Source organism: Necator americanus, chromosome X (genome assembly GCF_031761385.1).
Source record: "Necator americanus strain Aroian chromosome X, whole genome shotgun sequence".
Taxonomy (NCBI): Eukaryota; Metazoa; Nematoda; class Chromadorea; order Rhabditida; family Ancylostomatidae; genus Necator; species Necator americanus.
The window spans coordinates 6,668,215-6,724,747 of record NC_087376.1 but is presented as its reverse complement, the minus strand read 5'-3'; the positions used below and the strand labels follow the sequence as shown (position 1 = coordinate 6,724,747).

At 38.1% G+C, this 56,533-nt stretch overlaps 5 protein-coding genes across 9 annotated transcripts; 3 read left to right on the top strand and 2 right to left on the bottom strand.

Moving 5' to 3' along the window:
- Positions 1 to 6,327: 6,327 nt before the first annotated feature.
- Positions 6,328 to 11,023, top strand: RB195_021665 (uncharacterized protein; the record flags this gene model as incomplete). Of its 2 annotated transcripts, none has more annotated exons than XM_064208523.1 (7): positions 6,328 to 6,552; positions 6,807 to 9,547; positions 9,613 to 10,238; positions 10,304 to 10,392; positions 10,451 to 10,578; positions 10,628 to 10,788; positions 10,848 to 11,023. In XM_064208523.1, 7 exons carry the CDS (start codon positions 6,328 to 6,330, stop codon positions 11,021 to 11,023), a joined length of 4,146 nt encoding a protein of 1,381 aa, XP_064064404.1. The 2 variants fall into 2 exon arrangements, with proteins under 2 accessions (XP_064064404.1, XP_064064405.1); XM_064208524.1 differs by having other exon boundaries at positions 6,807 to 9,557; positions 9,653 to 10,238.
- Positions 11,024 to 19,109: 8,086 nt separating this feature from the next.
- On the top strand, positions 19,110 to 37,131 carry RB195_021663 (uncharacterized protein; the record flags this gene model as incomplete). 3 transcript variants are annotated; one of them, XM_064208521.1, is made up of 15 exons in its annotated part: positions 19,110 to 19,221; positions 19,295 to 19,442; positions 27,805 to 27,826; positions 27,982 to 28,022; positions 28,075 to 28,227; positions 28,291 to 28,366; positions 29,921 to 30,064; positions 32,458 to 32,591; positions 32,686 to 32,811; positions 32,877 to 32,935; positions 32,989 to 33,139; positions 33,202 to 33,307; positions 33,391 to 33,477; positions 33,856 to 33,948; positions 37,048 to 37,131. In XM_064208521.1, the coding sequence occupies 15 exons, from the start codon at positions 19,110 to 19,112 to the stop codon at positions 37,129 to 37,131; spliced, it is 1,536 nt and encodes a 511-aa protein (XP_064064401.1). The 3 variants fall into 3 exon arrangements, with proteins under 3 accessions (XP_064064401.1, XP_013292406.1, XP_064064402.1); XM_064208520.1 differs by lacking the exons at positions 19,110 to 19,221; positions 19,295 to 19,442; positions 27,805 to 27,826 and adding an exon at positions 23,033 to 23,128; XM_013436952.2 differs by lacking the exons at positions 27,805 to 27,826; positions 27,982 to 28,022; positions 28,075 to 28,227; ... (8 more) ...; positions 33,856 to 33,948; positions 37,048 to 37,131 and having other exon boundaries at positions 19,295 to 19,446.
- RB195_021664 (uncharacterized protein) lies at positions 35,521 to 35,745 on the bottom strand (the record flags this gene model as incomplete). Its single annotated transcript, XM_064208522.1, has 1 exon — positions 35,521 to 35,745. The coding sequence occupies one exon, from the start codon at positions 35,743 to 35,745 to the stop codon at positions 35,521 to 35,523; it is 225 nt and encodes a 74-aa protein (XP_064064403.1).
- Positions 37,132 to 42,506: 5,375 nt separating the features above from the next.
- Positions 42,507 to 52,027, bottom strand: RB195_021662 (uncharacterized protein; the record flags this gene model as incomplete). 2 transcript variants are annotated; one of them, XM_064208518.1, is made up of 10 exons in its annotated part: positions 42,507 to 42,635; positions 46,204 to 46,377; positions 46,439 to 46,570; positions 46,644 to 46,769; positions 46,854 to 46,958; positions 47,019 to 47,165; positions 48,489 to 48,700; positions 48,779 to 48,955; positions 51,639 to 51,758; positions 51,988 to 52,027. In XM_064208518.1, 10 exons carry the CDS (start codon positions 52,025 to 52,027, stop codon positions 42,507 to 42,509), a joined length of 1,362 nt encoding a protein of 453 aa, XP_064064399.1. The 2 variants fall into 2 exon arrangements, with proteins under 2 accessions (XP_064064399.1, XP_064064400.1); XM_064208519.1 differs by having other exon boundaries at positions 46,210 to 46,377.
- Positions 52,028 to 54,714: 2,687 nt separating this feature from the next.
- On the top strand, positions 54,715 to 54,969 carry RB195_021661 (uncharacterized protein; the record flags this gene model as incomplete). Its single annotated transcript, XM_013436949.2, has 1 exon — positions 54,715 to 54,969. The coding sequence occupies one exon, from the start codon at positions 54,715 to 54,717 to the stop codon at positions 54,967 to 54,969; it is 255 nt and encodes an 84-aa protein (XP_013292403.2).
- Between the last annotated feature and the right edge of the window lie 1,564 nt (positions 54,970 to 56,533).

Sequence of the window (56,533 nt, the reverse complement as noted above, 5' to 3'; positions counted from 1 at the left end):
GAATTGGCGTTTGAAGAAAGGCATAATTTTTATAAGCGGAAATTTTTGAAATAAACCCGAGTGTATTTTTTGAAATGTTTGTGATCAACAAAACAATTATCGGCGAACCTCTTCTATTTGTTCTCTCATTCTGTATTTCAAATGTTCACATCATTTTTGTGTGTGAACATTTTCTGCATTGTGAATAGCTATTTTTGCGAGCTGAGCTGCAAATAAAATTTGGATTGGTGTGTTTTTGGTTCTTCTTTTTTTTATAAATGTTATATCCACTATACAAGGGACGTTATGTTAGCATCACTTGCTCCTGCTTCTGCAAATAATTTCCATTGTTGGATTCATTTTAAAATTAAACACAAAGATAGAGTGCACGGCGTTGATTAATCCCTTGGGATGCTTCTACGCTTTTGTCCTCATTTCAGGATCGTTTGAGGTTTATGAATGTGTGCCTGACCTATGAAATGCGTGCGTGGTTAGCCGTTGTTTAACACCAGTGTTTTTATTTTCTGAGACAAATGTGGTCACGCCTTATCGTTCGTGAAGGAATAAATGGCTTAGTTGGCTCTAGAGTGGTTTCGAACTGTCTACCCTACAATCGCAGCCGAAACCTCTTTTCACCTGCACTATATCCGCAATAAAAAAATCACCCTCCAATTGGAAGAGGAAAATAACTTCTAAAAATGCTTCATGCAACTGCAACTTAATATCCATTCTTATTCTTATCCCGTAGGAAATGGCACGTTTCATCCAGAATTTACTAGAGTAAGTAATTTTTCTCCATTCGTCACGGAACCTTTGAAGTGAGCACTCCATTACATGAGTCTAAAGAATATCAAATTAACCTTAATGAGGGTTTCTTCCAGATTGTGGATGGTAAATAAGATGAACACTCCTACAGTAATCAAAGCAATCATTCGATAAAGTTGAGGAAAATATACTACGAAGGAAAGTACTACGAAGAGTATAGGAAAATATAATACGAATGCTGAAAGGGTGGACTATGGACAAAATATTTTATTTTATAGCAAACCCTCAGCGATCAGCATATACTTAGCACCGTGACTTTCTTCTCCAGAATTTATGGTGTTTAACTAGCCATCCCAGTTGCCAACATAGTATGTGATTAGGTTTTACCTTGCTCGCTTCCTCATTTCCTCAGAAATCACCATCAGTGAGAATAATTGGAAAACAAAAGGGAATAATTGTTAAAATATGCTTCTAAATATTACATAATAAAATAAATAGGAATTGTTTCAAATTAAAAATTGTAATTTTGGGAGTGAAATGAAGAGGAAAGGGCTTCTAAAAGCACTACTTATATGACACCTAGCTCTGGAAAATTATTTCACTCGGGATGTTCTCCATTCATACATAAAGCTGTATCCTTGCCGAACTTACATTCATTTTAAGTTTGAAAGAGAAGGCAACACTTCACTTAATGAGTTTAAATTTACTCAAAAAAAGATGACTTCACGTTTCTAAACCAATATTTGATGAACACATCGGAAACAATGTTTTCAAACAAAAGCGGTCGTTTTAAACGCGTGTCGATAAACAAGTTGACATCTGAAGGCTTTAAAGTGTCTCAAATTTCATCCCAAACATAAAACATCTTCCTAAATATTTGTATATGGACTAGTTTTTAACTGCTCAGCCGAAGAAAAAAACATTCCAAGAGAAATTCGAAATTTCTTCAAAAAAAAAAACATTGGGATTTTGTTCCGTTTTCTTTTGTTTACGTTCTATTGTTTAAAAATTCCACTCAGTAACACAGAACTTTACTTCTAGTTACAAAAATAGGAAAATTTTTTCTCCTAATCGAAACTATCTCTCTGGAATTTTTCGGATTTAGGTTCTCATTAGCAGACGTGCAGGAAATAATAGAGGAAAATAGGGGAAAATGCACTTTTGTTTCCTGTGGGCGAAACATATCCTTAAGAGCCGCAAGTTCACATAAATTACATTATCTGGGACAAACATAAAACTGCAAAAATACGGATTAAGATCTTTCTCACAATCAAAGCCTGATTATGTAATTTTCTCTTGTATGCATGTGTATGGGTAACGAAGATAAGACATTCAAAAGCGTTAAAATTGAAGACGTGAAAGTTAGAAATGGTCCTGGAAGGAAATTGCACCAAATTATCATGCAGTAGCTTCATAAAGTTACTACGGAATATCGTAAAATTCTTCTACCCAAGGTGAGGAACTAAGAATGGGCCACTTGGAACATGTGTTTTGTATAATTAACTAATTAATTAATTAATTCAAATACACAATTGGTGCACCAAAAAGAAGAGAAAAAAAAATACTTTTTTTAAGAACAGAAGAACATGATAAGAAAAAATCGGCAAACTTACTGTCAGTGGAGTTTGTCGCAGTCCTTTTCATTGCGGATAACAAGTCAAGCATGTCGTTCCAGACAGTGAAGAATCCTCTCATGATTATGAATTATTTTCCATGTTTTGCATATTACACTTGTCTATTGTACTGTAATATAAGAATTTCAGCATTTTTCTGCAGGAACTAAATTAGAGCGAAGAGGAATAGGGTAATTTTAGATATGTTATAGAAGATTTAATAAATCTTTCTTATGAATAGTCTTTAGCGAGTGCATTCATGAGACTGTTCCTCACTACTCATCGCTTAATTATCCAACTAATTAAAACAAAAGGTTTTGGTCTAAGAACTATTTGCAATCTTTCAGTTCCTCTTTTTCATTTTTTGCGACTCGCAAAGATGTCATTTTCGCACCTATGACATCATTTTTTAAACGTTTATTCCTAGCGATCATAGAAAATCCAGATAGTCAATGCAGGTATTCTCCGAGTGTCCTTGCATCCATGATTATGGGGAGTTAAAGGGGTCACCTTATGAATCTGGAGTTATATGGGTTTCAGCCTGGTAAAACCTATACAAGGCCGTTGATTATGGAGAGGAGGGCGATTCCGTTCATCTCTCCCTATTTCCATGTAAACGGAAGACCCCGGAACGCTGTTTCTTACGAAGGCTTCTGTTGCAACGCGCAACTCTTGCGCCCCGCCCCCGCCTGCGATTCGTACGAATAGGTTTTAGACGAATCGCAGGCGAGAGGGAGCAAAGATGGTGCGCTGCAATAGAAGACATCGTAAGCAACAGCGTTTCCGGGTCGTCCTGATACAGGGAGGTGTGAACGGATTCATCCTCTTTCCCACAATTTACGACCTCGTATAGGCATTACCAGGCTGAAGCCCGTACTACCCCAGATTCGTCAGGTGATGCCTTTAAACTAAGAATTTAGATGTGGCCGTAATGGAGTTAGAAATTAACTTTATTACATTCCAAACGCATTGATCTCTTTATAAATTAATGCATTAATGCATACATCCATGCGTTTATTTGCAAAAGTTTGCAGTTTCGTATCAGATAAACAACGTCCGATCCTCCAAAATTTGACTATGTGTTGAATCAAAGCGTAGGATCTTTCTAAAATTTTCCAGGAAGAAATACACATTTGACCAACGGTTGGTCAACGTTTTCCTATCGATTTAGGACGAACTCATCGATATTTTGCAATGTCTCTGCTGATACTTGCTCTTATCTTTCTCTCCAAAATTTTCAGGGTCACTCTCTCAAGTTTCCTTAAATAGTAGTTCATTATTCTCAGTATAGTTTCTTTGACTCATTCAGAATCCACATTTCTGCATCATCTGTGTATTTCCTTATTGTTTTTGGTCGATTTAAACAATGCGCAGAAAAATTTCTGACATTTACATTCAATAAACGCTGAAACGCATCTCCATGCATTCTCTTTTTACTTCAACTCATCACAGCGAATACTTCGAAAGCAGTTGAATTTTCTTTTTTCTCTTTAATTCAGTGTCTGCCAGCCTTACTTTCTTTTTATATAAATTCTCATACAACCATTTTTTGAAAAATTTAAAAGGCTTCATTTAGCAGTTCAAATTTCCGAAGTTCTAAAGTTTCCTTTAGTGTTGACTTAATTTCCTCAATTACCTTTATTTTTTTTTGCCAGAGGCCAAGCTGCTAATCCTCAGAAAAAGAAAAATTTCAAGTATCATCATGCTATATAATAACGCGCTTAGTCCGTGTGTGTATGTGTGTGTTTGTTTGTCTGTGTGTCACGAAAATACTCCATAATGATGCAGAAGTCTGCACCGGTGGAGTGCCGAACCATCGCCATGTAGCTGATAGGCGAGCACACTACCTTTCCATCATTGTCAACAGAGTGAAAAGTGTGTATGTTTGCTTTCATAGGCTAAAGTTATTTTCTGACATTTGTTAATGAGAATAAATGAACTTCATGTGAATGTACACTTCTAAATTTGCAAACTATCATGCTATATAATAAAGGGCTTATTCTGTCACATGTGCATCTTTTTGTGTCTCAGTCACGAAACTCCAAAAGGAGAGGGGGACGGATACCACGGCGTCGGATTGGTGCGAGGTAGTCCCAACGCGATAAAATACGGTAATATGGTTTCTGCGGCGTCGAATTCTGCTCCGGAGCAGGGTCAAGCGTATAGTTGGGAAAAATCCCTCCTAAAAACGACCCCCCCTCGCAGACCCTCCCCAAAACGACCCTCTCATCTCGTTCCCATCAGTATAGCTGCCCGCACAGCAATCAAAACTTGCGTATAATAAGAAATTTAAAAAAACAAGTAAACGCATAATAAATAAAATAAAACAACACGATGTAATAAACAAATAATAAATTATTTTAAAAAATAGTAATGCTACAAGTAAAACAAAATACATATTGTAATGCAGCGATATTAATGGAATAAATAATAACTAGAAATTATATGTTCATGTTAATTATATGTTCAAAATGCCGCGTGACGTGTGCCAGATGGAAGAAGATCAAGAAAAATAAAAGTTTTAAACAATAAACAAAAGTTCGATCGCCGCCGGAACCATTATTTTTGCAAAACGAAAAAACAGCTGAAAAAGAAGGAGAACACCTTTTAAAACAATTTTCACACTATTTCTAACTATTAACAAACAATTTTACTTATCGACAATGGAAATGAATGGATGAGAGTTCGATCCCCGCCGGAATCTAGATTTTTACAAAACCGAAAAAAAGCACTGAGGAGAACATTTCACCGGCAATTTTTTGAAATTGTACTTAGAGCACTGTTTGCCACATACAAGTGTTATATAGAGGTTATTTTAGCGATTAAAACCAGGTCTTAATTGGAAATTACTGCTGGACAGGTCGGATTTTGTGACCTTGAAATAGACATGAATAACTCACTAGCGAAGAGACATAAGAAGATAAAGATGGGTAGAAGGTAGGTGGCTGCGTTGTGTAGAAGAAGATTTGCGCTACAAAACGGCCAGAAAATCTTTTGCAGGGACCCTCTGGTTTTTTTTGAAACCTAGTTGAGAAATAGTTGAGAAATTTGGCATTTTTCTCAACTTTTTCTCAACTAGCTTTTTTAGAGATGAAAAATACCTGTAAAAAAGTAAAAGCAAATTACGAGAGCAAAAATCCTCCTCTACAACATACTTTAAACTGAATTCGTTCTTATTAACTATGAGCTGAGTTATGGAAGTTTGTTTGAAATCACACAGATTTTGACGCGTTGCCGAAAATCTGAGATTTCGCTCTTTTCCTCGTTGCGAGGATGCTGTAGCACCGTTCAAAAATTTGATTCCATATTTGGATACAGCATCAGAGAAAACCCCCAAATGCAAATTTTGGCCTTTGTAGGTCTTCTGGTTCTCTCAAAAGCTAGTTGAGAAAAACTCAAAAATTTGAGACAAAAATTGGGATTTTTCTCAACTAGGTTTCAAAAAGACTAGGAAGGCTAGAGGCACCAAACTTCGTAGAAATATAGAAGAAATCTCCCTCTACACAAAGTTGCCAGCTTTATTGCACGAGAGTCACTTTGAGCCTAGATATTGAGAATCTAGTGGAGCCTACTTTGTACTAATTTTAACCCTAATTGCGTCTGTAGATGTCTTTTTTCCGTTTAGTAGGAGCATCAGAATTGCTTTTTCGACTGAAAGTAAGAAAGCCGTCGCTGTCAGAAGAGAAATCTGCTCTTTAAATTCTTTTACGTTAAGTGCAAAAACAGGACCTCTGGCAAGGATTGATTCCTGACCGTCACAATAAAAACAGCGCGACATCGCGCTGATCCTTCGAACCACGATGAATCATTGCTGCATCAGCCGTTATTTCAACAGATGATGTAATGGCTAATTAACAGATATCATTATCGAAATATAATAATCGATCGATGGGGAAAGCTCACGCATAATGCACTTTATCTGCACAACACTTACCAACTTGTGTCAGCGCACTTGCCTTTCATTGTAGCTATGCTTCTACATTTACTTAGTGCTCTTACACTTCTGTTAGCTTCTGAAGATCTCGTTTGTCATCCTTTCCTAAGCGAATTTTCAACGCTTCGTTTCCGTACCACTGCGGATCTTCAATATATTGAACTGGCTGTAACGGAAGAGTGCCGAAGCAATGTGCAAGCTATGAAGGAAATGAAGATTTCCTCATATGGTCTGTTAGTACTCAACACGAAGTCACCTCTGGTTAGTTTCATTTCTTTCAAATAAAGTAGTAACACACAATTCTGTAGTTCTTAGACTTGATGAGTTGGACAACAAGTCGATTTTTTAAACGGATCAAAACTTTAGGTAGCTAATTGCATTTAAAATGATTGGTTTTCTATTTTATCACCTCCTCCACATTATCACTTTATTTATTATGCATAACATCTATTCAATATTTCAACTGTTTCTGCTAACTCAAAAGTAGTTAGTTTGCAGAAAATTTGATGTTTCAGAAAGATAAGGAACGCAAGTTCTTTACTTCGATCTTCGCAGACTTCAACAATGAAAAATGGCCTAAAAACAAGGAATTCCAAGCCTTCTTCGTTATCGGAAGTCAGGAACCCGATGGCAGTGTAGTTCCACCTGGAAACTTTCCACGAGCGGAGCGAAAACTGCATTTCAACTTTTATAATCTTAAGGCTAAAGCGGCGAAATGCTCTCGGTTGATCAACTGGGCGTTCTGCAATCTCCCTTCCGATCAGCAAGAACAAGGGCAGAAATCGCCACACGAATTTTTCCCTTCGTCTAGCAGAACGGAGCCTCCGCAGATTCATCACGAAGACTATTACCGTGATGGGCAATCCGTTTTCATCGTTTTGCATTTCAAAGGGAAGGACGCGGAGCACTTTGCCAAATTATTCAGCTATGTAGAAACCAGTCGCAGAGGAAATGCAGTGTATCGAGAAAGAAATCTACACATAACACTAGAAAAACAAGAGTGGTTGTCGTCTCGAATAGTTGATATAGTCGTCTTTTCTCCATCAGACGATGTTTCGAAGGTGATACCGATGGAACGATTGGACAATTTGTGGCCAGACATCAATCGCCAAATGGTCTTCCATGTCCTTCCAGAAAACTCCTTGACTCCTCAGAACTCCGTCTCTCTTTGCGGCTCTAAATGGGCAATCACTAAGAGGACTCCCGGGTATGACAACGAATGCGAGGGCGAAGGGTTTGACAGATACCTTGAACAATGGAATAGACGTCCTGATAACCCCATTAGAAGGGGTGGAATGACGACGACTACGACAACTACGACAATATCTCCAGTCGAGGGTGGAAGTCCAGATCGAGAATATCCTGGCTCGCCTACTGATTTCGGCGACACAGCTGCGGATGAGTTCCCTGCTTTTCCCCTAGGTAACGCTGGCCTCCAATATTCTAGATTGGAGGCCAGCATGTCGAAGCTGCTAGAGAAGGTGCAGCATATTGAGAACAAACAACAAATGTTCGGCGATGCTCAGATGGCGCTCGCCGCTGAATCGCAACATACAACGAACCTCCTCAAAACTATGATGAGCGAGTTAAAGGAGAGAAATGAGTTACAGAAAGCCGAGATAGAGTTGGAGGATCTGAACCTTAGAAGGAAATTCTGTCTCCATCGCGATGAGAACGCGCAAACAGCTCTTCGTCGTAATCTTCAGCAGGTTGGAATTAATGGCGAATCTTTCACTGTGAAACAAATAGAAGCTCTGGTGAACAAGCCTTACTTGGAGTACTATAGAGACGCTTCTCGCCCCCAGCTGGACTTCATGCGATGTTCTCTTTGTAACAAAGACGAAATTAGGTTTAATCCAGAGGATAGATTTCGAACGTGCGCAAGCGAGCAGCAGATGTTTGGAAAGAACGTGAACCTCCTTGGGAGAGGAAGAGTTTTGTGCTTAAATAAGATGTCAGGTAGTGCCTCACGAAACCCCAGGTACGGTATCAGCCGTGTTCTGAATCGCTTAACATTTCACGAAGCATCAAAAGCGCACACAAGCCTTTTGGATAGTTTTAAGAGGGAAGCAGCAAGAGTTCGAGACAGTGTATCCTCAGAGAACGTCGCAGCAACTGTCACATCTACTTTTGCAGCGTACACGATTGCAAAAGAAGGACTTCCTTACTCAACACAGTTCCCTCTTCTTGTTATGGCTATGAGAGCCGGAGCAGTTGGAACCAGCGCACACTATGATCCCACTACTGTGCATCGGATGATCAAGTCATTTGCTGTACACATGAAGTATGACCTAGTAAAATACTTGGTCCAAAACAGAATGCCATTCTCAGTGCTTCTCGATGGATCAACTTCATCGCGTGGAGTAAAATGGATCGTTTTCCTAGTAAAGACTGTCTCACCACAGCATAGGCCTATAACATTCCACTTTTTTCTTTCTGATGTCGAGAGCGAAACAGCGAATCACACCGTGGAAGCCTTCTTGGGGCATTTGAATGAGATGGAATCGTGGGCTGAAGCTCCAGGTTTGAGCGAAACCATTAGGAACTATGCAATGAAGAATATGGTAGGTCTGTCATCCGACGGCGCTGCAGTGATGCAAGGGCATATCGGTGGGGTCTACGCAAGGATGAAGAATTTGATACAGGAGAGCACGAGAAACGATGCTCATCCACGGAATAACCTCATTCTGTCAGTGTGTATGGCGCACAAATTAAACCTGGCAGTGACCACTGAGAGAGGATATTTCTTCCAATTAACAGAAGCAGTTGCTATGGAAATGTACCACATATTTGGAACTACGGTGCGAACGGTAGGGAGAAGAGTATACAAGAGAGTTGCTAAGCAAATGGGCTACCCCTATCTACAAATGAGGGCACTATTCAAGGTGCGATGGGCTGCAAGTTTAGTGAATTCAGTTTCCAACATATTGCGTGTGTATCCAGTTCTACTGCAGACATTAGAGATACTTAAAAGCCGCAATCGCTTTCCGGCTGAAACAGTGAAACGAGCAAAAATCGCATCGTGGGTTCTCATGGATGGTCGCACATTCATTGCAATGCACCATGTACACACTGTGTTAGAAGTTCTTGCTTATATCTCATTGTCACTCCAGGAAGAGGAAGCCCTCCCTATTGATCTAGCTTCATCTTGGAGGGGGACTGCTGAAGCTCTGACTAGCAACATTTATAATATTAAAACTGAGCGGCAAATCCTTGAAAGAGGAGTGCTCAAAATGTACGACAGATCGACAAACAAGTACAGTCACGTCAGCGATGATTATTTCAACAACTACTACACTTCTCCTGAACAGCACCCAGCAGGTACGGGTCTGCTGCTTGCGTTTATCCGAAGGCATTCAAGGACTACTCTCCCTCACGCGGCGGTCATTCGGAAGAAGAGGAGGAGGAACAAGAACAACCTGAAGTACAAGAAGAAGAACAGGAAAGCAGAGCAATGCTCAACATAAAATTGTTCCGAAATTTAGAGCTCGCAGAAGCGCCCGCCGGAATAAGTTTGACTCAAGAAGATCCCGACTTGGCTTATCATATTGAAGACTCGCCGGACTTCGATTTACGACAACTCCGAACTGTCACCCTAGGACGAGTGTATGAGGCTACCAAGCCGACTACGTCGGTTGCAGACGCTGCATTTCATTTTTATCAAGATGTTGCTAGGGCTTTGCAGCAACATATGGAAAGTGGAAGGGAGTACGAACTTCGGGCGAGTGACCTGATTGCATTAAAAAGGCAAACAATCATAGATATTGTGGAGTTTGCTGGAGACTTTGAAAGTGGAATTATAGACTACGTGCCAAGTGATTGGAATTTCCCTGACAGAGGATGTCCAGAATATATAAATCAAGAAGAGCAGAGATTCAATCCCAGCTTGCGACATGAGCTCATCCTCCATTCCATTGGAACCTTAGAGCGATACTGCAACATCGCAGGTTTGAGAGAACCAATGATACGCTTCTACAACACTATAAGTCGAGCATTATCTCAGCATATGCAGTGCGAGATAAAAAATTCGGTAGCCCGTATTTGTACGAACAACATCTGAAAAACTCCCATAAATTTGGAATTGCGGAGGAAGTGGCGCAGGTACAGCTATATCACATTGTTGTAAACTCCGTTTCTAATCTTTATCTCTTCGTTCTAGGCTATCAGATGTGTTCTGGTAATTCCTGCCAGCAATGCAGATTCTGAGCGAAGTTTTTCGGCAGCAAATCGTCTATCCAGGGAAGAGCGCAGCAATATCAACACGGAAACGCTTGACCACTTAATGACGTAAGTATCCTACACTCATATTACTTTTTGCTAAGTACTGGGTCTTAAGTGTTCAACGCAATGGACCCAGCTTGTTAACTGTGAAGCTGGAGCAGCTGGCTTCCCAATGGATACATCCTCTACCAGGACTGCGTTTGCGACCTGGGAAACCATCCACATATGAAAAAGAAGGCAGTCTTATGAAAGAAGTCAAACATGCTATTGCTACTGGTACGTTTCCTCTGTCTACGAACTTCTTCTGTTTTCTGAAGGCTTTCCTCTTCGTTCAGGTAATGTGGACTCCCTAACCGCCTTGAACGTGCGACGACATATGATTTTGCACGGTTTGAGCCACCGAAGTGACTCTGACGTCATGAAGCATAGATTAGAAGAGCAGGAAAATGCTAAATCGTCCATCTTCAAGATTGGCTCAAAAAGCGCAGTATTTTCATCACCAGAATTATGAAGAATAAATTCTTTAAAAATCATTTTGTGGTTTCTGTGCCTTCTTCTTATTATAACTTTTTATGCTACGGTAGTCTTCCTCAACTGCAACCGCAAGACTTCTTCAATAGTTTATTCAAATATCAAACAAATTTATTTTGAACGCAAGTGCTGAATACGCATCATTGACGTTTTTTCTTCTTTGAGGCAACTTCCACTTTTTAGTCGCAGATATTGGGACCTGAAAAAACCTTAGAATACGTTTTAGTTGTGAATATCTTCTGATATGCGGTAAAAACGTGCCATTCACTGCTAATCCTCCTTCACGTTTCAGCATAACGTCTGAAAAGAAGCAGTGCAGTTTTCGCTTCTGTTTTTCTGGTGAACCCTAAATTACAAAAATAAATTACACTAAATTTTATTAAAATGTGTTTATTTAAAAACAACAACACGTCGTCTTTTTTCTTTGCTCCCTTCATTTTTTCCTAATTTTCCGACCCCTACCTTAATTTTTTCTTAATTTTCCGACCCCCCCTTACGACCACCCCCGTGACCCGACACCCCCCTTTACGACCCCCCGTTGAGAAATTCTCAACACACGCTTGACCCTGCTCCGGAGTGAGATAGCTATAAAATGGAGGGAGACAGGTCCCATGGCGTCGGAATGGTGTGCGGGAGTCCCAATGGTAGAATGGGTTTCTATGACTCATTCGCGTATCTTTTTCCATGCATATTTCCTTGATGCTGCTAACACCCTTTCTTCAAAAAGTGGAAACACACATGTGAATGACTGTTTAGATACAATGCTAGCCAACACTCATTCACGTGGTCTGACGTAGAGTTTTATCTTCATCACTACGATGCTGATATTCACGCCATTTCATGTCAGCACATCATTCTGTGCTAATAGTTGAGAGGGAGGGAACTCATAGTTCGAATAATGTTTCCAAAATGTGGAGTTGTGAGAGAAACATAGATGTAAAATCAAGTTTGATTGTTCTCCAAAGATAGTACTGACGTGTTTGGGAAGAAAATTATGAAATCTCTTATCTATGCCTAAATTTTCAAGGAAAAAATTGAAAGAAGCGTTGATAGAAGAAAAAAATTATTGTAATTTTACAAAAAAAAACTCACTCCGTGTTATATAAAGTTCGAGTGCACACATATAGATAGCTCTTTCCTTTTTTATTTTTTATTTTTGAAAAATATTTCGATACGTTAGTTTTAGATCAGTTGATTTTGGTTATAAGCCCCTGTATCTTTCAGTCTCGGATGCCTTCAAGAGCGAGTTGTGTCCATGTGTGCTTCCTGCGTGAGGCACCTCAGCAAGGAAGGGAGAAACCGGCGAAGCATGACAAAATATTGTCACATGATGGGAGATGTCAACAAAGAGGAGAGAGCTGATTTCTGCACAAGAATGATTGAAAGGAACGAGGACTTCGCTGACTGTATCATAACGGTAAGTCTAGGGTTAAAATTATGCTTTTTCTACTCTCCCCCAAGATATTGATTCTATCGACCTTCCTCTTGTTCCCTGCGGGCACAATTGAAATTCGCACGGATAGGTTTTCGCACCTGCTGATTACAAGTCTGCAAACAGCTTTCCACCAGGACATCGATTTATTGACTCTGAGAGGTGTTCACCAAATATGCTTAATGTGCTGTTGTTGGTTAATGTTTGTGCTTAATGGATCATTCCGTGAAGTATTGTTACGTTGAAGGAAATGATTATCACCCGAGCCTAAGGTCGAAATCAAAGCATCCTGTTTTGCTCTGCCGATGAGATGGCATTTCAATGAGTGATGCAACAGAGTTAGCCTTTTTCGCTGGAGAAATGCGAGTAAACAGTCAGAATCACCGAGGAATTCTCCAGCGATGCTTTGTCCGATTCAACAACGATGTCTTACATGGTTATTGACAGATTTCACTTCTTTTGAATTTTTCACATTTGTCTAAATTAGGTTGTTCGTGCAAGACATCGAGCCATCTCATAAGAGTGCATATACAAGCCAGAAGTTGCAATCGTGGAATACTAACGCACTTGTTTGCCTCCTAAATCACCTGACCTAACCCCAATCACCTGAGCAAATATGGGGAGACATGAAAACATATTCTATGTAAAATATCTGATTACTTTTTGAAGTTTACTTTCTTATCATCAAAGTGATCAAATTAAGCAGGTTAAAAATAAAGAACGTGGGTCAGCTGAAAGACATTGTCTTCATTTTCTGGAAAACATTGACTCCCGAAGTATGCTGCAAATACATCGAAAACGTTACAAGAGGAATGGAGCAAGTAGCTGAACATAACGGATGCAACATTAAAGAGAAGAACAAGATCAGATGTGACTGTGCACTGAGTGTACGCAAATGTGTATTTGTTGTTTTTTTTTCCTGTAGTTTATGTCAGCAATTTCCTCTCGTTTGCTGTTCTCATTTTCCGGTTGGTGATTGAGATTAGTTACTTTAGTGTTAGTTAGAGAAATAAGTTCCTTTTATCTTACTTGGAAGATATTTAGATCTGACGAGAGATCTGTTATAAATGCTGTACTTACACATGTACTTGATGCTTCCTTTTAAAGGCAGCATACCACGAATCTGAGGTGGTGCGGATATCGGGTGGAGTATCCGTATACGGGTCTTAGATTATGGAGACGGGGGTAGTTCTGTTCATCTCTTTCTTCATCACTGCAAACAGCCGCCTCCAGAATGCTGTTTTGTACGACGCCATCTGTTGCAACGCTCCACCCCTTGCGCCGCCTCCGCCCTGCGATTCGTCGAAAATCAGTTCGGACTGCCCGATAGGCAGTAAGGGACGCTACGCGTGAGGGTGGCGCGCTGCAATCGAAGGAATCGTACAAAACAGCATTCTGGGGCCGGCTGCTTGCAGTGATTCAGGGAGAGATAAGCGGAACCTCAACGGTCTTCATAATCTACGACCCCGTATACGGATACTCAAGCTTTGATGCGACATTAGGCACGACCGCTTGGCAATGGCGTGAGGTACGTGACGGGCTATACAGAGGCCTGGATGGATAATCATTGCCGCTACAGGGGTGGGCGTGGTCAGAGTGACAAAAATGTGAATGGTATAGATTTGTTCAAAGCTAGCGTCGTTCAACAGGTCAGGAGCCTTTGAAAAAGTCGGTTTATTTGACGTTTTTCTTTTTTTTCAAGCGAATACCTTCTGGAAACTGCGCAAATGATGGTTTTATTAAACTGAAATGAAAACTTCTATGGATTTATTCTATGGATGAAAACTCGAAAACTCGAAAACTCGAAGCCAGGAAGCGTGATAATGATCTCTAGGACATTTCGAAGGCACAGAAATTATTTATAAGTTGTTTTACTGGCAGAGATGGTGCTCTGTTCGAGAGCCACTGACATAACAAAGGTAACAACAGATAGCGAGGAAAAGCGAAATTACAATCTAAACAAAAAATACGAAAATCTTATGTGAATAGGATCGTTAAAGCTCAGATGTCGCACAAAAGATGACTTCTTTGCAGATTTTACGTTAAAAAAACTATTCTAACTTTCTAGCTGTTTCTGTCGTTCACTGGGCTAAATAGCACTTCAATCAAAATCCCAACATCTCCGATGCTTTAAAACAATATCTGTGAGTGGTACCAAAATGTCCGTAATAGTATCCACATTACGAACATGTAACTATAATTTTACTTCTCAAACTATATATTCACTTCAAAAATCATGTATCCTCAGGGCGCAATTATCTCATATTCGGCCTTGCAAATGTTTAGCCGAAGTGATTTTTTCAGAAACTGTTTCACTTGTCTTTTTGAAGGATTCTAGTTACATTCAGTCGATAGATCGCGAGCTCACGATTCGATTGATCTTCAGATATTATGATAGGGATGAAATTGAGGTGAGTTGTGAAAAAAAGACGCAGCTCCTCGCCTTTTTCGTCTTCTGCCGCGGAGTTAACGATCTTACTGCAAAATGCGGCGACGCTCATGTAGCCAGTTCTTTTTCTAATTTTTTTTTCTTGAAAGATCTTTCAATACGTCAGTATTAGACCAACAGATTTGTGTTGTAAGAGGATTTGCTGTTTCTGTTGCATGTGGAGTAGAAAAGTGCAGAATGCATGTAGGAGGAGAGCTGTCTTAGCAAATAAATGTCTCAGGCTTTTTTTTCTGCATTTGAAGACTGCATTTTCTTCAAGTCTCTATTAAAATGTCTAGGAATATGCACATGGTACTAGAATGATGTAGGAAAAATTAGTCTCATTCATATCACAACTACAGGAATATTGGAACAAAATTTATGGATGAAATTACAGACTTTATGCCCAGGATTTAGAGTGGAAACATCAGTGGTAGGTTAGTATAACACAAATATTTGACTATCTCGTATAGTAAAGCTTTGGAACGAAAAAATGAACCCCCTACCCCGTCCTCCTTCTTTCCGAGGTCCTCCTTCACAACATCGCTTTGCTTAATTTTATTGTTTTCAACAGATTTTCATGGTGTTTTCATTGCGTGAAAAACAAAGCATGTTTGTTTTGCGCTCCAACTCTCCACTTTATTGATACTTCTTCTTAAAAACAATCGTTGTTTGCATTTATGGGATGTTTTCCAAGTTTTTATTTTTTTTTCTGACGAACTTTGAGCTCCTTCTCTTATTGTCTCCAAGTTTGTTCATAAATTTACTTAGTAGATCTAAAATACTATTTATGGATCAATTGTCGTAGTTTTGAAATGCTACGGAATCCTTTTTTAGTGAATAAGTTTTCTTAGTCGCCTATGGATATCTCCGTAATCTCACTTTTTTCGCTTGAAGCTGTCAATCTTCATCGCTTTGTAGGCAAAGTGAATTTTTTTCTCTTTCTATTTCATATTTTATCTATGATATTTCGTTTATTTTGCTAAGTTAGAGATCGAGACTCAGTTTATAGAAATAGAAGTAAAAATGCGAATCCTACTTGTCCTATAAGTTCAGGAATCGGAATTTTTCCATGCACCTAGGCGCGCCAAAGGTTATCTGACGAGGCAACTGTTTGCAAGCTTAGGAGCGATAAAACAAAAGCGCCTAACGTGAATTTCATGCGCTTGACCGGATGCAAAGAATTGCTTCGTTGGATAATTTCATCCACTCAAAGGTTTAAAAGCGTTTCGTTTGATAAATTAATCCTTGAGTGCTTTTGATGCGTCTGATTTCTGGATGTGTTGGGGTGTTCCGCATTTTCGTTGCAATTCCAGAAAACCATGTTCGGGTCTACAGCTAATAGTGAAAACAAACCAACGTAGAAAATTTTTGCCAACGGCATCCAAGGGAAACATTGGTGCCCTAATACCATTCACAAATGCATCTACTGGTTTAGTACAGTTCATTTTGTAAAAATCTACATTAATCTATTTTTGAATTCCTTTTTTTTTTGATAACTGCCTGACTGATTTCAACGTGACAACCTCTGAGCTAAAGTTAAGAAGTGCGAAAATTTATCGATTCACACTTTTTTCCTCTATTTTTTCTTAATTACATTGAAATCTCTCTTGTAAAGCTCTTTCGAAGGTTGATGGTTATCCTAAATATCAATCTTGCCTTGGAAAACTAACTTTATCAAATTTTTGAAAGATTTTGTCTTTGAGGATAAAAAAAAATGTTTTCAGTGGTTTTTTGGATCAGCGATTGCAGCGATCTATACGGAAATGGATACGGACCAATCAACACAGAAGAACTAGCATCAACAATTTTACTTTCTCGAAATCCTGATATTTCTGGATCATCTAACACTAACTAACTATAGAGTTTGTGGAACCTTTTCGAAATCAGGAATAAGCATTAATACAGTTTAAGTTCTGTACCAATCAATTTTTGTAACATTCCGTTGATTACTGGTAAATGTTTCGTGTATTTCACTTAGAAGCAGAAACAGGGGCAACGAATACTTCTGCACAGTAGCAGAAAAAATCAATATAAATATTTTTATTCGATTGTGCTTATGGAAAGAGTCGTCGTTCTTTTTCCAACGACCCAATACACCCGGAGCGTGGATAAAGAAATTCGTTAAATTTGCCTAGGGTCTTATTTTAAACCATCTGTTTCATTTCACCTCCCGCTCCCTCCCTTCCCTAATGTTTTCATCCATGCACAAAATTAAAGGAACGGAAGAGCTCTAATATTATGTCGAGGATTTCTTGGAAATCAGCTTCATCGCATTCCATACATTATGCTGATTACATATTTAATTCATCAATTGAGGACGCCTTGATCATTGTGCATGGACTGCCTAATTGGACCCTATTTCCGGAATTTTGCAAGATTTTCGATGCTACAGTAGCAGCATTCTAATGTGCAACGTCGTTTTTTCCCACGGTTTTTTTTCTAAACTTAGTCCTCGCATTTTAATGGATATTCTATAATTAGGCCGTTTGTATTAGACAAAAAAATGGAACCAAACCTTCAAATAGGATCTGTGTAAACTCAACAATAGACAATAAAGCAACATTTGAGTTTTTTTTTGAATTTTTCATCACACCAAGAGCGATTGTTATTTTGATTAATGATTTATGTTGTTTCTTTGTTGATCCTTATTTATCACTCATTGTCCAGGAATCGTATGGAAACTAGACATGCTTGAGTCCGGATGACTTCTGCTCTGATTTGATGTATCGACAGCATTTCTAAATAATTATGTAGCTTTCAAAAAACTACACCGAAGGGAATTTTTGTTTGAATCCACAGAAAGTTCAGTAATTTACAGCTTTCAATTGTTTGAACCTTTCACTAACAGCACTCTACTAATTTATTTTTTAAAAGGTTAAAAATGAAGAAAAACACCTGGCGATCGGATAGATTATGGGTATTTTCGTCCTTTTTCTAAATCCACAGCAAAGCACACAATAGAAAAGAAAAAACGGAAATAAGAAACAGAGTATCCATGTTCTACACACTCTCATATCCATTCTCTTATTGCTACTTCTGTCAATGAGAGTAAAGTTAAATTCCAAAGATTTTTTTTTCACTGTTTCCTATTTAACAATCTTACTTTGTACTCGTTTTAAGTGTTTCTGTATTTTTTACAGCATTTTTGATGTAAAGGGCAGTAATTCATAGGGAAAACGAGTTTGTGATGTTTGGCCGAGTGACACCATTTTCTGGAAAGTGCAAAATATAGGTGCTTTTACACTCAATACACTACATTTTAAAAACTTAAAAAGTAAGAGATTAGATGTGCGTAGTCGACTTTTTCTGATAGAGAAAACTATCCAGAGCTTCGTGCGGTATGGATTTCGTTAGTAGATTTCCAATACGCTTTCGAGTATGCAGCTTGAACTGGACTTTTTCCGTTTTTTTTTTTCTCAAGCAGCTGTGTGACAGTTCACATTTCTTCATGAAAATTCTCTTTAAATTTCGTAAATAATCCAGACAGCCTAGATCTCAATTTGGACTGAAAAAAATATTCCAACATAATTAGATTCTTTCTATACTCATTCTACATTCTTCTACATTCTTTAAGGCTAAATTACTAGATACTCTTTCTTTTTGGCTTTAAAGGAGAACCTCTAAGAGAGGAGGCACTGTTTTTTCCCTCGAAAATTGACCACTACATGTCTGCCTTGGAATTTCTGACTCCTGGACTAGTTTGAAGAGTTTTCGCATGAATTTGGAAATGAGAATGTTTGCAACAAAATGTCTCACGTGACGGTGTATTTAAGAATTTCAGGATGTAATCACTTTAAGCACTTATTTTGATAGATTTCATTTGTGAAAATAAGGGAAGCAAAGAAATCATGACAAACTCTTCCCTGGGTTTTATTTCTTGCAGATTTCTCTTGATCGTTTTCTATTTATAGTTCATCTCAGTGTGAGAAAAGATGACAATATTTTACGTAGTAACAAAGCAATCCATCAGCTCGCACGCACTATTGTGTAAATGTCAAAAAATCCCGTTAACCTCAAGAATAGGAGTTCCTGAAAAGCGAATCGTCATCTCGTGAAACGAGAACTGAAATCAATGATGAATCGACCGCCTACGTCCATGTTATGACAAAGAAATTTGTCGGCTGACTTGTCCATGATTCCGACATACCATCCTTCGTGTTCAACCATCAACTTGTATTCATATTCTAATTCATATTTCCATCTATGAAAGACTATCATATTTCTGGAATTGAATTTCCAACTGATGGTGAAACAGCTAAACAACATAATCTTGTTGTTGATATGGATAAATCCTCAATCTACACTCTTACGAAAGGTTCGACAATAGCTACATATCCATCAGAGAGTTTGACGATCTGTCATGGTTTTGTGTAATTTTTGGAGTTTAGATTCATCGTCGCACGTAAAAAAACAGAACACGACTATGGCAAAAGTGTGGAGAGAACATCGTATGCTGATTATCATAGTGCTTGTACTTATACTCATCCTTATAATTGTTGTACTACTTGCACTAATTGCTTCCCGCGTAGTTGGACCGTAAGAGAGTATAGATACGATCCAGGATTCATAGATCCACACACACACATACACACACATAAAACATACGTAGTTCACGGTGAGTAGGTGCTGCTGCATGTGGGGTCCGTTGGAGTCGGCTTTGTTAGCGGTCGAATGCTGCCCCATTCAGCGCCGCCACCCCACCGCACAATCGATTTCTTTAATCCTACTTTTCTGGGATTCAGATGCTTATTTCGTTTTGCTACGTTCAAAAAAAAAAAGTGGAAGATGTAATTGTATCAAATGAACAGCGAATTATATTGCCGCATTACTTCGAATTTTGTTGATTGTGCTTTGCTCCGTTTGTTTACTTTCTTTTAGAAAATGAATTATTTCTCAAAAATTTGTTTGTTTCTTTTACCTGTTTTACTAATTTTATGATTCTTTGATTTTCTTTGGAACCGTTTATGTGCAACAAATTTTGGTGTCTGTTTACATCAGTACGTAATCACTATCGCACGTGTTTTCCGCGTTTGCAGATGGCGTTCTAAGAACGATAAGCGCATTTATATGGATCCACGACGCAGATCCGGAGAATCCAGAGAAAGCGTGCATTTTACTTGTTTTACTAATATGATGATACTAGTATACTAATAAAATAATACTAATATTTTACTAATAATATACTTTAAGTATTAGAATTCCCGGTGGCAACAAGAACGAATTGTCCTTTCCTTTTTCGAATTTCTCTCTCTCTTTTAAAATAAATCCCCAAAACTTTTGTTCATTGAGCCTGAAGAATCAGCGAAAAAAAAAAACGAGAAGCTTATCGAATTATTGGTTTCAGCGAGGTTCCCACAGTAATGTAACGTCAATGTTTGTTCAGTGTACATTTGTGAATCGAAGTGTCGAAGAGTTAGCTGAGCACTTAAACTTGTCAGACTTTGAGAGATATTCGTGGATCTAAGTCCGTACCATCATTTTTTCTTGAAGGATCTCTTCTAACCTTTCTCTCCAAGTTAAATTACGTGTTATTACACAAAACTGGAAGTTAAAAATTGAAATAAATACTAAATCCAATGGGAATTGTGATTTTTTCTTTGAAAATATTTTCCAATATCAAATTCATTTGGGAGTTTAGAGTTTCATTTATTTTTTCTTCATCCAGCAAACCGGAGGCATTACTGGATGGAAGAGATATTCGTTGCAATTAAGTCATCGATCGTTACTAGACATGCATATTCTTAAGACTTTCTTTCAAACAACATTGAATAGCTTCTTTGTTGTTATTCTGAACACTTCCTGGAATTTTCGATAAAATATCGCTCTATTATGTTTTTATAGCTCTGTGTTCCTTGAATTCCCATGAGCCGTTGAATTTTCCCGTTCGAAAACCACGCAAACATTTCAAAAAAGAAAAACACGATGTTATGACCGTAGAAAATGGAGAAATGTTGCAGATTTCGAATTTATTTTGTAAATTGTTTTTCTGGACAATTGTTAGCCCAATTTATATTCAGATTCTAGTAATCACCAAAGCGATATTCACACTTTTATTTCTCAAAATATAGAATACATAAATACAACAAATGGTAGTGCTGTGATAATAAAAATAACAATAGAATAAAATAAACAAATAATTAAATGAAATTTATTGTTTGTGAATACACACAGTAGTTTCGAAAGCTTTCTCCATTATCACTATACGTAATCGTTATCACTATAATAATATAATTTTTTTTTTCTGTCAACGATGGTGTTTAACCAGTGGAATAGCGGCCGAGCTTTTCTTTCAAACACAACACTTTTCCATAAGTGTTATTATATTTTCCATTAAATTGTATTTCGTCAAATATATTTTTGTTCCCAGAATTTTTGTTCCCGGAGGAAAAAATCAGCGAAATAAGATTCGGTCTGGAATTTTTATATAATATAACCTATAATAAATATAATCTATAATCTATAATAAAATAATACAATTTATAATCTATTATAAAATAATGAGTAGTTTTATTTACTTTACCGGATCATTGGTAGATGTGTTTCATCTGTTTCATATGGGAAGAATAAAGGAAGATAGGAAGTATCAAATGCAAATAATCAGTATAAAACTTTCTCACAACTATTTCCGCAAGAAAAAGAGTTCTACTGGGGTAATCGATGCTTCTAAAAGTATGGTATATTCATAACTAAAAGCGCAAAAATTCCGAGTTGTGCTAGAATTTTGTTGATCCAATAGGAATCACAAATCGATCATTTTTTTGGATTTCACGTTTAACAACAAGTGAAAAAATTTGCGTGGCTGATTTACACTTTTAGGAGATCCTATTTCCAGGTTTTTTTCGTCTTCGATGACCTTTTTTACCTGGAAATTTCCCGTATTTCTAACCTTAAAAGTCTCTCGACGACTCTTCACATTCCGGCTCCTTTTCATTCTTCCCTTTTTAACTTCCTTCCTTCTCTTATCGGGAAAAAATAGCCTTTGAAAAGTCAGAATAGTGAAAATTTGAAAAGAGGTTATGAAAGAAGCTGGATGACCACTTCAGTGGTTTGTGAAGTGACATTCTTAACGTGAGATTCCTGAGATTTTCGTTGCTCGTTGCTCTCAACACCCTTCTATTTCTAAGCTGAAAAAAGGTTAGAGAAACGAACAAGAAGATTGTTATGGACGTGTTCGCCTCAACTTATTTTCTTTCTGAACGTGCGTTACCATGGGAGAATATCTCGTTTGAGTTTTTCGTCGATTGACGTCCTCAGGCATTTTAAAGGCAGCCGGACGAATTTCGGCATATCGTGGACAGAGTCACCATCCTTCACAAGTCTCATCTCTTCCTATTCTAGGAAAAATTTCTATAACATAATACAATAGCATAACTTCTGATGTAATTCTTTTAAAGCATAATTTCCATAGTATTATCTGATACTATGAACTCATTTTAGTTGTTTTCCGTGATTTTCTCCACAACCGATTCGATTCCTAACAATTTTCGTTTTTAAATACATGCGAGGATTGGGAGGAGGTCAGTACATACGTGTACATATAACTTGAAAACATGAGGAAGTTCTCGCCGTTGGCGTCATCTGAAAGTCATCTGGATATTTAAATATCCATTCGGGATATTCATAGCCGAATCCTGTAAATAAGAATGTCGCAGTAAAAAAATTCTATTTCTTCCGTTTAAAGTCTTTATCTAGTAAATCATTCTTCCTCGTTATGTATAAATAACTTTTACACGAACAAAAGTTTATGTTATTTCCTTCTACTTTAAAGTATTGGTTTTGTTCTCTTAAAATAATAATTGTCCAGTCGTTCTTAGTAATAAAACCCCTATGTAATAGTATATGATTACAGTAGCTCATTAGTCTGGGAATGCGGAGGTGCTGGTTAACGAAATAACCAACTAACACAGCCGTAAAAACGTTAGTACAACATTTCTATAGAGAAATTGTGATCTGCTTTAATCAATAAATTCTATTTATCATGCAACTAACCACTGTTCTGCACAAAAAAAAAACGCCAGTATTACATTCGAAACCCCTGCACTGAGGTGGTAATCTGTGTTTTTCCCCGTGTATTCCGTAGATATCAAAATCAGGCTACATAATAACCTCCGTCCGTCCGTCCGTCTATGTGTGGTGATCCCACCGGTGAGAACCGATCCATCGCCACTGATCTGAAGCTGATCACTTCTGCCACTGAGCCATTGTCAAGAACTTCCTTAAAGGTATCATCGCACGAATCTGAGGTGGTACGGATTTCAGGTGGAGTATTCGTATACGGAATTGTAGACTATGGAGAGAAGGGTGATTCCGCTCATTTCTTCCTAATTGCCGTAGAAAACAGCCCGAAAGATACGGCTTCGAGCGTTCCGGCGCGCTTACTTTCTACAACGAGTTCGATCGGAGCGCGCCAGCCTTGTGCATGCGCCGCATCTTCCAGGCCGTTTTTTACGGCTATTAGGAAGAAATGGACGGAATCACTCCCTTTCCATAATCCACTATCCCGTATACGAATACTCCATCTGAAATCCGTACCACCTCAGATTCGTGGGGTGATGCCTTTAATGAATGATAAACACTTGATGGAAGAGGTTACATTTAGTCATGTGTTAACTAGAGTATGTAAACCTTTATGAGGATATTTACCTCCAAATCTACAAGACCCAAAAAACGCTCTTGAGCGTAATTTTCAGCCAATACCCAAAATATAGTCATGGTCAACTGTGTTCAACCGATTTGACGCGACGCATCTAGCGCAGCGCACGCGGCCAATCTGCCAATGACATACAATACTTCTTCCATCTACCCTATCACAATCGAAAGGCACTTGATGGAAAAGATTACTTTTAGTCATGTGATAAGGAGACCATATAAACCTACATGACCATGTTCATCTCCAATACTACAAAGCAATAAAATGATAAGTCCTTTGATTGTACTGATGAATTGAAAGATTTTACTTACTGCATCCACTTCTCATTTCACAAACTTATCGCGTTCTCTTTCGGAATACTTTTTTATTCCGAGCTTTCTCAAAAGTAAAGTATTTTTTTCTCGCAGAACTCGAAAACTAGGAAATTGTGATTTATGGCTCTTCTATAGCCAATATCTTCGATGACGAATTTTTTTCCGAAAATCTTGCTGATGCAACATAGTATTTAGAAGCAGCATGTCATGATGTATAAAATTTTCAGTTAAACACGGAACAAAGACAAAATTGAATGCGAAGGTTTGTTATACGTCTAGTTTTAGCAATAGACTAAATCTTTGTTTCCATTCTCCTCTGAATGTTTTCTTTTCTTTTAACATTCGCACAAAAAGTTCTTTTGTTTCTTTTTTGTCTTTTTTTTTCTTTCTTCTATGTAGACAATGTTTGCTACTTCTTGAGTGTTTTTCTTTTCTTTGTTAAGAATTACAAAGATTCCATTGTTCTCGGTTTTCATGTTGTTGTGAAAATAAAATTTCGCAATCTAAAGGTGCGACAAACTTTCGCTTCTGCTTTTTTTCCTGATGTATAAGGTGAGCATGTTATTGACTCAAAAGGCGAGGTCGGGGATCGAAGAACTCCACGAAGTCAAATGAGCGGGTTGGTGTCAAAAGACGAGTTTCCCGATGCTAACGTGTTGTGCTAGCGCCAGAAGGTAAAAAGATATGGTGGGACGAATCGTTCAACGTCAGATTGCGAAGATGGGTGCGACAAATCTTTTAGCGTCAGATAAATTCGCCTGTGCTTGAAGGCGGAAGGACGTAATAAAACGTGTTCGACTCCATTTTTCTGCCTTCTCGGTTTTAGATTGGTGCTCTTGTGCCAAAAAGCAGCAGGATTGGGTTGCACGTCGGACTGATTTCGCCAGTTTGGCACGTTGGTGCCAGAAGGCAGTGGAACATAGCACACATATCCAATATCTAGATGCTTCAGTACCACCATAGAGTAGAGAGAAAAGGGGGGGGGGGGGAAGAATGGGAGAGGTATAAGATGGATCCGACGTCAGATGAGCGCGTCAAAGACGGATCCTACGACATCATAGCCCACCGACGGCAGAAGGTGTTGCAGTGAAGAGATACGGGTTGACTGCGGAGCGAATTACCGAAATGTACTCCTCCGCATGTCCATTCCTCTATATGTTACACTCATCTTCATTGCCAAACGATTTATCCTGAAGTTCTACACGCATGCACAGATCAGCTTTAGTAGGAGCTAGCTGTTTACGTGATCCAACGTAGGATCTTGGTTTTTATCAGTATTTTGACAAATTTCGTATTACTCAGTACTATCGCACATTTCTATGTTAGCAGTTGGGAAAGAAGGTGAAAAAATTTCGATGTTATAGCGGTATAAAAGCAAGGAATATCATGCATACATAGTAACGGACTTTGTCTCATGTGTATGTAGATGTGTGTGGAACGATATTCCAGAGAGCAAGGAGACGGGTCCTACGGCATTGAATTGGTACGCCGGCGCCCGCAAGTGCTGGAAACTGCACATTTGGTGCGACGGCGCAAAAATGCGCAGCGCAGTTATTGGTTTAGCAGCACTCAGTAATAATTCCTAGCGGATTTGTCAAAAAAATGGATGAGTCTTTTCATAACCGTGATAACTGCATGAGTTGCGTTTCGTTCCTATGTATTCCTCCTCATGTCTGTTCCTCTGCACGTTTCCTTCAGGTATTTAACGTCCTTCCATCAGAATTTGGAAACATGCATACAAACAAACCCAAACATCAGCAGAATATGCATGTCCTAAGATAAGTGTATGCCAGCAGAATGATTGCATTCACGTAATTTCATGTTGTGACATCATCCTATGATAATTGTTGAAGAAAAATAAGAGAATGGCCCATACTTCGAATAATGCTTCCAAATTGTACCGAAGGAATATAGATGTAAAACCGAGTTCGAAAATTCTCAAAGTAATGTACTGACCTCTTTAGGAAGAAAATGGAGAACGGAATATAATCGCTCCCGGATCCGCTTCGGAAGGAAACCTCTCAAGAGCACTTGCGTTTTCTTACGGTCATTATGTATGAATAAGGTTTTGAAAGAAAACTAATGGATTGCGTAGTAAGAGCTATGCAGATAAGCTTTACATATCTGATACTAATGGAAAATTGGTTTATTTTCAAGGATTTTACCCTCTCAAATTTCTTTCTGTAAAAAAAAAACGTCTCCAGCTTTGTGTCAGTTTGACTAAATGCATGAATTGCTCAAGGTGGAGCGTTTTTTCTTGCTATAATTCCATGGATAAACTAATATTTCTCTTTGAGATCAGTAGTTACTAGTTAATCCAAGAGCAAAAGGTAAGTTCAACTTAATTCAACAACTATCGGAAGACGGTATGGGCTCCATCATCAGGTGACGTCAGTCCATGTTATTTTTTTTAGGACGTTTTCTGAAGTAGAACATTAAATTTCTGTGAAGTCATCTAATTGCTTACATACATTGTTAAAAATTGAAAGTTGAACGTAAATCCTGAAAGACATTAGCATGATAATTATTCCAAGGTCTTTTCTCGTAATTATGACAGAATGCTGAACTCTCTAGCAAATTGTTATTCTTTTATTTGAGGAGAATTGATGAACTAAAGAAATAAACAATTGGAAATTGATTATTCCGAAATAACAAATAATTTTCTGTTTCTTCTCTTTCTAATAGTATAGTTTTCATCATCTGAGAACAAAGAAATGGGAAAAAATGGGAATCCTGCAAAAAATTTTGATGCAGTCACTACTGTTTTTTCAGTCCTAATTCATTTTTTCTATGATTATTTCTCGCAGATAAATCCCCGTGCAATTTTTTTAAAAAAGGTAATAAGTTCACTTAGCATCCGTATCGCTCTCACGATCTCATGACTTCTTCTCTCCCTACTCATTTTCTTCCTAGTACAAATTTTCTATCATTCTCTGATTTAGACTTTGAACATTCTTCTATCTAAGAAGTGAACTATCAAAGTTTTTGCCGACACACGTCAATTTTATGCAAGTCTAAAGTTAAAAATATGTTGACTCACAATTTTTAACATTGTGCAGCGTAGCTATGAACTTTTAAAGGGGATCATTCCGCTTTAAAACTTCCTAAAATTCGTTTCTAAACTACTTTGAACATCTGCGTATTCTGCGAAAATTGGAGATGACATTCCGGATATTTTGGTAACTCTGGTTTTCTTTCTTAAATTTTTTTCCTGTTAGAAATTCAATCACATTGCACAGTGTCTGGTTCGTTTACCTCTCAAAAAAAAATTTCAAAGAATTTTAAGAGATTTGAAGTGATTCTTCGTTAAAATCACATATTTCTAGAGACTTACAAAAAATACAAACAATTACATCAAATGTAATTAGAATGATTGAAAATTTGTGGACCTTTCTTCTTACTGAAACATTTCAATTAAATACTTGAGATAAATATGAATCTTTATGCAAATGAAAGTAATATTTTGAGAAAACAGTGTGTACGAGATGGATTTTGTTATCCTTCATAACTTCTGTAAACTTTCGGGGAGTTTAAAATTTATTTCCTGTGTTGTATGATCTTTCATTGCATAGTTGCTTATTTGTTTATTCTTTACTTCATGTTTACGCAAAGCAACGTAACTCTCCATACGGGAAATCCATCCAGAGTTATTTAAAATCATTTAGGATAAGTTATTATGCAATATGATTAATATTAATTACTGTGTAGTACTGCATCAAGTCCTAAACATCATCCTGTTCCAGATGCATTTTGAATCCCGAATTTTTGATCTGTGATCATTTCCGATTGTGATCTACTCAATTCTGCGCTATCGATTTTCAACACACATACACACACGGTGGTTCAGTTCGCGGATTTGCTCGTAACTTTGTTCTTCATCCAGTTCCCAATTTAAACTATTTACTACCGCTAGAACCTCTTAAATCCAGTGAAGAGAGGGAAATCATCTGGAAGCGGTCAGTGTTTCTGTCAGATGAAACTGACTCGTGCTCTGTTTACCCCGTTCGGTGTCAAATTTGTTGTTGAAATCTTATCTGTATTGAATTCTCGGCGTTTATCCAGACATTTGATATCATTCATATTGATATTTATCTATTTTCTCTTTTTTTAGAAAGGAAACATCAGAATGAGCATAGCAGAGGGACATTTTCGGTGAGTTTTCAGTTGAGTCGACATCTTCACTCCTTGTATCACTCAATTTCAGAGGCATGAAGGAGTTACTCTCCACAATGGAGCCAGAAACGGATGCAAATGATGTTAAGGAACTGAAACAAAGAACACATATGTTATGTGCAAGATTCCTTGGTGGCGCATGGAAAACTGTGCCATTGGATCAACTTCGAATAAGCAGAATAAAGTAAACTTTTGCTATTTACTTAGTTTTTCCCCTAAATTATAAAATTAATCACATCTCATTTAGAGGAGGAATGAGTAACATGCTTTTTCTTTGTCGACTTTCCGAATCACATCGTCCAATACGAAATGAGCCGGACAAGGTGAGGTAAACATCCAGAATTCTCATCATAACAAAGTTAGAAAACTCATAATTTTTCAAAACGAAAAATAATTGAATTTTAAATAAGTACTCTTTTTTTAAGTAAACAACATCATAACAAAAATGATGGATGCTAAATAGAAAAATCCTCGTTTTTTTTTTATTTCTTTCCGGAAATTATGGATTCGTGTTCGTTCGTAGTGTACGTATTTTGTCACTTCATAAACAACATGATTTTTTAAGCTCCTTTTATTTTCTAAATAATTAACCATTCAAGGATTAGCTCGTTTTGAAAGGATTAGTTAATGCTAACCACTTTATACGTCGTCCATCAACCGTTGAAAAAGAAATTGTGTATGTAACTATAGATAGTTGATCTTTCTTTCTAATTCTAAATACTTCTCTCTTATTTCCTCTAGCTTATAACAGATTTCTCCTGAACAGCTGCGATCTCTTCCTTTTTTTTTGAAAAATTTTGAATGTCTGTCGTCAAAAAAGCAACGGAAAAAACATGAAATTGAATAGAACGGATGGTTTTTATGACGAGTCGGCCATCAGTCAATCACAATTAATGAAATCTGACTCATTTTCGATATCAGACGACGGAGATGGCTCATTCTATGTTTTCTTGGTGAAAAAATATTTTCTGTCGCAATGCGTGTTTATAATCATTTATACGTGGCAGTTATTCCAATAAAAAGTAGTCATATTAAATGTAGAAAAAGCTAGAAATAAGATTTAGGCCATTATTTCACTGTACTAAACTCATTTATTCTTCTTTTAAGCATATCTAGGTTTAAAAAAATTGTTGTATCAGTCTTTTGCTGTTTTTTTTTGCTCACTGATTTAAAAAAAATTAATATTGATAATATTGATAACAGGGGCGGGTGTGGCGCAGTCGGTTAGAGGTTCGCTGTGGCCGCACGGTCAAGGGTTCGAATCCGCTCTAGTGGAAACCAAGCCTTTCATCTCTCCGTGGTCGATAAATTGGTGTCAGACTTGTCTTGAAGGAGAAAAACACTGACTTGAACACAATTTCTGGCCTCCGCAAGTAATTGTGTTGGCCAAAACTCGTTCTGAAACCTAAGTGATTATGAATTCCAGTAAAACACGTTGGGGCATCCCAATTGGATTGATACGCCAGTGACTTTATCCTTGTTAATATTGATAACATGTTTACCTCAAAAATTGCTTATTATTTAAACTAGTATGAATTTATTTGCTAACTATAGTATAATATTTATTAATATAATGTATTTAGTGCGAGTATTTATTTATCATGTATTTAAGCTCATCTCAGCACACATTTAAGCTCTAGGCTTTTACCAGCTTTCCAGACCTCGTTTCTTTCTTTTCCGTTCTCTTCCGTACTCTTCCAAATTTTTCTTTCCAAATTCAAGCAGTAGTTTCGTTTCTACACCTTAACGTATAATTTAATGTCCATATGTTTCCCAAACACTGACGAGAAAAAGTTTTGCAGCAGCTATTTTCTATTCCACGAAATATATATATATCACTCTGCTGCACTTCCATAAAATTTTTCACCACGTTTCAGGTTTTATTGCGAGTGTACTTCAATCCCGAAACTGAAAGCCATTTGGTAGCCGAATCGGTCATATTTACTCTTCTCTCAGAACGACATCTGGGACCGAAACTTTATGGGATTTTTAGTGGTGGCAGACTTGAAGAGTACATTCCAGTGAGTTGTGGTTTTTTTTTTGCTATAAAGAGGGACCAACTACTCATAACATGTCAATCCTGTTAAATCCCTTAGTTCTCAATTTCTTTAAAAACACTTTTACACTTTTATTTTGATGTATATAAATTTGTTTCGCATTTTATTTGCCAAATTTTTTGAAAGGCGTTCGTCTAAAGGAATATTTCTGGGTATCTCAACTGCTGAAAAGGTTTTTACTATCAAAGATATCAAAGTATTCCTAAAACTCACTTTAAACTCACCTTTTTTAAAATGTAACTTCTGCATTCTTTCTTGAACGATCTCTTATATACTTCTTTTTCGCTACCGCATGAATCCGTCAGAATCGATAATTTGTCTTGATCTATGCTTCACTTTGCTTAAAACGATATTTGAAAAAAAAATGAGGAACGTAGAATTTAATTCATATATTGATGGGTCGCTTGTTCAGTGCTGATTGCCTCATGCCGTCTCACTCAATTTTGGTCCAACGATTAAACGAAAGGAATGACCTAAGGAGAAGAATCCATGTTAATTTTAAAAAATTTTAATTAGACGTTTGTGAGGCACTTTTGGATCTTCTTGTTTCAATTGAAAAACGATGTTCATCACCAGAGTCCCTTTTAGAACCAAAAAAAAAAATTTAAGGAATATATAGATCATGCCAGATATTTGAGTGAAGAATTCTATCGAAAGTTCCAACAGATGTGTTTGGATTTCTGAAACCTTCTAGTCATGGGGAATTATATTCTGAATTATGCTTTAAAAAGTAGCTTAATCATTGATGGATATCCGAGCCCGAATTCAATAAAAAATTTTCCAGTTGGATAAACGTGCTCCAGGGGAGAAATGGGCTTAGTTGAATACATTACTAACGAGTAAAAATTTGCACGAGGGCAGCGGGTCAACATTCACACTCGTATTAACACTGGAAATGATTCTGGAACAGATGGCTTGGCCCGTCATTGAGGTTACGTCGCACTGAGTTTGCGTCAGCAAAATAACCAGGACGACTTGAAAAAAAACCATCGATGGTTTCGTTCACATCGTACTCATCATCCCGAAGACAGATGTATTGGATACTTCTCATCGCGCCTGCGATATCGCGTATGACCGGTGATAGAGCGACTGTCAGAGCCAGTTGGCAGCGAGACTGGTGGTGAATCCCCTTAGGATACACATTATCTTTAACTGTTTTGACCAGCCACAAGCAGAGGCATCCGTGAAAATCTACGGATGCTTCTTTACATTTTTTTCTACATTATCTCTCCTTTTGCCCTTCTCTCCCTCCTCCATCTCGGCGAATTCAATCTGTGATCCTTAAAGTTGTGTTTTTTTTTATTTCTCGGGCTTGAAAAGTTAGAAACTCACAAACAACCGAATTTCTTCAAAATCAACTTTGTTAAACTTTGTATTCATTCTTCCACTCGTACTTCCGTAGGCTTGTTTTCCTACCTGCGAATATTTTCGGAAATATTTACCGTCAACGATGAGCACATCCACATCATAGATATGTAAACAAATCAATTAAGAAATTCATCAGAAAAACGTAATCGGTTCGGTTTCCCTAGTTTAGATGGCTGATAGCCTGTATCATATTTCATGGAATTCAATTCTGTCTCAAGTTACATCATGGATTTTCTTCTACGATTTTCTAAAACGACCCATGAAGAACAGTGCAAACATACAGATCTATAGAAAACAGTAATGCTTCCTTTTTTTTGTTAGGACGAAAGAAAAATGACGTCACCCAAAAAGGGAAAGTTGCTGCGAAATGAAGAAACAGTAATGAAGGGCACTTTTAAGTAATGGAATTAAAGGAGATAGTCATTAGTTCCAAAGCGAATAAAACTCTAATTCTTTAACAACATTTGTCTTCAGAATCTCTTTGACGAGAAAAAAAATCATCCTTTCAAATTTCTAGGATAATTCAGTTAAGATAGCTGCAAGGCAAAACCTGAGAAAGCGAATATGAGCTTTAAAAAAGTTTAAAAAAGGGAAAAAATTATCAATAAACGCTAAAATACTGGGAGGACTGGAACTGAAGGAGGACAGATTTTCTTATCTTGATAATTAAGTGATGGTTTGGTGAGGCTAGTATTGACTGAGTAGTCAAAAAAAAGAGTAAGGAAATATGTAAGTAAGGAGCTTTCTCAATATTTCTAGGGAAAATCGGAAGGACTACATGGATTCGGAACTATAATTATTTCATAGTATTATAGTATTATATATATATATATATAATACTATAAATATAATACTATAATACTATGAAATGTTTACGTTTTCATTCCTTTGCGAAGGCCTTAAAAAGCTCCAAAAAAAGGGAATTTGAGGAAAAAAACCTAGAAAACAAGGAGTGCTGTAAAAATTATCTAATTACAAAAAAGTTTCAGTCAAGGCCATTAACATGTCGAGAAATCGCCCTACCAACTATGTCATCAAAAATTGCAAAGCGATTATCGAAAGTTCATCAATTGGAGGTCCCAATATGGAAAGAACCCGACTATATTTGTGATGCTCTACAACGGTTTGTATATTTTGTTGTGTGCGCTTTTTACAGTTATCTTTTGAATTTTACAGCCACTAAGAGAAATCTAAATCTGTTGAACCGCCTTGTTAAGATGGCTCTGTCAGCTCATGAACACGCCGACTGGTCAAAATTCCTTCATGCTTCCTAGTCGGTATTCGGAATGGGCACCGGCACAACTAACATGTGAACATATAGCACGAGAACTGGATTATTTGCGGTCAGTAAAATTTAGGCGACAATATTTTATTTTCTTATCGGGTGAAATTTTTGAGAAATTTCCAGAACGATGATAAGCAAGAGCAAAAGTCCGGTCACATTTTGTCACAACGATCTCCAGGAAGGTAGGATTTCGCCAATAATCACGTTCTCTTGGTGAATATAAATATATTTTTAGGAAATATTTTACTTCCAAAAGCTTCGTCTGGTAATATTCGGCTTCCATCGTTAAGCGACGAAGCGCCAGGCGGGCTTAGTCTTGCCGCTTTCAATCCGGCTGATCCTAGATTAGTGTTGATAGATTTTGAATACGCTAGCTATAATTACAGGTAATAATCCAGGATTTGTTTGTGATTCTGTCATACGCTGCATAATCGTATGCAAATTGCAGAGGCTTTGACTTTGCAAATCATTTTGTTGAGTATTCGATAGATTATGATGTCATTGAACATCCTTATTACACAATAAATCCGGAAAACTTCCCTGAAAATGAACAGGTAGAATTGTTTTTCTTAGTTATTAAATTTATTGGAATTGACGTGAAAGTGAAGCAGCAATGAAAGTCTTCGTATATTTTCAGTTGGTAGAGTTTTTCGTCAATTATTTGCGAGAGTTCGGAGGAACTCCGGAATGTCAACTTTATCGAAAGGCAGAAGAACTTGTTAAAGTAGGTTTTTTTCTTTGCACTGTGATTTCATCTCAAATTTAAGCTCTTTTTCTACAGCACTGTCATTAAAAAAACTTACCAATATCCGGAATAAAAACACAAACAGATTCATTGTCCTATGGTGTTTTAGCAATTACTTACAACCAAAATTATAAAGTCTTTGATTTCTTATCAACAACGAAGAAACTTTCAAGTCGAGTCGAACTTCCTCACTATCGTTAAAAAATGGGATTTGAATCTGCAGCACGCATTTTTTTAGCCACAGGGATTTACACAATATTTCCTGAAGATACTGCTTTTCTCTGGAAAGAATTACGTTCAAGCGTATTCATTTTTTTTCTCGCATATTTTCGTTAGCATATATCTAGGATATTTTAGGAGACGCTTCCGTTCGTCCCTGTTTCACATTTCTTCTGGGGAGTGTGGGGTCTGCTACAGGTGGAGTTGTCGCCAGTTGGATTTGGATTTGCGGTGAGGTTTTCACAAACACATAAGTGTTGTAAAACGTTATTCCCTAGGAAATATGGCATATCTAAAAGACTATACTTTTTCTTCTTACATTCTGAAAAACCCAAATTTTGTGATCCCATATGATTGATATTTCACTAAATTATGTTTAAAAAACTTTTATGCTGCTGAGATTTGCATGCAAAGCATGGAAATGGCAGAACTCACTGGCTGATCGATTTATTTTGATCCAGACCTGCGATCCCTTCTTCCACTACCACGTTTTCACTTCCATTCTCTTATTAGATGCTCAAAATACATAAAATTAAAGAGAGTGGAGTTTTTTTTGTGCAATCTTTACAAATCAATCCGACGGTGGTCTTGCATTTTCCTAATACGACACTTTTCTCGGAGTGAATTGTTCGTTTAGTGATTGACAGTTTCTGAAAATGGGTTTTTTTTAATGAACATAGATGGCTTACGTGTATCGTCCTTGAGCACAGCCCTGCTCAACATACTCACTCATGAGTAAGAGCTTCCAGAAAATCAATTCATTCGTCGCTATTCCATGTCCTGCAAAACCTTACGTCTTGCGTGAACTTTCACCATACAGCCCAGGTAGCAGAACTCATCTACGAGTTTGATAGGCTGCCCGTCTATCCTGATTCCGGTTGAAGGACTGAAGAAGACTTATAACTGCTTGCACTCATCAGGGGGCAGCCGTAAACATTAGGCTGAGGCTAACCTCGATACAAGGTCGATAACATGTTGATGTTTCGATGTGCTGCTATACGCAAGTATAACAACATGTCGGCGCACTTGAGATCGGTCAAGGGGCACCCTAGTGGTGCTGAGACGATGTCGGCGATGGTGCTAAGACGATGTCGGGAGGACATTGATCTACTGTTCTTCGCGTGTCGTCGATGGCGAAATTGAAATCTCTGCCACTACTCTTTGTCTTACTCTAGGTTCCACTTCAGGCAGTGTTTTACATCCGCCTGCTGTTCGAACTACAGCAGCTGTTCCCTGATTCATGTTATCAACTAGGCGAGCAAACTTTCCCGGTGCTCAGTCGGCGCGGAGCACGTTGAGAAGACGGCCTCCACGAGAAGAACTAATGCGGCTTCAACGTTTCGAAAGGCTAATTTGATTGTCTTCGAATAGCGCTGCCAAACTTTTGTCACTCTGCTGACGAGGAACACCTGGTCTACCAAGACGAAAGGCAGGTTTCTCGTCGCACGTTGTTTCTTCGCGATGTTTGATATGTCGGTTCAGAATTATCCACTCCAAGACTTTATACATAATATGCAGCAATGAGGTTCATCGATAGTTTCTTGCATCCGTGATGGGTAATTTCTTGTGGAGTAAAATTATGATGACGTGTTCCCACGAGTCAGGTATCCTTTGCTCCGTACCAAACAGACGATCCATATTGAGCGGATGATCTTTGCTAGTTCACAAATCACAGATGAGGAAAGAGATTTTCGTATTTTTGCGAATTTTGTCGTCTCCAGTCTTTTCCATTCTTCACCTTTTGAATAGAGAAGGAAACCTCTGACTCTGTCGACGGTTCCTCTCAGACAGATTTCTCAGTCGCTAGAGGGGTTCGAGATCAGGGGCTGACGACGCTTGCCGGTTCAGCAAGGTGTTGAACAGATCTCTCCTATTTGGTAGGGTTGTCTCACCGATAGTAACTCCGTTAGCAGTGTTGAGGACTGTAGAACATGTTTTCGTTTTGCTGGTGTACTGTCTTAATAAACCGTAGGCTTTCTTCGGGTTCTTCTCCTTCCATGCCTTTCCAAACTTCTTCGGCCTTGACATCCACTCGTTTTCGTGATCTTGTTACTGCTAACGACGCAGTTTCCTTCTCAGACGGTTCTCCTGGTTGAAATCACCAGTGCCGCAAGTGGCACATACAGAATTATATGTGGATCATTCCTTCAGATGCAAAAGCGAACTTCTCCCTCTGCCCTAGAACCGGTAGGTTTTCTTTTGCCGCTTTCTGGATACATTTTGTGAAGGAGTCTGCATTGCAAACGTTCTTCATAGTCTGTACTCCAATGTAAGCGGGTACTCGTTGGTTGAATTTCTTTCTGCACTGTTTGTCCTTCAGTGTGTCGTGTCAATCTCCGATCGATAGGGAACTCCTCGGTTTTTTTTTTTGTGGAACCGTATTCTGGTGCGGAGAAGAACTGAGCAGTAGTTGGAATCGAAAACAACGTTCCAAAGTGATCTATATTTCCAAGTATCTGATTGAGGAATTTTCCTCGTCAGAACATATATCTGAACTTTGAGAGTTCTCAGCTTCCGTTTGCGCTGTTCTTTACTCGTCAAAAGGGATGACCTTTGATACGTAACCTGATGTCGTCAATGATTCCTCTTAAACGTGGAAGCGATGAAAGGGCCCGTCTGTTCACATATGTCCACCAAGTCCCACCTTCCCGTTCTTGCCAACTCCAACAATGACCACCTGCTGACTAGGTACATTAGGCATCAGCACATTGAAATTCGTCATAGAAGGCGTCCTTGTTGCTGTATTCAGTGGTCTCCGTAGGTGCGTGGGCATTTGCGATGCAGGATTCAGGTCCTCTGTGATCTCGTACTCGTACAAAGTGGTATTCTGACGACAAAGTGGTATTTAGCCAAATTCCTCCACCAAGTTCTCGTAGTCGTTCCTCACAACTAGCGCGCGGCCTCCTACCTCCTTTTGTTCGTCACAGTAGATGATGTAACCTCCGAGACTGATGACGGGCCGGCCGCTGATGTGTATTCCCGCAGCGCTGCGAACGGTACACAGAGATATCCCAGAAGTTTAGACAGGACGGCTTGGTGGAGTTCACTCAACAAAATACGGCAATTCAGCGTGACGAAACAGATAGTTGTTGCAAAGATTCCGCGCTAATTCCAGAAAGATGACCTTTCTGGTTATGGCCTTTGGCGATGTGTTGAACGGCACCTTTTCGTTATAAATGGAAATCTTGCGTCATATAGTTGTGCAGGCTATATGGCTCGTACGTTCTCAAATGAACTTACACATGTTGAGCTATTTTAAATCGCTGTCCAGTGTTCTTACAATAACATAAACAATTAACAGTACTAGGGCGATCAGTGATTTCTTTTCAGGAATATGGGCGTGATAGAATCGGTCTGTATTTTCAACATCGTCACCTGCTGGATTTGTTTAATAGCGACCAAAATGTACAGTAACAGAGATGGAGTAATGAGAATTCTTCTGTGCAATAAATTATTCGCATTCCTCTGAAAGAAAACGGTTGCTCCAAACAACATTCATTCATCAATCATGCTTATTGGGTCTCCGTGATTCGGACAAAAATGTTACGACATTGGTAAGATACTCGCCGCTTTATCTTTAAAAACAATTTTTCGATAGGATTGACAAGTATATCGCAGAAGATGTTGGGGACATTTAACAGAACTGTATTTCTACCACAAAAATTCAAAAATTCTTCAGTGCTGTGAAAACTGGCGTCAGAAATGCGGCTTCTTTTTGAACTTAAATAATTCCTTCGCATGTGTGCAGTAGCAGCAGTAAGAGGATTTTTTGGTGTTTTTCTGAAAAAAGTACTGAAAAATATTTTTCATTAAAGGCATTACCCCAGTAATTTGAGGTAGTACGGATTTTAGGTAAAGTATTCTTATATTCCGTGGGTGATACCGTCCATTTCTTCCTAATTGCCGTAAAAAACGGCCTGGAAGATACAGCTTCAGGCGTTCAGGCGCACTATTTTCTACGAGGAGTTCGACTGGAGCGCGCCAGCCCTGTGCGGCGCCGCATCTTCCGGGCCGTTTTTTACGGCAATTAGGAAGAAATGGACGGAATCACCCTCCTCCCCATAATCTTTGACCCCGTATACGAATACTCCACCGGAAATCTGTACCACTCCAGATTAGTGGGGTAATGCCTTTAAAAATAATTAACTGTAGTCTCAAGCCTTAAATTCTCTCTTCAGGGTAATTAATTACTAACTCAAATCATCATGCAAGATTTTCCATACACTCTTCTACTGTACATCCTTACTTTTTTAGAAAAAAAATTACAAGCATAGTTTCATATTGCGTTGTTAGATGTTTTTTTTTTTCTTAGGTCTCTATAATCAAATCTAACTCTTCTGTATTCATAGATCATGTCATATCAATTGTGAAAGGGATTTTCCTCAAGGGACTCCAACACAAACGTAGATTTTGTAGTACAATTTAAGAAAAAGAAATACCAATACTTAGAACTGGAATAACCCCTCAGGTTTGTAGAAGACAGTTAAATATTGAAGAGTTATGTGCATGTGTTCCTATAGGTCCTATAAGTTTCTTTCTACGGTCTTCTACATTTTAATCCACAACTTGACTCCTGAGCCACAAAAAATCAGCTACCTTTTTTATCGATGGCGGAAGGGAATTGACTATTCTGCCGAATATATTGTTCATTGGAATATCTTTGTTGCTAAATAAAAAATAAAAATATCAGAAAAGTGGAAGAGAAACTTTTGGGACAACCTTATAACTACAGTCAATCCTGTTGGCTTTTTTCCCTTCAATAAACCTCCATTTTTGTGAATATGTCTAGAAACGCTTCGATGTTCACTGTGTTGCCTTTGTAAAGCTGAAGTTAGAAAATATCGATGGAAAATCCATGTTTAATCCAGTTCAACTGTACCTACATTTCAACCAAAACTAATAAATGCACAAGAATGATCAATAAAAGTATACAGCATAAAGTACATGAAGTTGACTAATCATCCCTCCAGAAAAACGCCTCCGATTTCGAATTAAAAATGGTTGGAGGTTAATGAAGGCGTGTGCAGCGAAAAAAACTTTAAAAACTTGGGGTGGGGAGTTAGCCGATGAGTTAAATCAGTGTTTTAATCTTCTGGACAAGTCTGGACAGTACTCAGTCTAGACATTCATACGTAGTTTATTTTTGAATTTATTTTATTCTATTCTGATAATTGGTCTCTTTAACTGAGTTGGAGACGAGGTTGTTATTATCCTTTATTCGTGGATAACGTTTCGGGAACATCGCCTTCTTCGGTGCCTGAAAGGGTGAAACCAAACGTGATTTATCCGATTAAACCCCCTATTCGCACAAAAAAGAAAGTTCTAAGTTTACTGTTAGGTCTGATAGCTACAAGAATAACAGAACATCGTACCTGAGGATCTAGTCGTACATGGAGACTTGTTCTATTTTATTTTTATTTTACTTATTTCTTATTTTGGTTTGGTTTGCTTGAGAATGTTTCGAACCATTGCCCGTGTAATCGTAGCCGAGTGTTTTTACCAAGTGCGCAATACTCACGCGATCATCCAATGTTTACAAAATATTCAACATTTTCTCATTTCATTACCATTTTGATACGGTATTACTTTCTCGGTGGACAAAAGACGCTATAAAACCTCCTCATGTTGATCTATTGCGTTAAACATCACAATTACGCCGGTATATATATACAGGTACGTAGAGGAAGTTGTACGAGACTCTTCCTGAGTGTTGACATTTAAATGAAACCTCACACTTATGCGTGAGCGTATAAGTTTGCACGAATACAGTTCGCTCGAAATTTTGCGATCACTCATTCTCGGGTGTCTCTGTTAAACATCTCGCAGAAGTTAACTCTTCAGTAGTTTTGGTACGTAATGATGAATCCAAGAAGAAACTCCATACGTGTGAAGACATTTTAAAAAAATCACATCCATAAATTATTTGGGCGATTTCAAAGGAACTTCGAAATGTTATTCTCCTCGAAAAACACTTTTACATGATGATTCCAAATGATTCATCGGGTTTTTAATAAATTTATTTTACAAAATATTACACAAAAATAGCCATTGATACATTTGATTGGATGTATAAAAGAACTTATTTTCAAATTTCATATGCACTATTATAAATGTTCTACGTGTTTTCCTCGTTTTTCACGACACACATCTATGCCGTGATCAAGTCCAGCTCATACACGGTCCAGCATGTTCCTGTCAATGTTCTTCAATACAGCAGTGATGCGATCCTGAAGTTCAACCAATGTTCTGCTAAAAGGTGGCACGTACAGATTGTCTTCTACATATCGCCAAAGAAAAAAATCACAAACTGTAAGGTTGGAAGACGTTGGGACCACTTTAAAGGCATCACCCCACGAATCTGAGGTGGTACGGATTTCAGGTGGAGTATTCGTATACGGGATCGTAGATTATGGAGAGGGGGGTGGTTCCGTCCATTTCATCCTAGTTGCCGTAAAAAACGGCCCGGAAGATACGGCTTCGAGCGTTCCGGTGCGCTATTTTCGACAACGAGTTCGATTGGAGCGCGCCAGCCTTGTGCACGCACCACATCTGCTGGGCCGTTTTTTACGGCAATTAAGAAGAAATGGACGGAATCATCCCCCTCTCCATAATCTACTATCCCGTATAAGGATAATCCACCTGAAATCCGTACCAGCTCAATTCGTGTGGTGATGCCTTTAAGAGGACCCTCCAAGACAGGTAGTCACTCGGAGCTTTTTTTCTTTTACAGATGCAGTTTGTTTCCATAAATTGTCGATACCATCGCAGAATGCTTTGTTGGATTGCTGGCTGTGTGTTGTACTGTCTTTGGAGTGCACGATGCACGGTGATGACTGATTCTGTCTTCTCATATTTTAAGACACAAAATGCCTTCTGCTGATTCGTCACCATTTTGCAGTTTTTTTATCATAGTGCCAATTGGTATGTCAAAACGGAACTTGCAACATCATAAATAAAATTTAAGATATCCTCTTTCTATTGATTATTAGTATAAATGGCCATGACCACTACATATTTGAAGCTGTAAGATGTCAAAACCCGATGAATTATTTGAAATAACTTCTGTACTTTTATTTGATCACATTATATGGGGAACAAATAATTTTTCGGTGATGCTGAAAGTTGTTCAGGAATTGTTATTCTATCCTTAAACAGCCTATCTCACGTTGAATTACATCCGAACTCTCTAGACGATAATTTTTGTTTAAAAGTTACAGTTTTCGGAGCACGTTAAGGAAAGCAGAGCGCTAAATTCAAATGAAGATCCATGAAGCCTCGGATTTTTGTGTGTTGTTTTTTGTGCACTATTCAGATTTGTTAAAGTGAGCAAATAAATGATAACGTCGCATCGGAGGTGAACAAGTAGATTTTCTTTGGATCTCGAGCAAACATGGTTATGGCCAGTTAGAGGAAATGTTGAAATTTGATCAGAATCGCTGAACCTCAAATACACGAATGTTTCGGACAAAACTGAGAATATTGGAGCACAATTGGTAGGAAACGACTGTTAACTTTACGCAAGAAAGATGTCGTTGTGTTCTTGCAGCGTTTCCACATACGGAGAATACTGTATCCGGTAACCTTACACAACAAAAAGAGCATGCTTAAAAAATATTTCTTCAAGGAAATTATTCATTTTGTCCCTTCTGTTAGAAAAAAAACCACACATAATACTATGTAAGCAAAAAGGAATATATGGAATATTTTTGAATATGCTTATGCACTGTGACTAATAACTAATATATGAATATTTTTGAATATGCTTATGCACTGTGACTAAACGTCAACGCAGATCCAGAAGATCCAGTGTAATCGGAAGTCTCTATGAAGCTCTGGATGGGTGAGTTTCTCATACAGAATTTTTTAGTGACTTCCGAGAATACTGTTCCTGCGAAAGCTATCCGGAAAATCTCCTTTTGAATTCGATCCATTTACGTAGGTTCCGGAAATCCAACATGAAAGCCTTACTGTAGACTGTCAACTAATCACTGTTTTTGATCTACTCAGTCACATACACAAACTGTGAGGAAGTCGAACATTGGGTGGTCTTCCTGGGTGTTTCTATGTAGGTGGATTGATCGCAGAAGTGTATTTATTTATTATATTCCCAAACGTAATTCTATTCAATGTTTAAAGTCCCAACTTTTTTCACAAGCATTTTGGCGTGAACCGGATTTTCCATATGGATCCATTTTGGTTTTTATGCTCATCTCTAAATCTAATAATACGGGTTCCCAGCCTAGGGATTAACGTACCAAATAAATAAAAAAATGCGTACATTGACACATATAATTCATCTGATGTATGTATTCCTTAGCGAAACAATGGTTGAATGTTGATGAGCACTTGTAAGAAGGAGTCTAACTGGAAGTTATTCGAAGAGATCCTGTAAATCGTCATTTGCCACTATCATGAATTGTGTTATGGATTTGTCGATATAAGGTTGTTCTTCGGAACAAATTTGTGCGATCCTGCTTCATCAAATATCTTCTTTGTATGACAACAAATGTACGATAAAACTCGGGATATAACAACAAAACGAATGAATTGCAGCGAGTGTAAAGGATAGTGAATAATTAAATGAGGTGTATTTGTTCTAGTATTGCATTTGTTATAGATTCCTGCCAATTCTCAGTATGAAAAGCCTTTCAAAATAAGTATGTATATACATAGTGATGCATTTTCTGGAGATAAACTAAAATAAACGAATCAGTGTGAGGAGTGAGAGTTAATACGAACATGTGTACAGCGTTAGCGTATTTGATTTTAAAGCAGAAAAAAAATACTGACTAACACGAAGGTCGGCTAAGTTGAGATTGCATAAAATTGTGCAAGAACATCTTTACTGCTGGATTGTGCATGAACGGAAGAGGCGGTGAAAACTGAGGGAACAACGCAACCGCAGGCATCGCTGGCATCTGAAATTTTTTTTTATTTAATGAATGAATAAATGATTGAATGAATGAACGTAATTATTAGAGGACATATCATTGAGATTGGTTGATAGAGAAATTATTAATCGTCACCAATACAATGCTGGCACGTAAAAAGTTCAGGAAACTTCATTATTTGCTTTTAAAAAAATATAGCAAGCAGCTGTTTAAAGGCCTCACCCCACGAATCTGAGGTGGTACGGATTTCAGGTGGCGTATTCGTATACGGAACTGTAGATTATGGAGAGAAAGGTGATCCCGTCCATTTCTTCCTAATTGCCGTAAAAAACGGCCCGAACGATACGGTTTCAAGCGTTCCGGGGCGCTGTTTTCTACAGCGAGTTCGATTGGAGCGCACCAGCCTTGTGCACGCGCCGCACCTTCCTGAACTTCCGGGCCGTTTTTTTATGGCAATTAGGAAGAAATGGACGGAATCACCCACCTCTCCATAATCTACGATCCCGTATAAGAATACTCAACCCAAAATCCGTACTACCTCAGATTCGTGATGGGGTTATGCCTTTAAGTCCTCAATACGAGCACCTCAATAATGTTTCTTCTAAGTTTTCGGTAAAGCTCTTGCTAAGTACCTACAAATAGAAAATGTTCTTCGGTCGAATAGTTTTTCACGCTTAGACAATGTGCGACTTTTCAGGAACTATTTATCTATAGATTATCTAAAATACATCCTCATATGATATGAATTTGAAGAGAAGAAGTGGAAGTAAGATGATAATACCAAGACATTTTTTTTCTGAATACTTTTAGAGATGTCCCACATTATACCAGTTATATCATCAAACCATCACGAGAAATATTGACTCTTCTACTGCCATTAATGTTATTTATTTGTTGAAAACACAAGTTAAAAGTGTATATTATAAATTATAAGAATTACTATTGAGCAATTATTAAGCGTACATCAAAAATGCAATAAAGAGAATATATAGCTAAGAGTAAATTTATCCCGTAACTGCTCCGGCTTAACTGTCATAGAAGGGGAAAACTTTTCATCCATTAAGCCAAAAAACACTTGACGCGTATTACATATATGATCTATGAAATGCGTAGCAAACATTTGTTTTAAACGATTTTAGTTTTACAATTTTAATCACTTTAGAAGTAGTTTCTTACATTTTCTTTTGTAAACCCAGAGAATGGAGTCATTAGCGCAGTATTTTTATTTTTTTAACACAAATCCAGAAGAGAAGGTGAGAATAGGGACACTAGTGACCAGGACTTCAGGTTCACATAGTGTCAAAAATTTTTCTTTAGTAAAAGTCCATGAATTACTGCTTAAATATCATAACACTTTCTTTATTCGTTTTTTCGAGTCCAACAATTTTTTTACCTTGAAGGGAACCCTCACGATCCTAACACTATAAAATTATAAAAGGTAAAAGTTGTTTCCCAAAAAAGAAGCCTGTTTAGATGCTATGTATACAAAAGAAACAACGACCGGAAATGTCCAGACGAATTAGTTTCTGCATGATAGAATAAAAAGGTCTTGCATTGAGTATGTGTGCATTAACAAAGGTACCAAAAGTTCAGGATATTTCTGTAAAAAGGAATTCCAAACCAAGACATTCCAATCATGACTTACTAGATGGAAACCGAAGGATGTAAGTGCGTGAAATCCGTTTTTATGGGAAAAAATATATTGAGCTATCCTCAACTTATGTAAAACTAATATAAAATGATGTTGTGAAAAAGTGCGTGGGCAGAATTAGAAAAACGAGCAAAAAAAGTAACCGAAGCATTTTTTTCTCACTTTCACCCACAAAAATTTTGCGTTCTACATAATTCTGCCCTTCTTTATGTTTCATCTAATCCTCCTTACGCAAAAAAGATCATATTCTTGTATTTAAGCGAGTGGTCCTACGAATTAGCGGTTTTTTTCTTTTCTTTTTTTTTTCTTTTTTAGACAACTGTAACACACAGAAGGAAAGGGAAATTATTCTTAGGTAACGCTATTTAGCCTTACTTATTCATTTATGTTTTTTCTACAATTAGCGATATGAAACTTCTAAGGGGACCACGAATTCTTGTTAAATTTCTACAATTTTTCCTCTCTCTTTTTAAACTAGAGGAATTTTTAGGCACTTCTTTGCATCAAGATAGGATTGATGAATTTCGGTATCAAAAAATCCTCTTCGATAACTATGCTTAGAATCATAAGTCGTTTTTCCTTTCGCAAAAAAAAACGGATTCATACAGATAGTTATAGCACTTTCTGCTAATGCTAACTATTGTATCAATCCTTCCTATCAGCCCTTACTTGGAATATTTTCTTGCAAAAGTTGCTATTTTCTTGTAGTGCATACGAGAATACTGTAGGACTTCGTTGGACCTCCGTAGTTAATTTGATCGATAATTGAGTCAAAGCAATTGAACTTAAACGTATCCCATACCACCTAAGGTATTTTCTTTAGCAATTTTGAGAAGAAACCTCAATCGAAGCGGTTTAAAGCTAGAAATTTTACACAGAGTTCTTCTAGAAACGCACAAACCAACGACTCCTACATTCTTCAAAAGGCTGAGTTTTTTTCGGTTTTTTTTTTTTTCGAGAGAAAGAGAGAAAGAGGTTCACAAAATGAAACATTCTTTTTTACGACATCTTTTGATATTATTAGAAACTAATTCTCATTGAAAACACAAGACAGATATTTGAGACATGAGGTGGACAGTAAATTTACTACTGGAAAGTGACTTTGGGCAATCAAGGACAACATACGTCAGTTGAAGTAAGCTGAGACTCTCTGAGGAAAATCCATTTAGAAATCCCTCCCAACCCGCATTACTATTTCTCCTGCACTGCTGAATATATGTTTAATTATACGACAAGTCTCATCTTCCCCCTCTTTTTTCGAATGCCCAACTTTTTTTTTCTTGAAAACTACCATTATTATCTCTCGTGGATCACTGCGTATATGTGTGACTTCTGGATGGATGGTACAGATGGTCAAGGAATACTCCTACTTTTAGGAATGAGTCTTTTTATGTTGTTTATGAAGAATTTTGTATGTATTGTCCGAAAAGTTGCTAATCACTCAATTAGAAAGTTGGCTCGAATACAAACTAAGGCATATAAAAGTCCCTTGCGTACCAACCCACTTGGGATGCGCCAACGCGTTTTACTGGAATTCGTAAACACTGAGGTTGTAGAACGCGTATTGGCCTATACAATGACTTTCGGAGGCCAACCGATGATCAAGTCAGTGTTTTTCTCCTCCAAGACAAGTCTGACACCAATTTATCGACCCCGGAGGGACCAAAGGCTTGGTTGGCACTAGGACAGTTCGAACCATCGATCGACAGCGAACATCTTACCGACTGCGCTACACCCGCACCCCCCTAAACTAAGACATATAAATAATCATAAATGTCGCACGATGAATCAAAAGAAGTAGTTCCACTTTTCTGCTAATGGTATCCTCAAATTTGATAGAATAAGATGAGAGAGAAACTTATTTTTCATTATACAGTACACCCTGTTGAACAGTATAAGTACATTAAACACGTCTAGTTTGAAAAAAAATAATGATAAACTCACTACAACCTGATGCTGATCGGAATTTCCTTCCGTGTGAAAACCTTCGTTTGGATTATTGTGACTTCTTTCGTTGGCGTTTCGTTGAAGCTCGACAATTTTTGCTTCGAGGTGATTAATTTTCTGCTCATATTCCAACATTTTTGACTGAGAAGCGCTTAATTTCTCCTTGACAACCTTAACAACATTAATTGTCTTTTAACATAAATTTTAATAAGAGAATAACGCGATGACGAACTTGACAATCAAAACATTTAGCTGGTGTATCGCCAGCTTGACTGCTTGTTCCGCTTGTGTGGGAATCAGATACGGTAGGTGATGGCTGTTCTAGCTCCTTATTGTTCAAAGCAAGTTTACATGGTGGTTCACACTGAAAAGTATTAGTTTTATTTCCAGAAAAGAAATTCATTTAAACTATAAAATGGTGGTAGAACTGCGTTCACCTTATCATCAACTTCGATACGAACGACATCGGTAACCTGTTGCGGCCGAGTTGCTTTCCTTTTCTGGCTGCCACGGGCATCTTCTCCTTTTCGAGTCGACATACAACATGGATCGACAATCACTGACTGAAACAATTGATCATATTATAGGTGCAAAAAAAAAGACGAAGAATGACTACGGTATTGGAGCGTTTAACGAAATTTCCTCACAGTAGGACTTGTATCATGATTGATATCCTCATCATGTAGATCGTCTTCTTCCATTTTTATCTCAAGTGCGTCATAATCGACCTCTTCTGAGAGCTCAGAATGCCTCTAAAATTTCTTCACTAAACATAGGTGCTGGAGCAACCTCAATTAGCTCAACTTCCTCACCACATCAAAAGTTGTGTCTGCGTTACCAGGTGTGTTTGTTTGTTGTGTGACACCAAGATTAGGAGCAAAAGGATTATTTGCCAACCATGCAGATAACCATTGATTTGAGGATAGAGCTGTCAAATCCATTGCAGGAAGAAGATTCCCCTGAATATCAAGAACATATAATTCATCATTTACTATAATAAAATAAAATGTAATGTATATTAAGCAGATGATTATCTATTATAAAGCTACAGCTATATCATTTCAATTTTAACATGATATGGTTGTTCTTTTTTCAAATTACTTTTTGTTTTCCCAGTATCCTCTCCGAAACCATCTATAAAATTAGTTCAGATGAATGAACATTACATTTATAATGATTAGATCAACGATTTATGTATTATGAGGAAAACAATAGACATACAGTTTTTGAGCGATTAACTCGAGTGTACAGATTATACATGTCTGGTGAAAATCTCCGACTTTACAGTGAATTGTGCCTGCTCATTCAGTTACTGTATCCGAAAAATACTTCCCCTTATGTCGATTTTTTTCCGTTTTTTTCCTCAATCTATGCAAATGATCCGAACTTAAATTAAAATTTGAAAAATTCTGAAAAAGTTGAACTCGACTAATAGAATAATATGATTATTGTTCGCCTTAGAAGTTACCTTAAACATTTAGAATGCCGGAAATATTGGATGAAGACTACTTGTTCAGTGAAACTCCCACCGATCAGAGTCATAATGAACGAAGTCAGAAGCGTAGTGCACATGAGAACAAAAAAAAAAAAGATTTTCCGATGGAATGAAGATGATGGATTTAATAAAATATATGAGTCCTTCTTAGATTGCGAAGGAATAGGTGTTGTAAGCTTATTTTAACAAATGAAAGTCATAATGGTTATTACTGTAAAAGCAAGTGGTTTTGGCAAGAGTTTGTGAATAGAAACGAAGCAATAGTATCTTTATTTTTCAAATTTCGAAAACGAAAAAAAAAACATTTATAGAATTTCAGAAAGTTACCTACAACTTTCAATGATGTCATACTGGTTCATAATGTCAAGGTTTTATCGCATGATATGATAAAACTTTTACTCTCTAATATCTTCTTATACGACCATAAATCGAAATTGATATAAATGTTTGTCATATCGCCAACAAAACAACGCAAACTGGATCACAAAAAAAAAACTTGATAAGATCCTTCAAAAAAAGTAGACTTTGTAATGTATTTTTCAATGTTATTTTTGAGAGATTTATATATGTGAGAAGACGTAATGCTAAGAGAAATTCATTAGAAAAATCTACACTATATAGATTTATTTTGTTCCGCTAATACGGTTGGTACTATATAGATCATGAGAAGACTATATAGTCTCGAATTTCATCAAAATAAAATAAAAAACTTAGTTTTTTTCTTATAAAAGAGAGAAATCCGAAACAAAATGCATGTATTTTAGGAGAAGGTAAAAGTAAGGCTTACTTTCTTCATGGTTGCCAGCAGGTTCTCCGTCTTCATGATCGTGGGAAAGATCGAATTGATAGCGGCATTGTTGTTTACAGTTTTTGCATTGTTGTTATTATTACTGTTACTGCTGCTAGTGCTATGATTAAGAAATTGATGTTTAAACAACGATTCCGTTGGGAATGATGGTGAACTCCGTGGTGAATCATCGAGAGAGTTACCGGGCCCGTCTGAAATAAGAATGAATGAGGAATATTGAATTTATTTTTACATATTAATTTTTTCTAGATATACTAATCATATCATACCTTCTGTTGAGCTTCTGGCTAGTATGGCAACCTCACCAGGTGTACCATTTCGTAGCATACTTTGCATGTGAATATGCAAACTGGTCTTATCCGGAAATGCCCAATTACAGCATCTGCACATGAACATTCTAGAAATGCTGTGGATTCGAAACATGTGAGAGCGAAGCGTTTCATTACCTAAAAACAATTAAATAAGAAATATATGTCCTTGATTTCCCGGAAGCTGTATTGTCATTATTATTGTTACTGTTCAACTGTGTAATCAATTGCAATTTAATGCAAATCATTTTTTCTAAAATAAATTTACAGAACTCTCTAACTTGCAGACAACCTTGTAAAAGTTGTATTCGTTTTTTTTTCCTTTCAAATCACCAGAAAATTACCTTGTTACTGAACCACTGAACATTCTTTCATCCTACTAATTCTCCGTATTCAACAAAGCTGTAGTTTGAATTTTGAATAAATACTTAGTAATTTATTATGGTAATTTGATGGTAATTAAGTGTAGGAAACACCACATTGTTCGAACCGAAATGCTTTTTGTCTAGCATTCATTTCAAAAGCATTTGTCCAGACACAATCTCATGACGGCACCCGTTGTTTCTCCATCCCCAAACAACGTTCGTGCATAATCAGCTCTTTGTGCGGATTGAAGCAGAATCTGACAAATGTGCAGGCGGTTCTCTTCCTCACTGTCAACGAAAACGAACTATCGAGCTGTTGTGTGACTCATTTTAACCCTCATTCTATAGAGGGAATTCAGCAGCAGGAAAACATCACTGTGAATGAGTCACGAATGCTGTTATGCTAACCTTAAGGTCAGTAGGTGACCGTACATTGGTACAAATCTTTACTGATACCAACTTGGTGAGATAGATACTATCTACGACTGACCATCCTTGACCTGATGCAGACTGGTGTTCCTTAGCTGCACCTGTCTGCGTGTAACATCCTTATCGATTCTGCCGAAAGTAACTCGGGAGATTCTCAGGAAGAAGATCGCGTGCAGCTTTGAGACCTTGATCGTTATCGCTTCAGGTCAAGCCCCTCATGATGGATCGTACTGTACTCATCCTCATATAAGTAGCTCTCTCTACTCGTTCAAAACCATGCTAAGATTGTGCGCTGTCCGCAAGAAGGCGTAATTAGTTGAGTGAGGTCAGTGGGTAGCGCGTCCTTGGTACAGTGAGTCTGACCTCTTACGGGACCATAACAGGAAGCCGCTACAATTAGGGTATGCAAACAGGAGTCGTGTGCGGATAGTCGCGAATAGTGCGAGCGACTCGTTGCGCAATCGGAGGCGAATCGGCTACGTGTGACGACGAGCTGCACCACTCAGTGCTATTCAGTCAGTAAAATCGCGCGAGAAATCCAAAAAGCGAAAGTATCGCCGGTGAACAAAAAAAAATATGGATATTCTACTAGAATTTACCTCCACTACTGCTTAGGATGAACAATAGTAGTAACAATAACAATAATAACAATTATTAAACTGATAATATTCCATTGAAACAATTTCTGGATTCTGGGCAACAGTACTACTTACAATCACTACTTTCACTTGAAGAAACAATGAAACAGTACACATGCTTCAAAAAATTATTTGCTTTTGATTCGAAACATCTCACGCCATGAGACAAAGCGTTGAAAATCAAGAAGAAACTTTAAAAAAAAATCAATTTCAAGAAGAATCGGAATAGTTCCTGGAAGAAGTAAAACTTAGAGATTTGATTTATAACTCCCAAACAATCAAAGAGCGTATGAATTTTGTCAGCTGGTATTTAGGTCAGCGCCATAATGAAATTCACCACATAAAGGTCCTGCACGGAAAAAATAATCAGAATGGACCCGTCTTCTTACATGTAGCAAACAACGTTCACGTCCATGGATGACAATTCCTTTACATTCTTTAGTCACAGACGATCTTGTTTATTTCTGTGACGAACAAAAATAAGACCAGGAATGTTTGCATGATTTTAGTAGTTAACATTTGAATGAAACGTTTCACACACTTCCAAATAACGGTACAATTGTTTGTCGTAGCATTTTGGTGGCCCACTTGATAAATGTTCATTTGGGTCCTATCAGTGCATCCAGAAGCTATTGAAAATACTTCTGCATCCAGTCTAGTTTAATTCTCTCCTCTTCTTTAGTGTTAATATGTTTCTGATCGCGAGGTAAACGTCTACCTTTCGATGTAACTGAGTAGAAGATTTGTGTGCGACTCAAAATGCTTACGAGTGTAACGTCTAAGCACACGCTACCGTATCCATCTACGGTGTACAAACAGCACGCGCGGAGCAGCTATTAGGAGCACAAATAGTGTCGGATAAGCTGACTTGAACACGGGCAACGAGTGCTGTACGCAAATATGCAGTGGCAAAGCGTCTACTTTCACACCTTCTATCGTATAAGGTCAAAGACGCTCAAGAATGCGCAATACGGCTGTCATGTATGTGCTCTGTACATACGTACAGTTTCGCACCCCTCAAAGCCCTCCGTGAGGCAGCGAAAGGAACAAGCCAGCCGAGGCCATGATGAGCACAATCCAGAATGGCGGCTAGTTATCGTGTTCGTCCCTGATGATGCCAGCCGACGGCATGCATCATATTGCCAGACAGTGGTGCTGTGCGCTCTCGGGAGGCCCCCTCTGACTAGCGCTATCACGATAACCAGTTCTGTGGAAATGGAAAGCTCACGTAATGTTCGTTCAGTTGATGCGACAACAGAGGGTGAAAGCACAAATAGGGATGTGTGCCATTGAAGATGTTTATTGTTTTCTGTAGGATAGGAATAGGAAGAGATGGACAAAATCCAGGTGAAAATGTCGGGAAATAAACGAAAACTCTGAAGAACTCACTGGAAATTTCTTGATTACATTGAGTGCACGTGTAGCTCTTAAAATGTGCTTGCATCCGATGCCTGCTGAGTGATGATGAATGACAGAAGATTTTACCGCAAACAGAGCACGGAAACTGTCCTAGAAAAAAGAAGAGACCGTATCTCTGCTTCACATTCATTTCAAACATTTCCAATATCAGCGGTGTCGCTGAATTTACAGCTGTATCGACCAGAAACAGTTGATCTTATAGTTTATTTCAGTCAGAAAACAGCAATGAAAGTACATATGGCAGATCCTCCACCGCGGCTAATGACATCCAGTGAAGGGTAAACCACAAAAAAAAACACGCACAAACATGGTCACTAACCTTTGAGATCCGGTCTTTTTAGCTCTGCTCTGTAGGGCATTGTCCCTTAAAATGTTTGTCAGTAATTTATTCACTGTGTAAAAGGTTGCACATGGAAAACAGAACAGAAAGGAAATCAATCAAGCTGGAACTAATACGAAACTTAACGGCAAATGTATACATCAAAACGAGGTTTTATCATTTGTTTTAGGAGAAAAGAGAAAACCCCTCTGGCAAAGCTGAAAGTCTATCCAATAACATACAGCAAATAGTATAACTGTTTACTAGGATCGTTTATGAAAAAAATTTGGCGGATTGGAATAAAAACACGCGAATCCGATGAAAACAAGATATAAGAGAGCGGGAAAAGGTAAAAACAAGAGTTCAGGAAGAATTGGTGTCGGATTTGAGAACGAACAACAGTTTGACGTTCGGTAAAGCGAAACGATCGGATCGTGTATGAAGCGGACAGTGAGGGGTGAGATGATGTGACACGAAGAAGTCGGAAATGGAACATAAGCAGTGAGGGCATGATCAGTGACGGCGTGTGTTAATCGCCTGTTTGCTAGTGACAGTGAACAAGAATAAGAGGGAGCGAGAGGGTTGAGAGAGATAAAATGTGTAACAGACGAATAATAGCCAATGAGGAGACAGCAAAGCACAGCAAACACAACCGGGCGCCCCGTTTACTGTCAATAAGCTGGCCGTCGTCCGGAATACGGTAGCTCGAGAGCGCGCCGAGCACCACCTCAACAAACCCCCTTACCTATTCAGCACAGACAACCACCTTTCCACGTAAACCCACAGCACTTCATCTCACATCAACGTCAGTCGATAGACGACAAGCAAACATCGAGTGGAGGATAACGGAAGAACGATTCGGTTAGCGCAAAGCTGAGTAGCGAACGATTCGACGAAACGTCTCCATACCATACGCGACCAAAAGTTGAGATACACAACAACACTGCAGTAGCTCTGGGTCCTAGTCTCGTCACATGAATGCACTAATGCTTACTGTACGGGGGGGAACGCTCGCGCACATCACAGGTAATGCTTCAGAAATGGTGAAAACCCGTTTTTTGTCGTGCGAGCAACACGACTGATGAGGATAGTGCAAAGTCGCGAGAGCTAATTGGTCCCGACACAGCATCATCGATACTGTACGCACGACATTATGCACTTCACAATTTTGTGCTCTGCACTGCGCGATCATTTCGTCAGAAATATGCGATGCTTTGCGATGAAATTCAGAGGTACATAGGGATGAACGAGGTGGATTGGTGGGGCGGGTGGGGGGAGAGAGCATGCGATGAAACATATGAGGAAGAAGTTCAACGGGTTACCTCAAATCGGGGCGTGGGTACGAGCATCGAGTCGAGTGAAAACAACTTGTCGCGGCTTACGATCGATCGCTACAATGAGCTACAATAACAACATAACACGACGGTAATCTCTCACAAACAGTTCTCAAAGCCGCTAGAACGAGTAGATCAGCGACTGGAGCATTCCCTACATTCATTGAGGTTAGAAGGGAAAAACACTGTATGTAAACACTGTAGTTGTTTTATATGAGGTTATCGATGAGGAGTTTGAAGGAATAGATCTACTATCAGATATGTATTCGTAGATCTAAGTTCATGATCTACTCAATATCGACGGGGCCCAGCGTATGCCACAATCAGATCACAGGTGGGCGCACCCTGGTAGATCAAGAGAAGATGTCAATACATCACCGATGGGAAAGCTATAACATCTCTAAAATTATTACTTTCAGATACTTTGCATTTTTATAACAAAATAAAATCGTAATATTACACAAATCACAAGAGCATATGCCTGAGACTAAGAAGTAGCCATAGTTTCCATATTTTTACTCAACAGATGAGCTTATTTGTTCTTTTACTATACATCTATACTATCATCTAGCACCTCTTGAGTGAGAAAGCGTTGAAATGGTAAAGTAATTTGATATATTTCATTTCTACTGTCATAGCACAACTGCATGATTCTTAATATCTTCGCATATTCCTCAGTCGAATCTAATTCTACCCTCCAAGGATGCTCGCCGCAGTTCCGAATTCGAAATGCGATCGGATAAGGATGAAAAAAAAAACAAAAAAAACCATATTAAGCAACATTATCCACCGTTAAGTCTGAGCTCTGTGGAATTCTAATAATTTCCCCGTGACCTAACGTTTCCACTAATGCAATAATTTTGCGAAATCTGGAACAAAGTCCGTAAAATGCTGCAGATCACATTAGCAATGATAGAATTTTTTTTTAGAAAAATGAAAAAGTAGTTTCAAGAAGAACATAGCTATATTTGAAACATTCTACAGTACATGGTAATGACAAATGCAGTGATTTAAACGTGAATTACATCCAACAATGCCTTCGGTTTTTTTTTTTTTTGGTTTTTTGCATCTTGCCGGCACATAAAATGATGGTGTAAAATTGAATCAGAATAACTAAAAAAAGAGAATTTGAAGGGATAAAGTACAGAGAAACACACTGCCTCGGATAAATGGTCATCCACGTGTCCAGAGAACATCAGAAATAGGCCAATTTTGAGACGAAAGTGAAAGATATCATAATTTTTTTGCTTTAAAAAAAATAAGGATACTATAGCATTGAGGAACAGCTGGCTCGAACGCGAAGGTAATCAGGGGTCATGCAATCAGATGACGGGATCAATAGCAGCAAACCGGTGCCAGGTTTCGGCAATACCAGTTTTCAGAAACTTGCGTGATGATGGCGATTATCATATTAAATCGACGAATTGCCCAATGTTTTTGTGCTTGCTCTCAGGATGCTGCTGTTGATGCTCCATTGTCGTTGGAAAGTGCTCTCGTTGGTCCCATCTGTTTTGGAGTTCTACAACCCGGTGAACGATGTGAAGGACGTTCCAGAATGTGTTCACATAAGCTCGAATACTGTGGACTGGTTATTACTGGAGAGATAAGACGAGGTCGCGAAGACTGTCGGCACGTAAATGAGGGCTAGTGGCTCACTAAGAGCCGGCCTTGGCCCGATGCCCGTACAATAGTCCGATCCCACCCAATCACTCTCTTCCGTTGCGCTTATGGACATCGGTATTGTCGTAGCGTCGCGTAGAGAAGAAACGATTCGCAGAACAAAACGTCAGCATACGATGATGATGCGTTCGAACCAGAATCACCTCAAGAGGGCGTCCAGACAGACCAAAGGGCGCAAGACCGTCCGTGAACCGCTGGAAGATTGCGCGTTCTAGCGCTTACGTCATATTCCGAAAAGCAGGCGGCGTGGATTTTAGCGTATAAATAGGTCGACGGTTGAGGATGTGATGTGACTGTAAACGTTTAGCATTCGCTTAAAGAGCACAATTGCCGTGCTGGCCTATTTTGACGCGAAACCAACTAATGCTTCCGTCATGAATAGATAGTTTCTTGACGAAGAGATTTCGGCTCTTCTAAAAGCTACTCGATCCAATTATGTTAAAGAAGAGAATAGCTCTACTAGTCAGAATATAAAACATAAGTGAAAATATTCAAAGAAAATTCTATAGGTGTTTACAAATTGCTTCGAACTTGTGAAAATACACATTATAAACTGAGGCGTTAAAATTAGCTCCGATTAAAATGGTCCTTCTACAGAAGAGAAATGAATGTGGACCGCGAAGCTGAACGACTCGACAGCACGCGAAGGTTTCGAATCGGCAGCAATAGGGATTTTCATAGCTGGTTGTGGAGAAATTTTTCCATAGGACGCGGCTCGCACCACTGAAAAGTCGACCTATTTTGGACGAGGGTCGCGCATTTGCTGTCGCTTGCTGTGTGTATGTGTATGCTTCTGCAACCAACTACTGCTAATGTGATTTCGAAGCAGATACGTTGAAGAAAACAGGTTGAATAACGATAAAACTGTACATAAAGAATCGTTTCTTATTGTTGTAAAAAATTTGGACACGTTGAGTTATTTATAAACCAGGGAATGTTTTTTTTCCTTAGTCTCAATCTCAATTTTAAGCCGAATTAATAAAAAATTGAAAAAAGGTAGAGAATAATGTCGAAGAGCTATACACTGACAACAATATTGAAATGCGAAATAGAACAGAGATAATAAAATCCTAATAAAATTACTCAAAAGTTGAAATAAAGCAAGTGATTTTTTCTTTGAAAACATATCTTCATCAAGTGGAGATGTTGAATGATTGTGCTGCAAAAAGAGCAAAATTAAATTATATGAGGAGAATTTGTCATTTATTTGTAATTTTGACGATGTTTGACTCGCATTATTCGACAAAAATGAATGAACACTTCACCGCAGTTCACAACCTGTATTGCTTTTCACTAAGCGTTCCAATAAAATCCCTGTTACTAGTTTCAAAAATATGTAGGGCTACTGTTTAGGTGAGCTGTATACCAAATGAGAATTCGACTTTTTCTGTTTAATTATCTCGAGTTGAATCTGAACGCATTTCTTTGTTTTTAGTCAGTAAATATTGCGGAAAAAAGTCCATGAAAGTGAAATTGAAGAGCTGAGAATTGTTTCTGTTTCGTTTTCTTGAACTGAGCAATACCTTAGTTTG